Below are 70,706 nucleotides of genomic sequence, written 5' to 3' on the forward strand. Positions count from 1 at the left end.
GGGGTGACGGTGCAGAAGCGGTCAATGGGGCGGAGGTCCAGGCAGGCGGTGGGGGTGACGGTGCGGAAGCGGTCAATGGGGTGGAGGTCACGGCAGGTGGTGGGGGTAACGGTCTGGAAGGGGTTAATGGGGCGGAGGTCCCGGCAGGCGGTGGGGGTGATGTCGCGGAAGGGGTCAATGGGGCGGAGGACCCAGCATGCGGTGGGGGTGAGGGTGCGGAAGGGGTCAATAGGGCGGAGGACCCGGCAGTCGTTGGGGGCACGGTGCGGAAGGGGTCAATGGGGCGGAGGACCTGGCAGGCGGTGGGGGTCACGGTGCGGAAGGGGGCAATGGGGCGGAGGACCCGGCAGGCAGTGGGGGTGACGGTGCTGAAGGGGCTAATGGGGCAGAGGTCCCGGCAGACGGTGGGAGTGACGGTGTGGAAGGGGTTAATGGGGCGGAGGTTCCAGCAGGCGGTGGGGGTGACGGTGACGGTGAGGAAGGGGTTAATGGAGCGGAGGACCCGGCAGGCGGTGGGGGTGACGGTGCGGAAGGGGTCAATGGGGCGGAGGTCCCGGCAGGCGGTGGGGGTGACGGTGCGGAAGGGGTAAATGGGGCGGAGGACCCGACAGATGGTGGGGGTGGGGGTGCGGAAGGGGTCAATGGGGGGAGGTCCCGGCAGGCGGTGGGGGTGACGGTGCGGAAGGGATTAATGGGGCGGAGGTCCCGGCAGCCGGTGGGGGTGACAGTGCGGAAGGGGTCAATGGAGCGGAGGTCCCGGCAGGCGGTGGGGGTGACGGTGCGGAAGGGGTCAATGGGGCGGAGGACCTGGCAGGCGGTGGGGGTCACGGTGCGGAAGGGGGCAATGGGGCGGAGGACCCGGCAGGCAGTGGGGGTGACGGTGCGGAAGGGGCTAATGGGGCAGAGGTCCCGGCAGACGGTGGGAGTGACGGTGTGGAAGGGGTTAATGGGGCGGAGGTCCCAGCAGGCGGTAGGGGTGACGGTGCGGAAGGGGTCAATGGGGCGGAGGACCCGGCAGGTGGTGGGGGTGACGGTGCGGAAGGGGTTAATGGGGTGGAGGACCCGTCAGGCGGTGGGAGTGACGGTGCGGAAGGGATCAATGGAGTGGAGGTCCCGGCAGGCAGTGGGGGTGACGGTGCAGAAGCGGTCAATGGGGCGGAGGTCCCGGCAGGCGGTGGGGGTGACGGTGCGGAAGGGGTTAATGGGGTGGAGGACCCGACAGATGGTGGGGGTGGGGGTGCGGAAGGGGTCAATGGGGGGAGGTCCCGGCAGGCGGTGGGGGTGACGGTGCGGAAGGGGTTAATGGGGTGGAGGACCCGACAGATGGTGGGGGTGGGGGTGCGGAAGCGGTCAATGGGGGGAGGTCCCGGCAGGCGGTGGGGGTGACGGTGCGGAAGGGATTAATGGGGCGGAGGTCCAGGCAGGCGGTGGGGGTGATGGTGCGGAAGGGGTTAATGGGGCGGAGGACCCGGCAGGCGGTGGGGGTGACGGTGCGGAAGGGGTTAATGGGGCGGAGGACGCGGCAGGCGTTGGGGGTGACGGAGAGGAAGGGGTTAATGGGGCGGAGGTCCCGGCAGGCGGTGGGGGTGACGGTGCGGAAGGGGTTAATTGGGCAGAGAACCCGGCAGGCAGTGGGGGTGACGGTGCGGAAGGGGTTAATGGGGCGGAGGACCCGGCAGGCGGTGGGGGTGACAGTGCGGAAGGGGTCAATGGAGCGGAGGTCCCGGCAGGCGGTGGGGGTGACGGTGAGGAAGGGGTTAATGGGGCAGAGGACGCGGCAGGCGGTGGGGGTGACGGTGCGGAAGGGGTTAATGGGGCAGAGGACCCGGCAGCCGGTGGGGGTGACGGTGCGGAAGGGGTTAATGGGGCAGAGGACCGGCAGGCGGTGGGGGGTGACGGTGCGGAAGGGGTTAATGGGGCAGAGGACCCGGCAGGCGGTGGGGGTGACGGTGCGGAAGGGGTTAATGGGGCGGAGGACGCGGCAGGCGGTGGGGGTGACGGTGCGGAAGGGGTCAATGGAGCGGAGGTCCCGGCAGGCGGTGGGGGTGACGGTGAGGAAGGGGTTAATGGGGCGGAGGACGCGGCAGCCGGTGGGGGTGACGGTGAGGAATGGGTTAATGGGGCGGAGGTCCCGGCAGGCGGTGGGGCTGACGGTGCGGAAGGGGTTAATGGGGCGGAGGTCCCGGCAGGCGGTGGGGGTGACGGTGCGGAAGGGGTTAATGGGGCGGAGGACCCAGCAGGCGGTGGGGGTGACGGTGCGGAACGGGTTAATGGGTCGGAGGACGCGGCAGGCGGTGGGGGGTGACGGTGCGGAAGGGATCAATGGGGCAGAGGACCCCACATGCGGTGGGGGTGTCGGTGCGGAAGCAGTTAATGGGGCGGAGGTCCCGGCAGCCGGTGGGGATGACGGTGTGGAAGGGGTCAATGGGGCGGAGGACCTGGCAGGTGGTGAGGGTGGGGGTGCGGAAGGGGTCAATGGAGTGGAGGTCCCGGCAGGCGGTGGGGGTGACGGTGCGGAAGGGGTCAATGGGGCGGAGGACCTGGCAGGCGGTGGGGGTCACGGTGCGGAAGGGGGCAATGGGGCGGAGGACCCGGCAGGCAGTGGGGGTGACGGTGCGGAAGGGGCTAATGGGGCAGAGGTCCCGGCAGACGGTGGGAGTGACGGTGTGGAAGGGGTTAATGGGGCGGAGGTCCCAGCAGGCGGTGGGGGTGACGGTGACGGTGAGGAAGGGGTTAATGGAGCGGAGGACCCGGCAGGCGGTGGGGGTGACGGTGCGGAACGGGTTAATGGGGCGGAGGACCCGGCAGGCTGTGGGAGTGACGGTGCGGAAGGGATCAATGGGGCAGAGGACCCCACATGCGGTGGGGGTGTCGGTGCGGAAGCAGTTAATGGGGCGGAGGTCCCGGCAGCCGGTGGGGGTGACGGTGTGGAAGGGGTCAATGGGGTGGAGGACCTGGCAGGTGGTGAGGGTGGGGGTGCGGAAGGGGTCAATGGAGTGGAGGTCCCGGCAGGCAGTGGGGGTGACGGTGCAGAAGCGGTCAATGGGGCGGAGGTCCCGGCAGGCGGTGGGGGTGACGGTGCGGAAGCGGTCAATGGGGTGGAGGTCCCGGCAGCCGGTGGGGGTGACAGTGCTGAAGCGGTCAATTGGGTGGAGGTCACGGCAGGTGGTGGGGGTAACGGTGTGGAAGGGGTTAATGGGGTGGAGGTCACGGCAGGTGGTGGGGGTAACGGTGTGGAAGGGGTTAATGGGGCGGAGGACCCAGCATGCGGTGGGGGTGAGGGTGCGGAAGGGGTCAATAGGGCGGAGGACCCGGCAGACGTTGGGGGCACGGTGCGGAAGGGGTCAATGGGGCGGAGGACCTGGCAGGCGGTGGGGGTCACAGTGCGGAAGGGGCTAATGGGGCAGAGGTCCCGGCAGACGGTGGGAGTGACGGTGCGGAAGGGGTTAATGGGGCGGAGGTCCCAGCAGGCGGTGGGGGTGACGGTGACGGTGCGGAAGGGGTTAATGGAGCGGAGGACCCGGCAGGCGGTGGGGGTGACGGTGCGGAAGGGGTTAATGGGGTGGAGGACCCGACAGATGGTGGGGGTGGGGGTGCGGAAGGGGTCAATGGGGGGAGGTCCCGGCAGGCGGTGGGGGTGACGGTGCGGAAGGGGTTAATGGGGCGGAGATCCCGGCAGGCGGTGGGGGTGACGGTGCGGAAGGGGTCAATGGGGTGGAGGACCCGACAGATGGTGGGGATGGGGGTGCGGAAGGGGTCAATGGGGGGAGGTCCCGGCAGGCGGTGGGGGGTGACGGTGCGGAAGGGGTCAATGGAGCGGAGGTCCCGGCAGGCGGTGGGGGTGGGGGTGCGGAAGGGGTTAATGGGGCGGAGGTCCCGGCAGCCGGTGGGGGTGATGGTACGGAAGGGGTTAATGGGGCGGAGGTCCCGGCAGCCGGTGGTTTGACGGTGCGGAAGGGGTTAATGGGGCAGAGGACCCGGCAGGCGGTGGGGGTGACGGTGCGGAAGGGGTTAATGGGGCGGAGGACCCGGCAGGCGGTGGGGGTGACAGTGCGGAAGGGGTCAATGGAGCGGAGGTCCCGGCAGGCGGTGGGGGTGACGGTGAGGAAGGGGTTAATGGGGCAGAGGACGCGGCAGGCGGTGGGGGTGACGGTGCGGAAGGGGTTAATGGGGCAGAGGACCCGGCAGCCGGTGGGGGTGACGGTGCGGAAGGGGTTAATGGGGCGGAGGTCCCGGCAGGCGGTGGGGGTGACGGTGCGGAACGGGTTAATGGGGCGGAGGACCCGGCAGGCTGTGGGAGTGACGGTGCGGAAGGGATCAATGGGGCAGAGGACCCCACATGTGGTGGGGGTGTCGGTGCGGAAGCAGTTAATGGGGCGGAGGTCCCGGCAGCCGGTGGGGATGACGGTGTGGAAGGGGTCAATGGGGTGGAGGACCTGGCAGGTGGTGAGGGTGGGGGTGCGGAAGGGGTCAATGGAGTGGAGGTCCCGGCAGGCGGTGGGGGTGACGGTGCGGAAGGGGTCAATGGGGCGGAGGACCTGGCAGGCGGTGGGGGTCACGGTGCGGAAGGGGGCAATGGGGCGGAGGACCCGGCAGGCAGTGGGGGTGACGGTGCGGAAGGGGCTAATGGGGCAGAGGTCCCGGCAGACGGTGGGAGTGACGGTGTGGAAGGGGTTAATGGGGCGGAGGTCCCAGCAGGCGGTGGGGGTGACGGTGACGGTGAGGAAGGGGTTAATGGAGCGGAGGACCCGGCAGGCGGTGGGGGTGACGGTGCGGAACGGGTTAATGGGGCGGAGGACCCGGCAGGCTGTGGGAGTGACGGTGCGGAAGGGATCAATGGGGCAGAGGACCCCACATGCGGTGGGGGTGTCGGTGCGGAAGCAGTTAATGGGGCGGAGGTCCCGGCAGCCGGTGGGGGTGACGGTGTGGAAGGGGTCAATGGGGTGGAGGACCTGGCAGGTGGTGAGGGTGGGGGTGCGGAAGGGGTCAATGGAGTGGAGGTCCCGGCAGGCAGTGGGGGTGACGGTGCAGAAGCGGTCAATGGGGCGGAGGTCCCGGCAGGCGGTGGGGGTGACGGTGCGGAAGCGGTCAATGGGGTGGAGGTCCCGGCAGCCGGTGGGGGTGACAGTGCTGAAGCGGTCAATTGGGTGGAGGTCACGGCAGGTGGTGGGGGTAACGGTGTGGAAGGGGTTAATGGGGTGGAGGTCACGGCAGGTGGTGGGGGTAACGGTGTGGAAGGGGTTAATGGGGCGGAGGACCCAGCATGCGGTGGGGGTGAGGGTGCGGAAGGGGTCAATAGGGCGGAGGACCCGGCAGACGTTGGGGGCACGGTGCGGAAGGGGTCAATGGGGCGGAGGACCTGGCAGGCGGTGGGGGTCACAGTGCGGAAGGGGCTAATGGGGCAGAGGTCCCGGCAGACGGTGGGAGTGACGGTGCGGAAGGGGTTAATGGAGCGGAGGACCCGGCAGGCGGTGGGGGTGACGGTGCGGAAGGGGTTAATGGGGTGGAGGACCCGACAGATGGTGGGGGTGGGGGTGCGGAAGGGGTCAATGGGGGGAGGTCCCGGCAGGCGGTGGGGGTGACGGTGCGGAAGGGGTTAATGGGGCGGAGATCCCGGCAGGCGGTGGGGGTGACGGTGCGGAAGGGGTCAATGGGGTGGAGGACCCGACAGATGGTGGGGATGGGGGTGCGGAAGGGGTCAATGGGGGGAGGTCCCGGCAGGCGGTGGGGGTGACGGTGCGGAAGGGGTCAATGGAGCGGAGGTCCCGGCAGGCGGTGGGGGTGGGGGTGCGGAAGGGGTTAATGGGGCGGAGGTCCCGGCAGCCGGTGGGGGTGATGGTACGGAAGGGGTTAATGGGGCGGAGGTCCCGGCAGCCGGTGGTTTGACGGTGCGGAAGGGGTTAATGGGGCAGAGGACCCGGCAGGCGGTGGGGGTGACGGTGCGGAAGGGGTTAATGGGGCGGAGGACCCGGCAGGCGGTGGGGGTGACAGTGCGGAAGGGGTCAATGGAGCGGAGGTCCCGGCAGGCGGTGGGGGTGACGGTGAGGAAGGGGTTAATGGGGCAGAGGACGCGGCAGGCGGTGGGGGTGACGGTGCGGAAGGGGTTAATGGGGCAGAGGACCCGGCAGCCGGTGGGGGTGACGGTGCGGAAGGGGTTAATGGGGCGGAGGTCCCGGCAGGCGGTGGGGGTGACGGTGCGGAAGGGGTTAATGGGGCGGAGGTTCCGGCAGGCGGTGGGGGTGACGGTGCGGAAGGGGTTAATGGGGCGGAGGACGCGGCAGGCGGTGGGGGTGACGGTGAGGAAAGGGTTAATGGGGCGGAGGACCCGACAGATTGTGGGGGTCACGGTGTGGAAGGGGTTAATGGGGCGGAGGACCCGGCAGGCGGTGGGGGTGACGGTGCGGAAGGGGTTAATGGGGCGGAGGACGCGGCAGGCGGTGGGGGTGACGGTGCGGAAGGGGTTAATGGGGCGGAGGACGCGGCAGGCGGTGGGGGTGACGGTGAGGAAGGGGTTAATGGGGCGGAGGTCCCGGCAGGCGGTGGGGGTGACGGTGCGGAAGGGGTTAATGGGGCGGAGGACGCGGTAGGCGGTGGGGGTGGCGGTGCGGAAGGGGTTAATGGGGCGGAGGACGCGGCAGGCGGTGGGCGTGACGGTGCGGAAGGGGTTAATGGGGCGGAGGAGCCGGCAGGCGGTGGGGGGTGACGGTGCGGAAGGGGTTAGTGGGGCGGAGGACCCGGCAGGCGGTGGGGGTGACGGTGCGGAAGGGGTTAATGGGGCGGAGGTCCCGGCAGCCGGTGGGGGTGACGGTGCGGAAGGGGTTAATGGGGCGGAGGACCCGGCAGCCGGTGGGGGTGACGGTGCGGAAGGGGTTAATGGGGCAGAGGACGCGGCAGCCGGTGGGGGTGACGGTGCGGAAGGGGTTAATGGGGCAGAGGACGCGGCAGGCGGTGGGGGTGACGGTGCGGAAGGGGTCAATGGGGCAGAGGATCCGACAGATGGTGGGGGTCATGGTGTGGAAGGGGTTAATGGGGCGGAGGACGCGGCAGGCGGTGGGGGTGACGGTGCGGAAGGGGTTAATGGGGCGGAGGACGCGGAGGGCGGTGGGGTGACGGTGCGGAAGGGGTTAATGGGGCGGAGGTCCCGGCAGGCGGTGGGGGTGACGGTGCGGAAGGGGTTAATGGGGCGGAGGTTCCGGCAGGCGGTGGGGGTGACGGTGCGGAAGGGGTTAATGGGGCGGAGGACGCGGCAGGCGGTGGGGGTGACGGTGAGGAAGGGGTTAATGGGGCGGAGGACCCGACAGATTGTGGGGGTCACGGTGTGGAAGGGGTTAATGGGGCGGAGGACCCGGCAGGCGGTGGGGGTGACGGTGCGGAAGGGGTTAATGGGGCGGAGGACGCGGCAGGCGGTGGGGGTGACGGTGCGGAAGGGGTTAATGGGGCGGAGGACGCGGCAGGCGGTGGGGGTGACGGTGAGGAAGGGGTTAATGGGGCGGAGGTCCCGGCAGGCGGTGGGGGTGACGGTGCGGAAGGGGTTAATGGGGCGGAGGACGCGGTAGGCGGTGGGGGTGGCGGTGCGGAAGGGGTTAATGGGGCGGAGGACGCGGCAGGCGGTGGGCGTGACGGTGCGGAAGGGGTTAATGGGGCGGAGGAGCCGGCAGTCGGTGGGGGTGACGGTGCGGAAGGGGTTAATGGGGCGGAGGACCCGGCAGGCGGTGGGGGTGACGGTGCGGAAGGGGTTAATGGGGCGGAGGTCCCGGCAGCCGGTGGGGGTGACGGTGCGGAAGGGGTTAATGGGGCGGAGGACCCGGCAGCCGGTGGGGGTGACGGTGCGGAAGGGGTTAATGGGGCAGAGAACGCGGCAGCCGGTGGGGGTGACGGTGCGGAAGGGGTTAATGGGGCAGAGGACGCGGCAGGCGGTGGGGGTGACGGTGCGGAAGGGGTCAATGGGGCAGAGGATCCGACAGATGGTGGGGGTCATGGTGTGGAAGGGGTTAATGGGGCGGAGGACGCGGCAGGCGGTGGGGGTGACGGTGCGGAAGGGGTTAATGGGGCGGAGGACGCGGAGGGCGGTGGGGTGACGGTGCGGAAGGGGTTAATGGGGCGGAGGACGCGGAGGGCGGTGGGGGTGACGGTGCGGAAGGGGTTAATGGGGCGGAGGACGCGGCAGGCGGTGGGGGTGACGGTGCGGAAGGGGTTAATGGGGCGGAGGACCCGGCAGGCGGTGGGGGTGACGGTGCGGAAGGGGTTAATGGGGCGGAGGACCCGACAGATTGTGGGGGTCACGGTGTGGAAGGGGTTAATGGGGCGGAGGACCCGGCAGGCGGTGGGGCTGACGGTGCGGAAGGGGTTAATGAGGCGGAGGACGCGGAGGGCGGTGGGGGTGACGGTGCGGAAGGGATTAATGGGGCGGAGGACGCGGCAGGCGGTGGGGGTGATGGTGTGGAAGGGGTTAATGGGGCGGAGGTCCCGGCAGGCGGTGGGGGTGACGGTGCGGAAGGGGTCAATGGGGCGGGGGACCCTACAGATGGTGGGGGTCACGGTGTGGAAGGGGTTAATGGGGCGGAGGACGCGGAGGGCGGTGGGGGTGACGGTGCGGAAGGGGTTAATGGGGCGGAGGACGCGGCGGGCGGTGGGGGTGACGGTGCGGAAGGGGTTAATGGGGCGGAGGACCCGGCGGGCGGTGGGGGTGACGGTGCGGAAGGGGTTAATGGGGCGGAGGACCCGGCGGGCGGTGGGGGTGACGGTGCGGAAGGGGTTAATGGGGCGGAGGACGCGGAGGGCGGTGGGGGTGACGGTGCGGAAGGGGTTAATGGGGCGGAGGACGCGGCGGGCGGTGGGGGTGACGGTGCGGAAGGGGTTAATGGGGCGGAGGACGCGGCGGGCGGTGGGGGTGACGGTGCGGAAGGGGTTAATGGGGCGGAGGACCCGGCGGGCGGTGGGGGTGACGGTGCGGAAGGGGTTAATGGGGCGGAGGACACGGCGGGCGGTGGGGGTGACGGTGCGGAAGGGGTTAATGGGGCGGAGGACACGGCGGGCGGTGGGGGTGACGGTGCGGAAGGGGTTAATGGGGCGGAGGACGCGGACGGCGGTGGGGGTGACGGTGCGGAAGGGGTTAATGGGGCGGAGGACGCGGAGGGCGGTGGGGGTGACGGTGCGGAAGGCGTTAATGGGGCGGAGGACGCGGCAGGCGGTGGGGGTGACGGTGCGGAAGGGGTTAATGGGGCGGAGGTCCCGGCAGGCGGTGGGGGTGACGGTGCGGAAGGGGTCAATGGGGCGGAGGACCCGACAGATGGTGGGGGTCACGGTGTGGAAGGGGTTAATGGGGCGGAGGACCCGGCAGGCGGTGGGGGTGACGGTGCGGAAGGGGTTAATGGGGCGGAGGACCCGGCAGGCGGTGGGGGTGACGGTGCGGAAGGGGTTAATGGGGCGGAAGTCCCGGCAGGCGGTGGGGGTGACGGTGCGGAAGGGGTTAATGGGGCGGAGGACGCGGAGGGCGGTGGGGGTGGGGGTGCGGAAGGGGTCAATGGGGGGAGGTCCCGGCAGGCGGTGGGGGTGACGGTGCGGAACGGGTTAATGGGGCGGAGGTCCCGGCAGGCGGTGGGGGTGGGGGTGCGGAAGAGGTTAATGGGTCGGAGGTCCCGGCAGCCGGTGGTTTGACGGTGCGGAAGGGGTTAATGGGGCGGAGGACGCGGACGGCGGTGGGGGGTGACGGTGAGGAAGGGGTTAATGGGGCAGAGGACCCGGCAGGCGGTGGGGGTGACGGTGCGGAAGGGGTTAATGGGGCGGAGGACCCGGCAGGCGGTGGGGGTGACAGTGCGGAAGGGGTCAATGGAGCGGAGGTCCCGTCAGACGGTGGGGGTGACGGTGAGGAAGGGGTTAATGGGGCAGAGGACGCAGCAGGCGGTGGGGGGTGACGGTGCGGAAGGGGTTAATGGGGCAGAGGACCCGGCAGCCGGTGGGGGTGACGGTGCGGAAGGGGTTAATGGGGCAGAGGACCGGCAGGCGGTGGGGGTGACGGTGCGGAAGGGGTTAATGGGGCGGAGGACGCGGCAGGCGGTGGGGGTGACGGTGCGGAAGGGGTGAATGGAGCGGAGGTCCCGGCAGGCGGTGGGGGTGACGGTGAGGAAGGGGTTAATGGGGCAGAGGACGCGGCAGGCGGTGGGGGTGACGGTGCGGAAGGGGTTAATGGGGCAGAGGACCCGGCAGCCGGTGGGGGTGACGGTGCGGAAGGGGTTAATGGGGCAGAGGACCCGGCAGGCAGTGGGGGTGACGGTGCGGAAGGGGTTAATGGGGCGGAGGACGCGGCAGGCGGTGGGGGTGACGGTGCGGAAGGGGTTAATGGGGCGGAGGTCCCGGCAGGCGGTGGGGGGTGACGGTGCGGAAGGGGTTAATGGGGCGGAGGTCCCGGCAGGCGGTGGGGGTGACGGTGCGGAAGGGGTTAATGGGGCGGAGGACGCGGCAGGCGGTGGGGATGACGGTGAGGAAGGGGTTAATGGGGCGGAGGTCCCGGCAGGCGGTGGGGGTGACGGTGGGGAAGGGGTTCATGGGGCGGAGGACGCGGCAGGCGGTGGGGGTGACGGTGCGGAAGGGGTTAATGGGGCGGAGGACGCGGCAGGCGGTGGGGGTGACGGTGCGGAAGGGGTTAATGGGGCAGAGGACGCGGCAGGCGGTGGGGGGGTGACGGTGAGGAAGGGGTTAATGGGGCGGAGGTCCCGGCAGGCGGTGGGGGGTGACGGTGCGGAAGGGGTTAATGGGGCGGAGGACGCGGCAGGCGGTGGGGGTGGCGGTGCGGAAGGGGTTAATGGGGCGGAGGACGCGGCAGGCGGTGGGGGTGACGGTGCGGAAGGGGTTAATGGGGCAGAGGACCCGGCAGCCGGTGGGGGGTGACGGTGCGGAAGGGGTCAATGGGGCAGAGGACGCGGCAGGCGGTGGGGGTGACGGTGCGGAAGGGGTCAATGGGCAGAGAACCCGACAGATGGTGGGGGTCACGGTGTGGAAGGGGTTAATGGGGCGGAGGACGCGGCAGGTGGTGGGGGTGACGGTGCGGAAGGGGTTAATGGGGCGGAGGACGCGGAGGGCGGTGGGGGTGACGGTGCGGAAGGGGTTAATGGGGCGGAGGACGCGGAGCGCGGTGGGGGTCACGGTGCGGAAGGGGTTAATGGGGCGGAGGACGCGGCAGGCGGTGGGGGTGACGGTGCGGAAGGGGTTAATGGGGCGGAGGACCCGGCAGGCGGTGGGGGTGACGGTGCGGAAGGGGTTAATGGGGCGGAGGACCCGACAGATTGTGGGGGTCACGGTGTGGAAGGGGTTAATGGGGCGGAGGACCCGGCAGGCGGTGGGGGTGACGGTGCGGAAGGGGTTAATGAGGCGGAGGACGCGGAGGGCGGTGGGGGTGACGGTGCGGAAGGGGTTAATGGGGCGGAGGACCCGGCAGGCGGTGGGGGTGACGGTGCGGAAGGGGTTTATGGGGTGGAGGACGCAGCAGGCGGTGGGGGTGACGGTGCGGAAGGGGTTAATGGGGCGAAGGACGCGGAGGGCGGTGGGGGTGACGGTGCGGAAGGGGTTAATGGGGCGGAGGACGCGGAGGGCGGTGGGGGTGACGGTGCGGAAGGGGTTAATGGGGCGGAGGACGCGGAGGGCGGTGGGGGTGACGGTGCGGAAGGGGTTAATGGGGCAGAGGACCCGACAGATGGTGGGGGTCACGGTGTGGAAGGGGTTAATGGGGCGGAGGACGCGGCAGGCGAGGGGGTGACGGTGCGGAAGGGGTTAATGGGGCGGAGAACGCGGACGGCGGTGGGGGTGACGGTGCGGAAGGGGTTAATGGGGCGGAGGACGCGGAGGGCGGTGGGGGTGACGGTGCGGAAGGGGTTAATGGGGCGGAGGACGCGGCAGGCGGTGGGGGTGACGGTGCGGAAGGGGTTAATGGGGCGGAGGACCCGACAGATGGTGGGGGTCACGGTGTGGAAGGGGTTAATGGGGCGGAGGACCCGGCAGGCGGTGGGGGTGACGGTGCGGAAGGGGTTAATGGGGCGGAGGACGCGGAGGGCGGTGGGGGTGACGGTGCGGAAGGGGTTAATGGGGCGGAGGACGCGGCAGGCGGTGGGGGTGACGGTGCGGAAGGGGTTAATGGGGCGGAGGACCCGGCAGGCGGTGGGGGTGACGGTGCGGAAGGGGTTAATGGGGCGGAGGACGCGGACGGCGGTGGGGGTGACGGTGCGGAAGGGGTTAATGGGGCGGAGGACGCGGAGGGCGGTGGGGGTGACGGTGCGGAAGGGGTTAATGGGGCGGAGGACGCGGCAGGCGGTGGGGGTGACGGTGCGGAAGGGGTTAATGGGGCGGAGGACCCGGGAGGCGGTGGGGGTGACGGTGCGGAAGGGGTTAATGGGGCGGAGGACCCGACAGATGGTGGGGGTCACGGTGTGGAAGGGGTTAATGGGGCGGAGGACCCGGCAGGCGGTGGGGGTGACGGTGCGGAAGGGGTTAATGGGGCGGACGCGGAGGGCGGTGGGGGTGACGGTGCGGAAGGGGTTAATGGGGCGGAGGACGCGGCAGGCGGTGGGGGTGACGGTGCGGAAGGGGTTAATGGGGCGGAGGACCCGGCAGGCGGTGGGGGTGTCGGTGCGGAAGGGGTTAATGGGGCGGAGGACGCGGAGGGCGGTGGGGGTGACGGTGCGGAAGGCGTTAATGGGGCGGAGGTCCCGGCAGGCGGTGGGGGTGACGGTGCGGAAGGGGTCAATGGGGCGGAGGTCCCGGCAGGCGGTGGGGGTGACGGTGCGGAAGGGGTTAATGGGGCGGAGGACGCGGCAGGCGGTGGGGGTGACGGTGCGGAAGGGGTTAATGGGGCGGAGGACGCGGCAGGCGGTGGGGGTGACGGTGCGGAAGGGGTTAATGGGGCGGAGGACGCGGCAGGCGGTGGGGGTGACGGTGCGGAAGGGGTTAATGGGGCGGAGGACGCGGCAGGCGGTGGGGGTGACGGTGCGGAAGGGGTTAATGGGGCGGAGGACGCGGACGGCGGTGGGGGTGACGGTGCGGAAGGGGTTAATGGGGCGGAGGACCCGGCAGGCGGTGTAAGTGATGTCACAGAAGGGATTAATGGAGCGTTGGTCCTGTCCGCCCGTGTGGGGTGATGACGGTAAAGAGTTTGGCGGGGGCGGCTGGGCAGAGCTACGCCTTACGCTTCAGTGCCTGGATGTTGAACCTCACTTGCTCGAAGGCAGGCGGGTAATCGTGCGCGGCTTGACTCCTTAGCGGGAACCAGGATGGTATCGCGATAACACGTGTCTCGCGGTTCTTGGGTAGCGCGCGGTTTTGGTGGCTGGGTGGGTCTCGCGACACTCATAGCTCTCGTGGCGCGCGGTAGGAAGCTTGGCGCGTGAGTTTGTGTGAGTGGAGCGGCCTCCGGAGCTTTCGCGCCAGCCAGCCAGCCATGCCGGCCCGCAACACCCCGAGCAGCGGCGGTGAGCGGCGGTCTCTTCCCAGGCATGCGGGATTCTGAGTGGGAAGGGGACAGAGCGGCGGGGATGTGCCTGGGGCTGGAGGGGAGGTTTTACTGTGTGTGTGTGTGTGTGTGTGTGTAGGGCTGGAGGGAGCCGGGGGCTGGCGGGAAGGAGAGGGCGGGGCGGAGTGCCGGGGGCAAGGGGAGAGTGCGGGGGGGCTGGAGGGAAGGAGAGAGCGGGGCGGGGAGAGTGCCGGGGGCTGGAGGGAAGGAGAGGGCGGGGTGGGGGGGAGTGCCGGGGGCAAGGGGAGAGTGCCGGGGGCTGGAGGGAAGGAGAGAGCGGGGCGGGGAGAGTGCCGGGGGCTGGAGGGAAGGAGAGGGCGGGGCGGGGGGGAGTGCCGGGGGCTGGAGGAGGAAAAGAGGGCACATGGGTTGAGGGGGTGCGTGTGAAGTGTTGAGGGGAGGGAGGCAGGCAGGTGTATGTGTCAGAGGGTTCGGAGGTGTGGGTATTGGGCTGAGAAGTGTGGATACAGGTGCAGGAGGTCGGACAGTGAGGGAAGGGAACAGCTGCAAAGGGTCTGGATGGGGTTGATAGTGATAATTGCAGTAATTAGAGGGGAACCTTCTCCACAATGTATCTCAACATTTCATGTACAGGGTCAGAGAATTGCCACTGAGCTCCAATGAGAACAAGCCTGAGACTGTTGTGCCCGTTTGTATGGCAAGTGCCAGTTGATTGCTGAGCCAGTGATGCTTACTGCGGTATTGTGCAGAAAGGAGCATCTGCTACTGTCCTCACTGCAGGCAGGCTGGCGAACTTTGGGCTTATTAATGGTGTTCATGCTATTGTAGGGCACCTGGGGGCAGAGATGGGTGAACAAGCAGAAGCAGCCGTGATTACACCATCCATGCTGGAAGAGGAGGAGCAGCTGGAGGCAGCAGGGATGGAGAAGGAGAGGCAAATGCTGGAAAAGGTAAATTGAAGGGCGTAATCAAAGTTAAAATATTTCTGCCACCTCTACCTATGTGTCACCAGCAAAGCCAAAAATTATGTATTACTTTCTGCCTGTGGGGGCAGATTTGTTGTGTTCACTTAACTGAATCATTGCATACTTGAACCTGATTTGTTGGCACTTGTAAAGTTGGGCTAGACATGCTCTTAATTATCTACAGCTATGCTTTCCAGAGTGGAAATGATTCAACAGAGTGCACTTCAAGTGAAATCTGTTTCACAGAAGCTGTGAGAGTTAATATTTTGTTATGGTCAAAGGACAGCATTATTAACATTTTTTTACCTTATCAACAATGGATTTTTAAGGGGACGCTCAGCTTACAACTTTGTTAAATAAATTTGTTTTTTTAAACTATGTTACTAATAACACAAGCTTGATAAAAGCTTTAGAACTTAAAATCCAATATAGCTGTCACCATTTATCTGTGTCATTTCTTGGGCCTAAAAGTACTGAATGTTATACTTTAAAAAATTATTTGGAAAAGGGCAGTAGCTTTATAGCGAATTGGTAGGCAGTTCACAACAGTTTGAATCTCCCATTATGCTCAAATAAATTGGTTAGTCTCTAAGGTGCCACAAGTACTCCTTTTCTTTTTGCGAATACAGACTAACACGGCTGTTACTCTGAAACTAGTCATCATCTATTATTTGTGTATGGTTTTTCTACACAGCAGGGAAGAATAAGCTTTTTTTAAAATGGAAACATGAATATAGCACCACAAAAATTGCCTGGACTAGTACCTGAAACTACTTCAAAATAATTTTTTCATTGACTGCATTTCAATTTGACAGTATCCCTTTAAGCTTGAGTATTTTAAACTGCTATGGCTAGAAACTAGTATTTTATACATCACGTAATTATAGCCTCCAGTGAATAATAACCATAACTAGAAATTAATACTTATGGTAAGCAGTAGTCATCTCTAAATTTAGCAGTTTCTGAGAATGTCTCCAAAAATTATGTTACACTTAAAGTGGGGGTGAGATGAGATGATCAGAATGTTATGATTTTTCTGAAAGAGACAACATGGATGAAGTAATACTTTTTTGGGGACCAGTTTCTTTGGTGAGAGAGACAAGCTTTTGAGCTTACAACAGAGCTGTTCAGGTTTAGGAAACTACCTGGAGTGTCACTGTTAAATACAAAATGGAACAGATGGTTTAGCATAAGTAGTTAATACATATTTCAAGGGACCATTCAAAGTGAAGTGGCCCGTTAACACTCCTGCAGTCCTGAAAGGATGGGAGGGAAGAAAAGGCAGCTTGGTGGTGGTGGGGTCATTAGCTGGTTATAGATTGTTGTAATAAGCTATAAATCCAGTGTGTCTGTTCCAGTGGTTCTCAACCAGGGGTAGGTAGAAGTCTTCCAAAGGGTACTCAGCTCATCTAGATCACTGTTTCTTGATCTGGGGCTTGCAGCCCCGAGGGTGGTCATGGAATTGGTTTAGGCGGGTTGCAAATGCATGGCTGCATTAGGAGGTGGCAAGCAGAGCAGTTAGCTTTGCATGGGGCCCCAGGCAAGTTACATACTTCAAACCCAGGCGGCAGGGCTTGGGCTTCAGACAAGGCTTACAAGTGAAAAACAGGCTCAGTATCACCGTGAAATGTAAGTACAATACTTCTATTCATAGAATCATAGAATATCAGAGTTGGAAGGGACCTCAGGAGGTCATCTAGTCCAACCCCCTGCCCAGAGCAGGACCAGTCCCCAACTAAATCATCCTAGCCAGGGCTTTATCAAGCCTGACCGTAAAAACTTCTAAGGAAGGGGATTCCACCACCTCCCTAGGTAACGCATTCCAGTGTTTCACCACCCTCCTAGTGAAAAAGTTTTTCCTAATATCCAATCTAAATCTCCCCCTCTGCAACTTGAGACCATTACTCCTTGTCCTGTCATCTGCTATCACTGAGAATAGTCTAGATCCACCCTCTTTTGGATCCACCTTTCAGGTAGTTAAAGGCAGCTATCAAATCCCCCCTCATTCTTCTCTTCCGTAGACTAAACAATCCCAGTTCCCTCAGCCTCTCCTCATAAGTCATGTGTTCCAGACCCCTAATAATTTTTGTTGCCCTTCGCTGGCCTCTCCAATTTCTCCACATCCTTCTTTTAGCGTGGGGCCCAAAACCGGACACAGTACTCCAGATGAGGCCTCGCCAATGTCGAATAGAGAGGAACGATCACCTCCCTCGATCTACTGGCAATGCCCCTACTTATACACCCCAAAATGCCATTGGCCTTCTTGGCAACAAGGGCACACTGTTGACTCATATCCAGCTTCTCGTCCACTGTAACCCCTAGGTCCTTTTCTGCAGAACTGCTGCTGAGCCATTCGGTCCCTAGTCTGTAGCAGTGCATTGGATTCTTCTGTCCTAAGTGCAGGATTCTGCACTTGTCCTTGTTGAACCTCATCAGCTTTCTTTTGGCCCAATCCTCCAATTTGTCTAGGTCCCTCTGTATCCTGTTCCTACCCTCCAGCGTATCTACCACTCCTCCCAGTTTAGTGTCATCTGCAAACTTGCTGAGGGTGCAATCCACACCATCCTCCAGATCGTTAATGAAGATATTGAACAGAACCGGCCCCAGGACCGACCCCTGGGGCACTCCGTTAGATACCGGCTGCCAACTAGACATGGAGCCATTGATCACTACCCGTTGAGCCTGACAATCTAGCCAACTTTCTACCTACCTTGTAGTGCATCCATCCAGCCCATACTTCTTTAACTTGCTGACAAGAATAGTGTGGGAGACCGTGTCAAAAGCTTTGCTAAAGTCAAGGAATAACACGTCCACTGTTTTCCCTTCGTCCACAGAACCAGTTACCTCATTATAGAAGGCAATTAGATTAGTCAGGCATGACTTGCCGTTGGTGAATCCATGCTGACTGTTCCTGATCACTTTCCTCTCCTCTAAGTGCTTCAGAATTAATTCTTTGAGGACATGCTCCATGATTTTTCCAGGGACTGAGGTGAGGCTGACTGGCCTGTAGTTCCCTGGATCCTCCTTCTTCCCTTTTTTTGAAGATTGGCACTACGTTAGCCTTTTTCCAGTCATCTGGGACTTCCCCCGTTCGCCACGAGTTTTCAAAGATAATGGCCAATGGCTCTACAATCACATCCACCCATTCCTTTAGCACTCTCGGATGCAACGCATCCAGCCCCATGGACTTGTGCACGTCCAGTTTTTCTAAATAGTCCCGAACCACTTCTTTCTTCACAGAGGGCTGGCCACCTCCTCCCCATGCTGTGCTGCCCAGTGCAGTAGTCTGGGAGCTGACCTTGTTTGTGAAGACAGAGGCAAAAAAAGCATTGAGTACATTAGCTTTTTCCACATCCTCTGTCACTAGGTTGCCTCCCTCATTCAGTAAGGGGCCCAGGCTTTCCTTGACTTCCTTCTTGTTGCCAACGTACCTGAAGAAACCCTTCTTGTTACTCTTAACATCTCTCGCTAGCTGCAACTCCGGGTGTGATTTAGCCTTCCTGATTTCATTCCTATATGCCCGAGCAATATTTTTATCCCTGGTCATTTGTCCAATCTTCCACTTCTTGTAAGCTTCTTTTTTGTGTTTAAGATCAGCAGGCATTTCACTATTAAGCCAAGCTGGTCGCCTGCATATTTACTCTTCTTTCTACACATCGGGATGGTTTGTCCCTGTAACCACAATAAGGATTCTTTAAAATACAGCCAGCTCTCCTGGACTCCTTTCCCCCTCATGTTATTCTCCCAGGGGATCCTGCCCATCAGTTCCCGGAGGGAGTCAAAGTCTGCTTTTCTGAAGTCTAGGGTCCATATTCTGCTGCTTTCCTTTCTTCCTTGTGTCAGGATCCTGAACTTGACCATCTCATGGTCACTGCCTCCCAGGTTCCCATCCACTTTTGCTTCCCATACTAATTCTTCCTGGTTTGTGAGCAGCAGGTCAAGAAGAGCTCTGCCCCTAGTTGGTTCCTCCAGCACTTGCACCAGGAAATTGTCCCCTACGCTTTCCAAAAACTTCCTGGATTGTCTGTGCACTGCTGTATTGCTCTCCCAGCAGATATCAGGATGATTGAAGTCGCCCATGAGAACCAGGGCGTGCGATCTAGTAGCTTCTGTGAGTTGCCAGAAGAGTATTCCAATGAATCTGTTTTATAATTATATGGTAAAAATGAGAAATGAAGCAATTTTTCAGTACTAGTGTGCTGTGACACTTTTGTATTTTTATGTCTAATTTTGTAAACAAGTAGTCTTTAAATGAGGTGAAACTGGGGGTATTCAAGACAAATCAGATTCTTGAAAGGGGTACAGTTGTCTGGAAAGGTTGAGAACCACTGGTCTGTTCAGTCCCTGATTTTTAACGTGTAGCGAAGTTATGAATTTAAGCTCCCAGGCTCATCTTTTGAAAGTGTTGTGCAGATTTCCTTGGAGAATGAGGACTGAGAGGTCAGATATGGAGTTATCATTTTGTGAAAAGCATTTGCCACCAGGTGATGTGGTGTTTTTGTCTTATCATTTTGCTATGCGTGTTCATTTGAGAGCATAGTGATGATCTGGTTTCAGCCACATAGTTGTTATTGGGGCATTTAGTGCACTGGATGAGGTACATTGTATGTTGTGATGGACGTGTAGGGCTTATGGATCTTGAAAGGTGTGTTGTGGGGGATGGGGGTAGATCATTGTAGCAATAGAGATCTGTATACGGGTTTTGTCTGTTGTTCTGGCAGGATCCGGTACCTCTCTGAGTTGATTTGTCCTGATCTGAGGGGAGCTTGCTTCTGATGATGAGCTTGGAGAGGCTGGGGTTTGATTGAAGGCCAGAAGAGAAGGTTCAGGAAAGATTTCTTTCAGGATGTGGTCCTCATCAAGTATGGATTGTAATTGTTTAATTATACCAGTCCACAATGGAACCCATATGGGGTGTCAACTAGGGGTGTGCGGTTGGAGGGAATTTTATTTCTGTATTGAAGTAGGTTCTCTAGAGGGTAAATCAGTGGCCCATTCCATGATGCAATCTACTTCTCTGGGGAGTGTCCTTGTTTGATGACAGTGGTTTTGAATGTGTTAAGGCAGTGGTTCTCAAGCTTTTGTACTTGTGGCCTCTTTCACATAGGGGAGTGCGACATCCCCAACCCCCTTTATAAATTAAAAACACTTTTTTATATATTTAACATCATTATAAATGTTGGAGGCAAAGTGGTGTTTGGGGTGGGGGCTGACAGCTCGTGACCCCCTCAGAGGCCCAACCCCCGGTTTGAGAACCCCTGCTTTAAGGTGTATATCCTGGACGTTCTCGTCAGAGCACATTATGTGGAATCTGAGTGCCTGGCTGTAAATAAGATTTTTTTTTTTTGGTGTGTTTGGGGTGGTTACTGCATCTGTGAAGGTAGGTGTGGTGATCTACAGGTTTCTTGTATACGGCTATCTGTAGGATTCCATTGCTGGAGCTGATTGTGGTATCCAGGAAGTTGATGCTACTGTGGCAGTGCTCTAGAGTTTAAATGGATGGATGATGGTAGGATGATGTGGTAGAAATCTATGAGGGAGTTTTGGTTGTCTGTCCAGAGAATGAAAATACTGATGTACCTCAGATATATAATTGGTTTTGTGGTGCATTTGTCCAGAAATTCTTTCTCTGGGTGGTCAGTGAAAAGGTTGGCATTCTGGGGAGCCGTCCTAGTACCCATGGCTGTTCCCATGGTTTGGACAAAGCATTTGAATATAAAATTGTTATGGGTGAGTATGAAATGGATGAGTTTGGTGATGTTTGGGGTAGATATCTGGGTGTTGCCCATTGTCTTGGGGTATGTCTATACATACAGCGCTGCAGGGGCAGAGCTGTACCAGTACGCTGCACCGCTGTAATGCACGTGGTGAAGACGCTCTCTGCCAATGGGAGAGAGCTCTACCATCAGCATAAAAAAACCACCTCTGAGAGTGGCATAAGCCATGTGACGCTGTGCACATGAACACTTATGTTGGTGTAACTCACATTGCAGATGGGGGTGGAATATTCACATCCCTGAGCAATATAAGTTTTCCGACATAGGCTGTAGTGTAGATGTAGTCTTGTAGATGTTTGAGGCAGGCAGTGATGCTGTCATTGGGTGGGATGTTGGTGTATGGGGAAGTGACATCCATGGTGGCAAAGATGGTGTTCTGAGGGAGGTTTTTAATATTGCGGAGTTTCTGGAGGAAATGAGTTAAAGCAAAAATTAAATCTTTAACTATAGTCTTGTATTTCCTCATTTCTTACAATCTTCTGTACTGAATTCTCCCTTATTTTTCACATTGTGTTTGAATGTGATCTTATGTTCAGCTTCATGGAAATTTTTGTTTAATAATTCCCAATCAGTTCAAATTTAGTGAATACCAGAACTCTGTACCAATTTTTTACTGTATCTTAGTTTATGCAAGCTTTGAAATTGGAAACATTCAGGGCCTAACACATCTAGCATCCTTTCTGATACCACTTTCAAGGCAAAGAAAGAATGAATTACCACAGTGGACATTAGGTGCAAAGACTTTGAGAGCATGCATATATTTACAAACTTTTTGGTAATGAGTCTGTGAAGAAAATAACAATATGCCAGTTTTGCTCATTAACTTCTTTTATTGCGTAAGCATTTTGCAAAAATTAGCAAAGCACACACGTTCATTAACAAGGATTCCAGCTATGATGGGTTTGACATTTTAAATTCAAACCTGCTTTATCTGACCAGTGCTTCAGTATAAATCAAATTTCTTAACTTATAAAAACAGAGATCTCTTGCTCTGATAACTCAAATAACTGAATAGATTTTCGTCATACTCTCACGTTAGAAAAGAGAAATTTCTGCTGTGGAGTAATAATGAGATTTCAATCCAAAGAGTAACAGTGAAAAAGGGGCTTATAGTTCAAGTGCCTTCCCAACCATTATTATAATATTGCTAGAATGTAATAAGACTGATTTATTTTTAGCAGCCCCCTCCAGTTCTTCTGAATCTACAAAGTTCCTTTCTAGCATTGGCAACACTTTATTTTCTTGTATGCCTTCCTCCTTCTCCTACCATCTCCAGTATCTTTCAGGCAGGGGAGGACCATTAGCAGCATGGGGTCCTGCTAGAAACTGCATGTTCAAGAAGGTCTCATTTTTTCTTTTTGTCACTACTTTGCACCCCCTGCTAGGTGATTTGTACAGCAGTTCAACAGAGGAGCCACTTTTCTACTGTGTGTGCTGGAGGCAAAATGCTGCTTTGCAAAACTGAGAATACGAAGTCTGATGAAAAGATAGGGGAAACATTCTGTAATAAGGAATCTGATTGAAAAATCCTGCTGGGCAGAGGGAGACTGAATAGGTGGACAAACTGAGAGCCTATTCTGGACAAACTGAGTGAGTCAAAGGTTTTAAATGTTGCATGGCATTTAGAAGGCAGCTTTTGTTGACAAAACAGTGAATGCGTACACACTGCGATGCAACTTTTGACAGCAAAAATGTCTTGCTTTGGTGACAAAATAATACCACCCCAACAAGAGACATAAGGCTTTTGGCACAAAATTTTTGCTGGCAAAGTGCCAGTGTAAACACCATGCTTGATTTTTATCACTTTAATTGACCTCAGGAAGGTGTCCCACAATGCCCACCCTGCCGCTCTGGTCAGCAGTTTGAACTCCACTGCCCTGCAGCTAGGTAAACAACTCCCCCTTACAAGCCCCAGGAATTTTTGAAATTCCATTTCCCATTGGCTTGGCATGGAGGGGTTTCATCGCATCTTCTCAGGTGACTATGGCAGTTTATCACAGCAAACGCTCTCCCGCTTGGACCGCTATGGAGCTGTATCAGTATATTGAAGAGGAGGTTGTGCAGTCCCACCTGCGCTTGAGCTGTAGGAATTTTGATACCTACAGGCAGATTTCTCGAGGCTTATGCAAAAAGGGCTATGATCGGGACACGCCGCACTGCAGAGCGAAGATAAAGGATCTGAGGCAGGTGTACCATAAGGTGAGAGAAGCAAACCATCATTCCAGTGCTGCACCTAAGACCTGCCAGTTCTACAAGGAGCTGGACGGTATCCTCAGTGGTGACCCCACCACCAAGAGCCCCGTGGATACTTTGGCGGGCCTGGAGGTGGTGGAAAGAGGACCTAACCCGGAGGACAAAGTCACTGATGAAGAGGTGGAGTTAGATGACAATGTGGAGCTCATGGTGGGGTGGGCATCCAGGAATTGTTCAGCACTCCGGAGATGTGTAGCCATTCTCAGCAGTTGCTCTCTGGTGAGCAAGAAGCAGAAGAGATGACGCCTGGTAAGTGGCTGTGGTTTGTGTAGTGTGGAGGTGGTTCAGGGTATAGAAATGTACAAGGCTGGCTATGTTTCTGTGTGTTGGATGTTCCCCTGTGCAGCTAGTCAGTACAGCAGAACAGGGTATTGATGCATGCCAAGATCTCACAGGAATCCTTCAGAGAGATCTCCAAGAAAACTTCCTGGAGGTAATTGGCAATCCTCGGCTGAAGGCTCCTTGGCAGAACTGCGTCGTTCTTTCCCCCATTGTAGGAAACCTTCCCGTACCATTTGGCAATCACTTGTGCATGGACCAAAACAGCACACAGGCAAGCAGCATAGGGACCAGGGCTGAAGCCACAAGTGTGTAGTAGATGTGCCTTTGCTTCCCTGCTTACCCTCAGAAGTGAGATCAGTTACAATGAACCCCACCTGTGCAAAAGAGTGGGAGAATTTTTTCCCTACTCGGCTGCAACGCAACCCTTGCAGAATGCTCTTTTCCCCGTGTAGAGCGCCTCCCCAGCCAACACTCACCATGCTTTGGTTGTTTGCCGAGATGCGTGCTTGCCAAGGATCAGTGAGAAAGTGATTGTTACCAGAGGTGTACTTTACTGACGTTTCAATGCTGCATGTGAATTTTAACAGTCATGCTTCTGTGCATTGTTCCTTGTGCTTCGGCAGATGTGGCCTTGAGGAACACCCCATGCACACCATCCAGGTGTCTCCGCCAGATAAGAAAGTGCCCAAGATGGAGCAAAGAAGACATGTTCCAGGAGGTACTGCACTTCTCCAATGAGAGAAAAGGGAACACAAGGAGTGGAGGGAAGCCAAAAGGCAGGACAGAAAAGGAAAATCAGGAGTTTAAGGATGCTACTGAGCAGATGATTAAAGTAATGGAGGCGCAAACACAGATGCTGAAGTCCTTAATAATACTACAGACTGACCAGATCCGTGCCCGCCCTCCCCTGCAGCACATGCAGAACTCTTTTCCGTGCCCCTCAGCTCGGCCCACACAGTCCTTTCCACTTTCCGGGACTTCTCAGTTTCCCCTTCACTCCACCCCTTTGGACAACTTTCAAAATGATAACTGGACCTACACACAGCTCTGAAAGTCTGCCCTTCCCTGGTACCTCCTTACCTACCAAGCATCTGTGTGTGTGGTGTTTCTTGTGCAATAAAAGCAAATAAAAGCAAATTTTGAATGGTAATTCATCTTTATTTGTTTCCTACAAATTCAGATAGCAGGTACTACCAATACATAAACAGGCAGTTTAATCATTTGCTTACTAGAATGTAAGGCCCCAGATTTCATCATTACTTCCTAGGAAAACTGCATGTAATCACAAAGATACACATTACTGGTTCTCATTTTCAAAGTGTTGCCTCAAAGCCTCCCTGATTCGAATTGCCCCTGGTATCTGGCTGCTCAAAATCATCAGCCAAGAGATCTGCCTCCACACTTGACCCGTGAGCAAACCTTTCACCCTTAGCTTCAAAGAGATTATGCAACATACAACACGCAGCTATGCCCATGGGAATATTATCCTTATTGAGGTCTAACCTGCCCTAAAGGCATTGCCAGCGCTCCTTTAATCTGTCAAAGGCACATTCTGCTGTCATCCAGCACCTACTCAGCCTATTGCTGAACTGTTCCTTACTGCTGTCCAGGTTTCCCGTGTAAGGTTTCATGAGCCATGGCTGTAAGTGATATGCTAGGTCTTTCAGGATCCCTATGGGCATTTCAACTTCCTCACTGTAATCTTCTGGTTTGGAAAGAAAGTCCCTGCTTGTAGCTTTCTATACAGGCCGGTGTTCCTGAAGATGCATGCGTCATGTGCCTTCCCGTGCTGATGTCAGTGAAATGCCCACGGTGAGCTACAAGCGCCTGTAGCACCATGGAGAAGTACCCCTTCCTGTTGATGTACTGTGTCAAGGTGGTCTGGTGCCAAAGTTGGAATATGTGTGCCATCTATCAACCCTCCACAGTTAGGGAAACCATCCACTATTTCACGCACTACTTCTGCAAAGCCATCCACTATTTCACACACATTTCCCAGAGTTACGGTCCTTCGTAGCAGGATGTGATTAATTGCCCTGCACACTTGCAGTAAAGCAGCCCCAGCGCTCAACTTCCCGACTGCAAATTGTTTCGCGACTGACAGGTAGCAGTCTGGAGTCGCCAGCTTCCACAAACAGATTGCCATGTGCTTCTCCACCAATAGGGCAGCTCTCATTCTGGTGTTCCTACGCCGCAATGCTGGGGCGAGCTCCGCATACAGTTCCAGGAAGGTGCCTTTCCACATCCGAAAGTTCTGTAGCCACTGCTCGTCATCCCAGACCTGTATGAAGATATGATCCCACCATTCAATGCTTGTTTCCGGAGCCTAAAAGCGACGGTTCACTGTCTGCAGCTGTTCTGTGAATGCCAAAAGCAATCTGAAGTTGTTCCTATCCATATCAGATGCATCTGAAGAACTGGGGTTTTTAACGAAAGCTTATGCCCAAATAAATCTGTCGGCCTTTAAGGTGCCACCAGGCTCCTCGTTGTTCTGTGGATACAGACTAACACAGCTACCTCTTTAATTTTTATTATAGCTCTTGTTGAGTGTCGACAAGCTCTGTAGTGTAGACAAGGCCTTGGTCTTTAGGCTTCTTCCCTTGTGTTAGCCTTCCCAGCGTTCATTGTGACACACCTTGATAGAAGGCCTTGCTGTCCATGCTCTGTTAAGAGACCCTCAATGGGGGATTGAGACTCAGAAACTCCCTTATTCTTCTTTACCTCTAGTTAGAAACTGAGAGGTTCTCATCTTTTTAGTGCAGTCTGTGTGAAATTATCCAGCCAATAGTCCACCAGTCAAATCATGTTTAAAAACAAGATTTTATTAAAGGTGGAGAAAGAAAAGGAGTACTTGTGGCACCTTAGAGACTAACAAATTTATTTTATGTAAAAGTGGAGAGAAAATTATAGTAGAATAGCAGAAACAGGGTTTTCCTAACATCTAGGCTTAAAGCTAAAAATAGATAAGGCATTCTCAGTTTAACAATAAAATTAAGAGTACCATACATCTCTTAATCAGTCCCCTCACCCTGGCACAGCTTCTCCCTCCTGTGCTTCAAACCCCCTTCTTCATGGATAGCCTGACTGTTGTGGCCTTTTTTTTTGGTAAATCTATCCATCCAGTTCCTCTCCAAGGCTCATCCTATCAGGGCAAAGAGCACATCATCATTTCCACAAAGTAATGTGTGGTCAGGTACACTGTCTGGAGGAAATGAATGAATCTGTTCCCATACAATGATTATTGCCCCATCATTCTACTAACATGCTTCCATTTAGTTCTGGAAGATTTCCCAGACCTTTCTTTCCCCTCTCCCTCCCCCATTATAGAGCTTTTCAAGGGTAGTTGCAGAGTTATCCAAGTGAACATGGTTTTTAGATATACTAATTCACCCTCCTGTCAAATGTTTAGTATTTTGACTGATTAGTGCTAAGCTTTATTCCACTTTTTTGTTTGGGTTTAGAAAAGTAATTCACAAATCTCATGGTTTTTTACTATAACTTTACTCTGTATCAAATGCACTAATGATGATGATTCCAGGTGCATGTGCAACTGACTTGCTCTGCTTGGTAAAGTTAATTTGGGCTCTGTCCACACTGTAAGTTAAGATTTGTTTGGCAAGTATAGAGCAGGCATCATTTAAAGGCTGTTTTGTTTACTGAGTATATGTCTAGAAACCTTATGTTGACAAGCTATTTGAAGGCCTCGTGTTAAAATCTAAGAAGTTACACACTGAAAACTGTATGGGAGGGGAGTGGTCTGTCCAAACCCTCAAAGGGTACATCTTTTGGTGATGTGTAGTGTTCATACCCACCTAGCCCACCTTGCATGGGTATAAATCGCAGTGTAGCTGGTGAGACACGGCTTAGGTAAGTAAAAACACACCTGAACGCAGTGGGTATGTATGCAAGTATATACCATACATGCTCTCTACTAGGCCAAGCTGTCTTCCTATCTACATGGCTGTTTTTAGCCATGTAGTGTCCTGCTGCTGGAGCCTTTCCCCTCTGAAAGAAAAAACTTCCCTAACAGGGAAAGGCTTTGCTAGCAGGAGACAGCGGAGAAAGGGCTGGGCTGCTCCCCTCTGTGGAGCCTTTCCCTGCCACAGGTAAAGGCCTCCAGCAGTGCCCTGCTGCTGGAGCGCTCTCCCACCAAAAGGAGGGATAGTGGCAGGAGGGAAAGGCTCTGTCACCCCCCCCCCCCCCCCTTCCTGGCGCATTTCCTTTCCACAGAGAAAGCTCTGGCAGGGGAGGCAGCTGGGAAAGTTCCTTGCAACTCTCTGCTGCCAGAACCCTTCTCTACTGCCTCTCTTGTACCATAACCTTTCACTGAGGTGTAGCTATATGCCACAGTGGTTGCAGTCAGCTTTTCACTGCAGCATCTAGCTGCACATATATGACATGCATGCATGTGTGGTGGCGGCATGTAGTGTAGATGTAGCCCAAGCGTATAATGATTGGGAGGGAAGGGTTTGTATATATGTAATACAATTGTAGCCATCTTGTTCAAGATGTACGGAATGGTTTTATTCATTTCTAAAGAGTAAAAGTTGAAATGGCTAAAGATCTGCTTTCCTTCTTTGTTTGCAAGGCTCGCATGTCCTGGGACAGAGACTCCAGTGAAATGCGCTACAAGAGGCTTCAACACTTGCTTGAAAAAAGCAACATATATTCAAAATTCTTGCTGACCAAAATGGAACAGCAGCAACTGGAGGTAAATGTGTTCTAAGTTTAAATGACAGAATTTTGATTTTTTTCTTCTTCTTTAATTACAGAGCACTGTAAATCCTAATCTGCACTAGGGAATCTTAAAAAAAAAAAAAAAAAATTTCCCTCAGTGAGAGCTTCTGATGTCTGTCACCTTGTTAGTTAAACCCAGATAAAAATGCCAGAAACTATTACAGCCCTATCTATATTACAGCTCCTTCCAAAGTTGTGTTTTTTTTAAGTTCCTAATACAGTGTCAGCCTGTGGGTGCCACAGTCCTTTGCATAACACTGATATCATTTTAAAAATAATCTGAAGTCACCCCCAAAGAGTTTATATCCTAACTAAGGTCTGTGATAACAATAAATCAGCAGAATTCTTATTAATGGCATCAGTCTGGGGGGATGTGGAAGAGAAGGAGAGGTCTCTTTACAACAAATTGAGAGGATATTTCAAATAAAAGACCACATTAAAGAAGGTGGGAAACCAGGCACGAGAGGATGATGATGGAGCAAAGACGTAAGGTAGAACAAGGAGCAAGAGGTGAAGTAAGAGTTTTGCAGAATATTGAAAGTTAAGAAATAGGCTTAAACTTGGTACAAAAGGAAAGAGGAAGACAGTGAAGGGATTCAAGGGGATAGATGTGGTCAGCAGTGAGACAGAGCATTGATTTTGGTAGACTACAAGGGTGTCTTTTCCCAAATAGTGGAGTCTTCAGTCTTTTTTTTTTTAATCTGTTGATTAGAGCAATCTGCAGTTATTACAGCTGTATAAATGCATACTCGGAAAGGGTATTTTGCTTAACATGTTCCTATTTTAAAACTCCATGCTTTTATTTATTGCTCCGTGTTACATGTACCAAAGAGATCTGTGAGGATTCTAAGAATTCCTGACTGAAAAGTGAGAATTTTAACCGTATTTAATTAGAAATCCTAGTTTCTTCAACGTAATCAGAAGACTACTTCCTTTAAAGACACTGTAGTCCAGTTAAATGGTCACTTTTGCTGTATTTGGAACAATGCAAAGTGTAAAACTGAAAGTGCAGCTGCATGTCATGCAAAAATAGATTGCAGGTAAGGCATTACATTTAAGCCATTAGTTTTGTGTAAAATATACAGCAAAAAGCAGTACAAAATAATTCTACTTACCCACTGCCAAGCAATTTCAGCTACTTATCAGCTTTCATCTTGGCACCATTTTAAAATATATGACTACAAAAGCAAAACCAGTCCCCAGTTTCCATTGTTAATATGGAGCTGTGTGTACTCGGTGTATATTAGTATTTTTATAATGGGTAGATTTATTGCAGCTGTTCAATACAAGTAAGAACTTTGTGTTTTTTAGGAGCAGAAAAGGAAAGAGAAATTAGAAAAAAAGAAAGAAATGTTATTAAAAGCGGCAACGGTAAGATGTGTTGGCTGTTTTTATACAAATTGCTTCTCTGGGATCAGCATGACAAATTCCCTAAAATTGATACAGCAATATGGGTTTCAGAGTAGGCTGTATGTAACCTTTCCTTGATTGGTAAAGGTTAAAAATTAAGTTAGTAGAAAAAAATTTTTTTTTTCCCAGTCTTTGGCTTTGCTTTTGCGTGTATATACACTATCATAAAGCCTTTTCCATGTATGTCCATGTCACACAACTGTCCTCTTAAGCAAAGCCATACTTAAACTTTTTTTGAACAGTTGTATCTAGAAGGGCTTGATTCTCCAAAGTGGGCCAGACTTTTTGAAAAAACAGTTTTTAGCCCAAACTTTATTCACGACTACCTGATGGTATATTTTGAGCATGTTATGTTGAACCTTGTTCTAACATAGCTAGATGCTATTTTTAGAAACATATTTACAATGCTTGGGAGTAACAATTTTCAAAAATGATGTCAAATACAGTTACAAACTATGTAAACATGTCAGTGCTGATTACATCTTTCTCTTATCTGTCCAAGAGATATTAGAGAATATTTAAGTTGATAACGCTTTTAAATATTCACTTTCTAGAGTCAGAATCTAACTGATGAAAAAGAGGAGAAATCTGGTAGGTTTATCTATCGTTAGGTTTTGCTTTTTGTCTATATTTCAGTACTCAGTTTTCTTAATTTTTGATGTGGCTTACCAGTATTTTGAGCTTTTAAGAGCTCTGTGATATTTTCTTGTAGTTGTGAAGAAAAAAAGAGGAAGAGAAGATGAAACCTATTACATTTCAGAAGTCATGTCCAAAGAGGTAAGAGTGCATTTTATGTAATTTGCAGCAAATAGAAAAGTATTTTCTATACATTAGCATTCACTTGTGATGTAGCTTCCAGATACTGCTGTCTTATGGTACTGTAGCATATTTTAAACATACGTAGAATTCATTGATGTGCCATTTCAGAGAGGTTATTGACTAAAATGTGATGGTATGTGATTTCTGCAGCTTATATTATTGTCTCTTGAACATAATTACATACACCTTTGTTAACAAAATGAGGAATTTAAGCAGACTTCCAGAAGGTGTACCCATTTCTTCTCTCCCTAACGTGTGTGCGTGTAAAAATGTGAACTTTATTTTATTTTGTATTCCCATCTGTGTGACCTTGAGCAAGGTACTTACTTTATCTATGCATGTTTTCTTTATCAGCAAATGAGGATAATACTTGGTTGAGGTTCACTTAAAGCACTTTCAGATCCTGGGATTAAAGGTTTTACAAAAATAGATGTTGCTATACTAGTTTTTCAAGTTGCTGTAAAGCATATTTTACACTAGCGTTTTCTTTTTATTTCTAGGAAATCTTGTCAGTGGCCAAAAAAAGCAAAGTAGAAAATCAGGTATGTCCTTTCATATTGTTCCAATTTAAGTGTACACTGTAAAACCAGTTTAAATGTCTTCAATTTCAAAATTCATCATTGTATTTTAGATCGCTTTACCTCATTTCCTGCCCCCATATTTTAATTGTTGTTTATTACTGAAAACTTACTTTTCTAACTCTCTATATTTGTTAATCTAAGTAGCACATACCAACATGGAATAAGTGATTTTAAAATCAAAGTATCTGAAAATAAAATTCTTTATCTTGAAATTTTGTATTGGGTTATGCCTCCAAACATCTTGCTAAAGAGAGAGGTATGAAATACAGTTTTGCTGCTTGTTGCTCTCTGTATTAAACTGGGAGGAAATGTCTAAAATATATTAGCTCAATTTCTTTCTTCATTCTAACTGATAAAAAAACAAATATGCATCTTTTACATTTATATAGAATAAATACAATTTTAGGAAAGATAAGCACTGGGAACCCTATATAAGATATATGATTTTTGTCTAACTTGATTTTATTCATGACAAAGTGGTGGTTTTACTTATACATTATGAATGACTTTATGTGGTATATTTTTAAACTTGTTCTGTAAATAAAATGCCTAGCTGCTATAGCATTAGGTGCTCTACTAGAAGTTTTAAAAGTAAGGGGTTTAATTAGAGGTGGGCAAACTAGGGTTGGCAGGCCACATCTGGCCTACAGGGCCATCCTGCCGGCCTTTGAGCTCCTGGCCGGGGAGGCTAGCCCCCAGCTCCTCCCCTGCTGTCCCCCCTTCCACGCCGGCGCGCAGGCAGCGCAGCTGGCTCCATCCGGGCGGCAGGGCTGCGAGCTCCTGCTGCTCTGAGCGGCATGGTGGGGGATTTAGGGGACAGGGAGAAGGGGGTGATTGGATGGAGGTGGAGGTTCTGGGGGGGCAGTCAGGGGATGGGGAACAGGGGGGGTTGGATAGGGCGTGGGAGTCCCAGGGGGCTAGTCAGGGGGTGGGGGTGTGGATAGGGGTCGGGGCAGTCTGGGGACAGGGAGCAGGGGGGGTTGGATATGGGGTGGGGTCCCGGGACCGTGGTTAGGGGTAGGAGACCCCAGGAGGGGGTGGTCAGGGGACAAGGAGCAGGGAGGGTTGGATGTGTCAGGGGGTCTGAAGGGTGCAGTGAGGGGGTGAGGGACAGGCTGTTCGGGGAGGCACAACCTTCTGTACCTGGCCTTCCATACAGTTTTGCACCCCGATGTGGCCCTCGGGCCAAAAACTTTGCCCACCCCTGGGTTTAATGGTGCACTGATTTAGTATTAAGCTCAAGCCTCCAGAAGTTGGAGCCTAAATTTGTCTTGTGTTAAATGTGAATTGTTTGATAGTGTAGTGTGGAGCACAAGGGAAACATCTTTGCCTCTCAAAGTATAAGTCATATGCTGAGGAAAAACCGAGTGCTGGAATATCAGATCAGGCTTGCAACATACACGTGATATAGTGTTCTAGTTCTGAGAATTAATAAGGTGCGGGGAGAGGGGGCGGGTTGGCTGTTAGTTTTCTGCTCTGTTCTTCTAGGGAATTGAATGTGAGGGGGGAGCCAACTTTTAGTGGTCACTAGAATTCCCTTAAAGGGAAACCGTTCCACGTGAAATATGCTGTCCTTTGTGTGTCAAGTTTTGAGGTCAGTTCACTTTTATGGATAGCAACTTGGTGTTCAACATTATCATTTTATTTAGTAAATATTATTGCTTTTAAACTACGAAGAGTTGAAGGATACATTGCCATTTAGTAGTTGAATGTTTTAAATATTAATTGGCTAAGTGGCAATATCATCACTGGAAATTTTGTGCTTGAGTTATTGTGTGTGGTCAGCCACACTTCGATTAAATCTGCCTTTATCATTGCAGCTGGATGCTGTTTTTCCTAACTGTAGCAATAACATTGACTTGGAGATTTGCCAGAAGTCTCAGCAGCTTGCTCAGTATGTTAACTAAGCTTTGCAATGTTTGTGCTTAAATTCTCTAAACTTCCTTCTGTAGGATGAAAGCTCTTCTAACAAACTGGGTGCAGAAGACCTACAGAAAAATGGAGATTCTAATAGCGTCATTAAAGATAGGTTGTCACAAGCTGTACGACATAATGCCAAGCACTTCCTTGATCCAGTACGGAAATTTAATGGGCAGCCAATACCCTTTCAACAGCCAAAGCTTTTTTCAGGAGGTGTTATGAGGTGGTACCAAGTTGAAGGCATGGAATGGCTCAGGGTATGAATCTATATGTTAGCCTAAATCTTATGTTTCTACTTATTTCAACAGAAGATGATATTGGTCATGTTTCAAAGTCTTCCAGATTAAGTATATTGGGGGAACAGTGTTTCTTTTGGGTTTGGCACAAAAGCTGTGCAGAGCTGTATTTTTGTTTTAAGGAACTCTCGGTCCATGTCAGCTTTGGCCTTTCCAGCCCTGTGTGGTTGACTGAACTGTAGAAATTACATACATGTTCCTTTAAAAGAAGAGAATATGTATGGGGGCATTGCCACGTAATGTCCAGGTGGAAATTTTCAAGGAAGACAGCTTAAAGCCACTCTTCTAATAGGAGTAAAAAATGCATGTGGGAGACTGTACTCCATTTCCCCTGTTACAACATACTGATATTTCAGGCAGGATGTTCCTTACCTGACTTCAGATTAGCTCTATCCCAAGTGTCAAAATTCAGTGCTTCCATCTTTGTTTTGGAATTACAAGTGGCCTGTAAAGGATTTCTAAAACACAAAATTGGGCTCGTGCACCTATTGTTTCTTTATGATGTATAAAAGAGGCGTGGATATTTTAAAAAAAATTTCTTCTTGATTTTTCACTTTAGAAATATCAGGAGTATCAAGTCTAGTCTTCCCTGTTCTAACTAGAGAATGTCTTGGGGATCTGATATGTGTTGTGAGCTCTTGCAACCTATTTGGAGAGTTGGTATTTTGAATTTTTAACAAAGACTTTATATTGGGCATTGGAGTTAAATGTATTAGATTTAAATATTCTGACTAAAAGTCTTTCCTCTTTCAACTTCTCATGATTACAGGGCTAACTGCACCTGTTCAATGTCTGGTCTCTCTGAGTGCACCTCTTCAGGTGGTAGGCTTCTTGCCCGTACCTGTCCCAGGGTGGAATCTTGTGCCATTTTCCCACTCTTAGACAGGAACCTGAGTATACCAACTGCTTAACATCCAGCAGGTCCAACCCAGGTTCAGGCATGTGTTTCCTCCTTATGGGAATTTGTGACCAATGGTATTGACCCAAGAGCCTTCTAAAAGGTGTTTTAAAATCCATTTCTCTCTTGAATCTTTGTTCCAATTGCTAAATAAAAATAGCCTACATGCACATTCAGTTTCATCTAAATTGTACACTTCACTACATACTGAAAAAGAAAGCCTGACTTAGCAACAAGAACAGAATAGACCCAATTAAGTCTTCTGCATTCATCACAGGGCATACCTACACTACAGATTTCTGCTGGCACTGTTATGTTGGTCAAGGGTGTGAAAAAGTGCCAGCAAATGGCCCCTACTGTAGCCACAGGTACACTTGCAAAACTGCGCTTTTTCATGTTACAGCTTATTTCTCTCGGGCTAGGGGGTTGGAATAAGCTTTACTGGAAAAAGTGCAGTTTTGCTGGTATATGTTGTGTCCGCACTAGGAGCACACTTTGTCTGTATAGTATACTGGTATATCTATACTACCAAAGCGCTCCTAGTATAGATGTGGCCATAGTGTCTTTCCGGGTAGACAAGACCTAACTTTCTAATGTTTAAAAAACAAACAAACACCTCTCCCAGTTTTTCTTTAAATCGCCTTTTATCCACCAAAGAAGCTTAAAAGGATACAAGTGCAAGTTTTTTCCTCATTATTTTTGGCTCAAACTTAAAGGTAACAATGTGCTGATTTTTAGAAAGCAGATGATAAAGGCTAGTTGGCTAAAATATCAGTGTAACTATGTAGGAAGATTCCTATTTCTGTGCAGAAGCATGACAGTACAATTATGCAGCTGGTTTTTTGTTAGCTATGTCTCTGTATTTAACTTGTAAAGCATATTTATTCATGGAGCAAGCGTTAACTTTTAAAATTTATTTTTATACTAAACACTAAAGTGTCTGAATATAAAATACTGTATCTATATTCTGCTTTGATCACTCAAAAATGACCGAACAGAATTTTTACCAAACTTTATTAAAAAAAAAAAATTACCTTTTAGTTTAGAAACAAGCATGAAAAATGTCAGCAGAAAATTTCCAGCGAAGTTACCATGTCAGTTAAGGATAAGCTTTCTGTTAAGGGCATGCAGATACCTGATGTGTCCAAGTTCTTGCACTTTCACAAGGCCAGTTGGCCACCTAACTGGTCACATGTATGCGTAAATATTTGACTGGCACATGCACATAGATCCTTTATATTTAAGTTAGGCAAGTAGAAATTTTATTCATCTAACTCTGAAAATATGCATATGGGAAAAGATTGATAGCAGGAGGCAAATGGTGAATGCAGTCAGGTGTTTATATTCATCTGGATGCCTGGTGCTTATTAGGCATGTGTATCTTTCTGTGTATGCAGATGCTTTGGGAAAATGGCATTAATGGCATTTTGGCAGATGAAATGGGACTGGGAAAGACAATCCAATGTATTGCCACAATAGCACTGATGGTAGAGAGAGGAGTCCCTGGACCATTCTTAGTATGTGGTCCCTTGTCTACTCTTCCTAACTGGATGTCCGAGTTCAAGAGATTCACTCCAGAGGTAAAAAGTATTTACTTTTTAGTGTTTAGAAGAGCAAATTATTTCATTCTCATAACTGTTTTGGTTTGGAACTTCTTCTATATGTATTGTAACCACAGTGATAGTTCTTAATGTGATTACTTTAAAATGTGTGGGTTCTTGATTGCTACTTATTAATGGCAGTATAAAAACTCCTTTTAGATTCCCATAATGCTGTACCATGGAGCCCAGCAGGAACGTCGTAAATTGGTTCAAAAAATTCACAGGCGAGAAGGTTCACTGCAAATTCATCCTGTGGTCATTACTTCGTTTGAAATAGCCATGAGAGACAGAAATGCCTTGCAGGTACACAAGTACACCCTGACAGGTGGAATGCCTCATTATCCCTAATATAGCTTAAACAGTGCTTTCTACTGCAGTAGAAACATCAAACATTCTATCTGCCCGGTGGCAGTGTCAGACTGTAACAGTTATAGCTGCTTTTATCAGTTTCCAAATGCACTGTTCCCTCCGTGTCTAGAGCCCTGGATTGGCATATTTAGTAACTTTATGAAAAAGGTAGAATGCACTACCCAAAAGGGGTTGTGGACAATGGTAGGGAAATTACAATAAGAAGGCAAGCATAATCCATAGCCTGATGCAAACTTGTCCTAAGTGATCTCTCAACAGATGGACCAAAACTGGTTGTTTAAAGGGGAGGTGATTATGACTGGTTCCCCCGGGGTGCCACCTGGAACTGGGGTACCACTGAGCTCTCTGACATACCAGCCTGGGCTCCCTCTCACTGTGCTGCTGTGATAAGCTGCAGACCCACTCCCAGTCCTACACTTCCACCAGCATTCGCACACGTAGGGACACATCCAGCTGCAGTGACATACAGGCTTTATGACCAGCCACTGCATGCAGTACCAGTAGAAAGTCTGCAGCCAAAGTGACTCTCCGCTCCACAGGCACACACCCCCTCTGGAGCATAAACCCAAAATTATACCATCTTGCACTGCACAGGGATTTGTACATTATAAGCTCATAGTGTTCCCTTCCCGCCTCTCTCTCCCCCCTCCTTCCCCCCATGTGGAGAGGAATATGCAAAAGCCTTTGCCCCTTGAACTACAATTTCCCATGCATTTCACTCAAACTCACTAGTTTAGATAAAGCAAAAACAAGTTTAACAACTACAAAAGATTTTTTTTTAAGTGATTATAAGGGACCGGAAACAGATCAGAACAGATTACCTAGCAAATAAACAAAACACAAACTAAGCTTAATATACTAGATGGATTGGATGTGAATTAGCAGTTTCTCACCCTGAGAGAGGATACAAGCGGGCTTGCAGTTTCTTAAGGAACAAGCTGCTCTTGCTTTACAGCTTGAAATCCCCAGGTCTTTCATACACGACTAGAAATCCTTTTAGCCTGAGTCCAGCACTTCCCCCAGTTCAGTCTTTGTTCCTCAGGTGTTTCTAGTTGTCGTCTTGTGTGGGGAGTGAAGAAAAACAGATGTCACTCCTTATATAGCTTTAGCATATGGTGGGAACCCTTTGTTCCAAACCTCAGCTTGTGGAAAAACATTGGCATCCCAAGATGGAGTCCAGAATCATGTGGCCTGGTCACAGGCCCTTGCATACCTTACTGAGGATTTGTCTACACTGCAACATTGTCAACAAAACTTTTGTCTTTCACGGGTACTTTAAAAAGCCTGTGCCCGTGCCTCCCCCATCCCCCACGCGCACGAAAGACACAAGTTTTGCCGAAGCAAGTGGCAGTGTGAACACGGCTTTGTTAGCAGGAGTGCTCTCCTGCTGACAAAGCTAACACCGCTCACGGGGTGGACAGATAGCGTTTACACACAGACTTTTTAGTTTACACACACTGCGATGTGTATACACACCCTGAGTCATAGCAGGCATTAATTACAGGCTGCGTGGAACCTTCACAGGAAGATTAAGTTCTTCCAGGGTCCATTGTCTTTGTTGATGGGCCAATGGCCCCGTCTGGCTTCATTGTTGTACCTGAAAGGCTGGCTATGGGTGTTTTCCAGAGTAAGCCCATTTGAAATACAGATCCCTAGTCAGTATTCATAACTTCAGATACAAATATGTTAGATGCATACAAATGGGAAAATTATATTCGTCAAATCATAACATTTTCAATGACACTCCACATGATTTATCTTGTACAAAACACCTCATAATTATGCCATAATCATATCCTAGTAATATTACTATGAAGAATATGGGGTGCAGTGTCACAGTGGGTTTTGGAGTAGAATTTGTATTCAGTAGAGTACATTGGAGTGGTCACTTAAGACAGGAGGTTGCTTAATAATGGTCATCTCTTTCACTGTAGAGTCAAAGAAGGAGCATTCCTGATGCAGCATATTTTTTCGATATCCAGCGTAATAACATTTCAGTTCTACATCAGTTTGTGCACTCCTGAATAATATACTGAATAAAATATTACACAAACTACATTAAAAACATTAAGGTTGCAAAGTTAACAGTTAGGAAGTGCCAGAATTAAGGTTGCCCGCTGCTCAAGCATGGTCTTCACTGAGTGTGTACACACTGAGACTTTTCCACAGCTTTATAACATGGCCAAATTTGGGGTGGGTTTTTATGAATATTTAGAAAGACACTTCCCTGACACACAGGTCAGTCCTTGCCGATTTTTAACTCCCTGCTCCACTGGAACCCAGATAAAGTCACATGAATTTAAGATATTTTTGTTAGCCTTGTTCTTGGAAACAACTTGGGCTGTTTGTGGGTGAAATTTTCCCTCCCCTTCCCCCGCCCCAATCTCCCTTCCCTCCCCCCCAAAAAAACCAAAACAAAACAAAACTTCCAGCCTGAGGTAGATTCCAGGCATGGGAAATTTTTGCCTAAACAGTTGAAGTTTGGCAAAGTTATAAGAAAATGACAATAGGGTCTTATGATGGGAAGTGTTGGGCAGCCATAATAGGCAGTTCTACTGGTGCTGTCTGTAATATATATTTTGATGTGGCAAAGATCACATTTCTTGAAATGCTAGGTGACTTCTTTTCTTTCTGTAGCATTGCTTCTGGAAGTATCTGATAGTGGATGAAGGACATAGGATTAAGAACATGAACTGTCGTCTTATCAGGGAATTAAAACGGTTTAATGCTGACAATAAACTTCTGTTAACTGGCACTCCCTTGCAAAACAACTTGGCAGAACTCTGGTCACTACTTAACTTCCTGCTGCCAGATGTATTTGATGACTTGAAAAGGTAGGCCATGGTCTATTGGCCCAGACTGTTTGTGTGTGTTCTGCATGAGCTGCTCAGAACTAATGCCCTGCATCGTTACAACTATCCATCTGTTCATTTGAGTTGGATAAATTGATAACATATCACACAATGATTGGATTCATCTTTGTTCAGTGATGGAGGGGCTTGAATGGTTTCTCCCTTCCTCAGGTGACTTTTCATTTCTGAAGTTGCTTCTACAGAGAGGGAAACAATTTTCATATCTTAGCCAGTGAGCAAAAATTAAAACCCTCTGAGCCAAGCAGGAAGCATTAAGTTTTCCTTCATGACTACCTGTCACATCGCAGTGCCAAAAAACAACTTTGAATTCAGTGCTAAGCTGGAAAGAGATTGCAAAGGTCTAGTTCTACAGCAGAAATAATGTTGTTTTGTATAACACATTGCACTGTGCTTTCCAACTAACATTTGTATTTGTTATAATTCAGTTTTACAATTGTCTGGCCTTACATCTTTCATACATAATGTGCTTTAGAAACTTTTTTGGAGTTTGACACACATTCAAATAACAACGAATAATGCATATGAAATAACTTGAATTGTTTTGTCTCTGTCTCTAGCTTTGAGTCCTGGTTTGACATTACAAGCATTACAGAAATTGCTGAAGATATTGTTGCTAAAGAAAGGGAGCAGAACATCTTACACATGTTGCACCAGGTCTGGGATCTTGATGATTTTGCTGTTCTTGTTTTAAAGTTTTATTGCGCCTTTAATCCCGAGCATATTTTTTAGAACATATTTCTTCTTTGGAGTTGATCATAACACAACTTAGCAGGTCTGGTGTTGCATCTTTGGCATTGTTGGCACTTTCTGCATTTATTTTGTATTGGACCTTCTCAACATTAGAAGATTAAAAGAATGGCATGAGTCTTTGATAATTTTTTTTTTTTTTTGTTTTGGTTTTGGAATGAAATTGAGAATTCTGAAGACTAAAGCTAACTGCAACTTTTGTTTCTGTACTTTTTTAGCACTTGATGTTTCACCAGCAGATTAAACTGGTACCATGCACTATCATTAACATTAAGTTGAGTTGTGTGTGTCATTCAAGTTTGTCTTTTATGGAATGTGACCCAAACGTATTTTTATCTCAGATCATTTTGTTGGCAGTGGGCAGGGATCACTTCTTACTCTCCAAGTTTGTAATGGGGTTTTATTCCCCTATTCAAAGGCAAAACCAAACTATTGTTAGGTGGCCGCTGCTTTTTTTTTTATTATTATTATTTTTTTTTTAAAGTCAACACTTGCCAATAGTCACCACTGTTTTCCTATTCCAGCTCTATGGAAAAACTTGTCTCCCAGATATGCTATGTGGTAACTGTTGACAAATGCTGACTCTTCACTGACAACTCCTGTAATCCAGTAGGGGCACTACTTCATTGTTGTGTCAGGATCACATAAATGTTTAAGTCCATAGAGTTCCTAGGGAATGTAACTTTCAAAATTTTTAAATAGCCACTTTTCAAAGCTATGGCATGTAGACAATAACTGCATTACCATTATAAGGATTTCTCAGTATTTTAGTATGAACCCCTCAGCCCCAATCCAGAACTCACACCCCCTCCCAAACCCCAACCCCCAGCCTGCTGAAAGTGAGTGAGGGTGGGGGGAGAGTGTGCAATGGAGGGGGGGGGAGTGGAGTGGGCAGGGCCTCGGGCAAGGGGCGAGGTAGATCCTGGGTTGCCCTTAAATTCAAAAAGTGATCTTGAGCGTAAAACGGTTGGAGACCACTGCACTAGAGAGCTTGGCCCCACGTGTTTAATGGTTGTGTATGTATTTGTTTACATTTTAGATTTTGACGCCTTTCTTATTGAGAAGACTGAAATCTGATGTAGCTCTTGAGGTTCCTCCTAAACGAGAAGTTGTGGTCTACGCACCACTGGCAAAGAAACAAGAAACCTTCTATACTGCTATTGTAAATCGGACCATTAAAAAGCTGCTCGGAAACAATGAGGTACCTACTACTGTGGACTTCAGAAATGTATAAAAACAATTACGGTTCACAAATGAAAATACCATAGCATTGGTTACACTAGTAGTGACTTCTAAAACACTTTTTACCAGTTTCGTTTTGTGTACAGATGCATAGCTCATTAGTTATATTAGAATTCTATACATTGAAGTTGAATAGAAACATTCTACCTTATCAATTTTGGTGTCAAATTTTTTTTGTTACAGGTCTCTAAAATATTTTCCTGATTTGACTTTTGTCTATTATTTCATTGCCTCTCAGCTCAAAATTGGCTTATTACCCTGTCAAAGTTTCCATATACTTAAGTCTTTTTAAACTTCAGCACTGACTATTATTGAAGAAAATAATAAAATTGAGCAAAAGCTTTTTGTTGTGAATAGTTCTGGGCCTAATCCTTCTGCCACTTATTTCAATTGGAATTCATTGCTGTTGACGTCAGTGGGTATAGAATTTAGAGCATGTTGCTCCTTGGCTAGTTTTAGCCTAGAAAGGACATAATGGTATTTCTGTAGTTCACAGCTAAGAGACCTTCCTCTTGCTCAAGTGACCATTAAGGTTGTTGTGATAGTCCACAAAAGCAATGAGTCCCCGTGCACCTCTTAGAAAATGAGGCTTTCAGTATATAAAGTTGTGTACTGAGAATTGAAGCCACTTTTTTAAAAAATTAGAATTTATGTTTAGTTAAGTAGTAAACCGCTGGACATCTTCAGAAGTCATACTTCAGTTATTGTCACAACATAACTTTTTTAGGTAGGACAAGAGGGTGACCTTCGAGTCATTTTCTTAGCAAATGCAGAGCTTGCCAAGCCAGTTTGTGGCAGCCTCCTCTATAAAGTGTAGAGACTTCAGACCGCCATCAAATCTTGTCAGAGGGCAGTCCTCAATAATGTGTGACATTGTCTCTTTGGCCATAAATGGATGTGCCCCGGGTGTGCAGGCTGGCTGCACATTGACCCTGGCCCACTTGAAAAGGTATCAGAAGGACCCTGACTGGCATGATAAATCAAAGCCAAGTACACACGTGGTAGGGTCAGATATAAGAGCCTGGTTCTTCTTTAAGTCCATTCCATATTAGGTGTGTGTGCTCATCACATACACCGGTGCTGGAAGTTTTTCCCTCAGCAGTATCTGTAAGGGACTGGCTCTGGTGCCCTCTAGAGTGGTGTGCACATGCTGCAGTATAAGGGGCACCCCTGGTTCTCCCCACCCTCAGTTCCTTCTTGCCACCAGTGATGGTGCTGGGGCATTTGCTGCTTTAATTAGCATTGTTTTGTTCTCCGTTCTTGAGAACTTTACAAACCCTGTAATATCGTAGAATATCAGGGTTGGAAGGGACCTCAGGAGGTCATCTAGTCCAACCCCCTGCTCAAAGCAGGACCTAATCCCCAGCTAAATCATCCCAGCCAGGGCTTTGTCAAGCCTGACCTTAAACTCCTAAGGAAGGAGATTCCACCACCTCTCTAGGTAACACATTCCAGTGCTTCACCACCCTCCTAGTGAAAAAGTTTTTCCTAATATCCAACCTAAACCTCCCCCACTGCAATTTGAGACCATTACTCCTCGTTCTGTCATCTGCTGCCACTGAGAACAGTCTAGATCCATCCTCTTTGGAACCCCCTTTCAGGTAGTTGAAAGCAGCTATCAAATCCCCCTTCATTCTTCTCTTCCTCAGACTAAACAATCCCAGTTCCCCCAGCCTCTCCTCATCATCATTTTTGTTGCCCTCCGCTGGACTCTTCCACCTTCTTCTTTTAGTGTGGGGCCCAAAACTGGACACAGTACTCCAGATGAGGCCTCACCAATGCCGAATAAAGGGGAATGATCACATCCCTCGATCTGCTGGCAATGCTCCTACTTACAAAGCCCAAAATGCCGTTAGCCTCCTTGGCGACAAGGGCACACTGTCGACTCATATCCAGTTTCTCGTCCACTGTAACCCCTAGGTCTTTTTCTGCAGAAATTCTGCCTAGTCATTCAGTCCCTAGTCTGTAGCGGTGCATGGGATTCTTCCATCCTAACTGCAGGAGTCTGCACTTGTCCTTGTTGAACCTCATCAGATTTCTTTTGGCCCAATCCTCTAATTTGTCTACGTCCCTCTGTATCCTATCCCTACCCTCCAGCGTATCCTACCACTCCTCCCAGTTTAGTGTCATCTGTAAACTTGCTGAGGGTGCAGGACAGACCCTTGGGGCACTCCACTTGATACCGCTGCCAACTAGACATGGAGCCATTGATCACTACCCGTTGAGCCCGACGATCTAGCCAGCTTTCTGTCCACCTTATAGTCCATTCATCTAGCCCATACTTCCTTAACTTGCTGGCAAGAATACTGTGGACATATAGTTGTATATAGTTAGTAGTCGAATTAGTTACCCTTGGTGGTAGTTCTTAAAGTCTTCTTTAATCCCGAACGGGACTCAGCCTGGGGACGGGGCATGCTTTAAGCCCTGCAATCGTTGCAAACAGCCTATGCCCATCAGCGATCCCCATAGTAGCTGCCTAAGGTGCTTGGGTGAAGGTCACATAAGTAACAAGTGTCGTATTTGTAAGTCTTTCAAACCCAGGATGAAAAAGGAGCGGGACAACCGTCTTAACGTGCTCCTGATGGAGTCGGCACTTGCTCTGGCACCGGAGCGACAGTCCAACTTGGCACCAGGGCGTTGGTGCGCAGTGCTCTGCCGGCACTACCACGAGCCAGCACCGATTCCCCCTCCATGGATCATAGAATCATAGACTATCAGGGTTGGAAGGGACCTCAGGAGGTCATCTAGTCCAACCCCCTGCTCAAATCAGGACCAATCTCCAATTTTTGCCCCAGATCCCTAAATGACCCCCTCAAGGATTGAACTCGCAACCCTGGGTTTAGCAGGCCAATGCTCAAACCACTGGGCTGTCCCTCCCTGCCAGCAAAGAAGCTGAAGAAGACAGTGAGGGGAAGAGCTCCTGCTTCCCACAAGGGAAAGGAGAGGGCTTGGGGCAAGCCAAGACCCACGCTGGCAACTCAACACTTCCTTCGGGAAGTTGGGCCCCATCTCAAGTCGAGTGGTGCAACCCATCCCATACCTTGTCTGCAACTCCAGATAGCAGTGGAGGCCTCTGTCAGCTTCAGGTGCCATTGACACCTGAAGCCCTACAGCTATCTCAGGAGATCCTGACGCTATAGCTCAGTGGTTTGAGCATTGGCCTGCTAAACCCAGGGTTGTGAGTTCAATCCTTGAGGGGGCCATTTAGGGATCTGGGGCAAAAATTGGGGATTGGTCCTGCTTTGAGCAGGGGGTTGGACTAGATGACCTCCTGAGGTCCCTTCCAACCCTGATATTCTATGATTCTGGTGCTGCCCACTCTGGCAGTACCCTAGTCTCAAGGTAAACTCGCCTTGGGACTGCTACGTATGTTCCTGCCTCAGTGGCACCATTCCCCATCGCAAGGGACACCCCGCCACCACTTGCCTACTGAAAGCCTTCACGCCTCAGAGATAGAGAAGCAGGCTCAACGGAGCCCTTTTCCTGTCTCCTGACTTTGGGCACTGACAGCAGGATTCGAGGCATATCTCGCCAATAGCCTGGCACAGACCCCCCAAGGCATGTGCCCCCTGGCAGGAGCACTAAGACCAACCCCTCGTGTCTCCAAGAGCTCGGTACAGATCACGGACTGATCAGGGGACCGAAGGCAGTGATCACTAGCCCATCGTCATCTGTCTCCAAGATGGAGATTGCTGTATTTGAGAGGATCCTCCTGGCAATTGGCTTGTGGTCCTGCTTAACTTCCCAGTACCAGTTGAGTCACGTCAGGCATAGATTGCCGGATTTCCGACACTGATCTGCTGAACGCAGTAGGTCCCCGAGGCTCCGACCAAGACATTTGTCTCACTCAGACAGGTCTACCTTGAGGCGCAGCGACTAACACCAGTCAGACAAGAGCCACTGCCCCATCTGATCTTGGTCTTCCGGTACCGAGTGTACCGGTTATAGCTCCATCATTGAGTAGGGTCCCCTGACTGCAGGACTAGCTCTGGTGCCATCTACATCATCTGCACTGAAATCCATCCTATGGCCCCAAGTACAGTGGCCAGTGCCATGCTATCCATGGAACCCTTGTGGGGTCACCCAGGCTGCCCACTCAATGCCGGCCCCCTCCAGTGCTTGAGGCTTCGGGGGGGGAAAGACCCCACAGGTCCAGGAGCTGTTGGACCACCAATGGGCATTTAGGATCCTGTGCCCCGGCATCATCCTTGTCACCAGACGAGGCTATCACGGGGCCTTCTCACCCAGTTCCTCAGGATGATGCTAAGACGTACCAGAAACTATTCAAGAGGGTCACATCTGACCTGAGGCTTCAGGCAGAGGAATTGGAGGAGCCTTCGGACTCCCTGTTTGACATCCTCTGCTCCTCCTATGGTGGCTTTACCCCATAAGATTACTAAAGCCCTGTGGCAGTCTCCATCCCCCCCATCTCCAAAAGGGCAAGCGCAAGTACTTTTGTGCCAGCTAAGGGACATGAGTACTTATTCCCACCCAGCCCCCAGTTTCCTTGTGGTTGAGGCAGTTAACCACAGGGAAAGGCAAGGACAATAATGACTCAAGGATACTGGATCTCTTTGAACATAAAATTTATTCATCTTCCAGCCTTCAGTTAACAGTGGCCAAACACCAGGCTCTCCTTGGCCGATATGACTTTAACATGTAGCAAGCCATGGCCAAGTTCGAGTGTTTGCTTCCTGAGGGGTCCAGGATGGAATTCCAAGCGGTTATTGACGAAGGTATGACCCTGGCCAGGGCGGCCCTCCAGGCGGCGTCAGATGCAGCAGATTCTACTGCTCACACCATGGCTCTGCCATCTCCATGTGGCAAGCCTCCTGGTTGCTCCTCTCTAGCTTGTCTGCCAAGGCTCAGCAGTCTAAGCAGGACCTTCCCTTCAACAGCCAGTCCCTATCGGCAAAGCAAACAGACAGCAAGCTGCATGGTTTAAAGGACTACCATACCACCCTCAAAACTCCGGGCCTTTACGTCCCAGGCCTGGCGCATAAGCGGTTCAAACCACAACAGCCTCAGAGCCGGCGAGTCTGCCTCAGCAGGACCTGCCTCACAAGAAAGCCCAGGCTACAAATGTCATCCGAGCCACCCGCTTCACCCTCTGCGCAGTCGAGCTCAACCTGAAACAAGCAGGGGGCCAACTGATCATTTTGAGGGTGCACCCAAGGGTGAACTACCAGACTATTCTCTGGATCCATCTTCCCCAGTATTTTCCACCTGCCTTTCCTTTTTTCCTTCCTGAATGGATCGCTACAACTTCAGATCGCTAGGTCCTCAACACTGGCACAGGGTTATACCCTCCAGTTTCTTTCTGCCCCCCTTTTTCACCCCCCCCTCCCTGTCCCTCTTCAGAGACCCTTACGAGAGTCTCCTTGTGCAGGAGGTAAAAGAGTTACTGCTGCTGGGTGTGGTGGAGGAGATTCCTCTAGAGTACAGGAACAAGGAGTTCTATGCCCAGTACTTTTTAATCCAAAAGGCCAAGAGCGGTCTATGGCCCATCCTAGACCTGCGAGACTCAAGTACCTAAAGAAGCTGAGGCTCCATGTGGTCTCCCTGGCCTCTATCATCTCTTCCCTGGTTCCGGAAGACTGGTATGCCGCCTTCGACTTGAAGGACACATACTTCCACATAGCGATCTTTCAAGGACACAGACGCTTCCTCCAATTTATGGTGGGGACCTGACCAGTACCAGTTTGCAGTCCTCCCGTTTGGCCTGGCAACAGCACTGAGGGTGTTTACCAAGTGCATATCAGTGGTGGCTGCTTACCTCAGGCATCGGGGTATCCAGATCTACCTGTACCTTAACAACTGGCTAGTCAAAGGCAGCTCCAGGTCTCGGGTCCAAAAGGATGTTGCAGCTTTGCAAGCCACGTGCCTCTCCCTGGGCCTACTGGTGAATGACAAAAAGTCTATGCTAGTTCCGGTGCAGAGGATAGAGTTCATTGGAGCGGTGCTTGACTCGACCTGTGCCAGAGCATTTCTGCCACTAGAAAGGTTCCAGACATTGGCAGACCTCATCGCAGAAGTCTCCACATTCCCCCTGACTATGGCCAGGGTTTGCCTGCATCTTGGGATCCACATGGCTGGCAACGGTCTATTCCAGTCCAGGGATCACCTGGAAAAGATCCTTACCAACCCCCAACAATCTTACCTAGCTGTGATGGTGGATCAATCGCAGGACAGTCCTAGAGGGAGTTCCATTCGACACCCCCCCCTCACTCCATCCAGTTAGTTTCTGACACCTTGGCTGAGGTGCGCACCTCAGTAATCTCCACACCCAGGGTATGTGGTCCCAATAGGAGAGGATGTGTCACATAAACATCAAAGAACTCAGAGCGGTCCACTTGGCATGCAGATTGTTCTACCTCACCTGTTGGGCAAGGTGGTGAGAGTCCTGATGGACAACACAGCCTTGATTTTCTACATCAACAGGCAAGGGGGAGCACTCTCGTCGGCTCTCAACCAAGAGGCAGTCCATCTCTAGGACTTTAGCATCAGCCATGAAATCCACTTGGAAGCATGTCACCTCCCTGGTGTCAAGAACACGCTCCTGGATTACCTCAGCAGAGACTTACCCTCTCACTACGAGTGGTCATTCCACCCAGAGGTAGCCTGCATGATTTTCCAGAGGTGGGGAACTCCCCAAGTGGGCCTGTTCGCCGCCAGGCAAAACCGGGAGTGTCATCGGTTTTGTTCCCAGCGGGTCTGGGCAAGGACTCCCTCTCCGATGCCTTCCTCCTGTCCTGGTCAGGGAGCCTGATGTATGCATTCCCTCCGATTCCACTCACCAGCAAGGTCCTGGCAAAGATAAAGAGAGACAAGGCACAGGTTATCATGATATCGCCAGCAATGTTTCGGCACCCTCATGAACCTGGCAGCAGCCCCTCCTTGGCCCCTGCTTAACAAGCTGGACTTGCTGTCACAGGACCACGGTCAGCTATTACACCTCAACCTCACGTCCCTCCACCTCTCGGTGTGGATGCTGCGTGGCTGAACCCAGAGGAGCGGACCTGCTCGGATGAGATCCATCAGGTCCTCCTGGGGAATATGAAGCCCTCAACCAGACTGAGTTACTTGGACAAGGTTTTCCCGCTGGGCGTCCGAATGTGGCATCTCTCCCTCACATTCTTCTGTACAGTCTATTTTAGACTACCTGCTTCATCTGAGGAACCAGGTCCTGGCGCACTTGTCCATTAGAGTACATCTCGCAGCCATCTCTGCTTTTCACCCACCAATCCAGGGCCAGATGGTGTTTTCTCATGACATCATGGTCAGATGCTTGAGAGGCCTCAAGAGACTCTTCCCGCAGGTACGGACCCCTGTCCCACAGTGGGATTTTGGTTCTTTGAGCTGCTGGGCTCCTGCTCCCTTTCCCACCTGTCATGGAAGGTCGCTTTCCTGGTGGCAATGACATCAGCAAGACGAGTCTCTGAGATTAAAGCCTTGGCCTCAGAACTGCCGTACATGGTCTTCAAAGACAGGGTTCAGCTGCAGCCCCACCCAGCCTTCCTGCCGAAGGTGGTATCCATCTTTCATATGAACCAGAACATCATCTCCTCCCCCTCCCGCCCCCCGGTGTTCTGTCCCAACCGTCTTCACGTGCTGGACATCCGTTGGGCCTTGGCTTTTTACCTACAGCGTACCAAGCCTTTCCGTAAATTAACACAGCTCTTCATCACCACAGCGGATAGGATGAAGGGCTTTCCAGTGTCCTCGCAGAGGATTTCCAACTGGATCACCTCTTTCATATGGACATGTTACGAACTGGCGGGGGGGTCCCGCTGATCGTCAGAGCCCACTCGACTAGAGCTCAGGCATCCTCGGCAGCCTTCCTAGTGCACATCCCTATCCAGGACATCTGTAGAGCTGTGACTTGGTCATCTGTCCACACATTCACAGCTCATGCTGGGTTTGGCAGAGTTGTGTGGCAATCTATTAACTCCTGCCTGTCTCCATTGGTACTGCTTGGGAGATGCCTAATATGGAATGGACATGAGCAACACATCTCAAAGAACACCAGTTACAGAAAAAGGTAACTGTCTTTTTCTCATGTCAGCTGCAGACCAGTCTTCACTACATCAATGGCAGAGAAATCTGGGCAGTATAAAATATTTTCCCGATAATGTACCTTCAATAATAAATATTGGGAAATGTGTACTGTTAGTGAAGAGACTCTTTAAGCAGCAGATATGTTGAGAATCACTGGGACACCAAGGGGTTGGGTCACATCTAGCTGCCCTCTCCCCTTCCCCCCAATGACACATGAGAAACGTCTGCTGACTGTCATAATTCGTATCGCTTGCTACAGGAAGAAGTAGTGGAGTTGAGTCCTACAGGACGACCAAAGCGTCGGAGTCGAAAAGCGGTTGATTACCGTGAACGAGATGGTGATACGCCTGATGAGCTGGAAAAACTGATCAGCAAAATGCAAGAAGAAGTAGAAAAAGAGAGGTGCATATCTTGAAGAAAAAAATCCCTGTTTTAAAAATATCTTTAACTTAGAAGATCCCTTTTAATACACTATGAAATATTACATAAAATTGAAACTAAATTTTGAATCAAGATAAATGAAAAACTGCATTATCCTTTTTCTAATTCTGAAAATCTAGTAGTTCACAGTAGGTCTTCTAGACATTTGTTAGGTTGTACTGCACTTGAAATGCATTGACATTTTGCTGTACTAAAAACATTACGTGTCTTTGTAAGGCCAGTGATAGAAATGACCATTCCTACGGATTCAGAAATCAACCTTAAACTGCAGAATATTATGATGTTACTGAGGAAATGTTGTAACCATCCATATCTCATTGAATATCCACTGGACCCTGCCACGCAGCAATTTAAGGTACATATCCTGAAGCATTCAAAGCAGTGTTTTTTGAAAATTACTGTAGGTAATGTAATGCCAGTGAACAGCTTTAGATTTGTATAGTACGTTTCTCCACAAAACCCTACCAATGTGATTCAGTCTTGTTTTGAAATTTCCTACAGCAGATATGGGAGAGAGTAAGTTCAGTGTCTGGTCCCAACCAGTGGGGGGGGGGGCAGGCAGTGCCTGCGGGGTGAGCTGCGTGGAGCTGCTTGCATGCCTCTGCCTAGGAGCCAGACCTGCTGGCTGCTTCCGGGGTGCAATGCAGTCAGCGGTGCCAGGATAGATGGGAAGCCTGCCTCTGCACCCTGGCTGCGCTGCTGACCGGGAGCCACCTGAGATAAGCCTGCACCCCAATCCCCTGCCCCAGCCCTGAGCCTCCTCCAAACCCTGAGCCCTCTCCTGCACCCCAAACCCCTCATCCCTGGCCTCACCCCAAAGCCCCCTCCCAGACCCTGAACTCCACATTCCCAGCCCGCACCCCAACCCTCTGTCCCAGCCCTATAATGAATATATATAAAGATCATCTTAATAGCTTTTCTATACTACATAAACCCTCTTACTGTATTGAAAAGGGGAAAAGAATTTGGATGATGTGTGTATGGTAGCTTTAACCCTCTAACATTTTTACTAACCCTAAATAAGCCATTAATGAAAACCAAAGGATCTCCTTCAAAATATAGTCTTGCAAATTAACATGAGCATGACTGCCAGCTAGTTGAATCCACTATCATTCAGAGGGGACACTTAGAGGCTGTCAGGAACTTTGAGCCACAACTCATGGTTTACACAATCAAATGATCTAGGCTGAAAAAGGATGGGATAGGATTAGCCACGCAGGTTGAAGCCTAGTGCATTAACTGTCATCCCTAGTACATGAATGTTGATGCATCTGGGAGATTGTAAATCTTGACTTCTCCTTTTTACTCTGTTTTAAGGTTGATGAAGATCTAGTGAAGAATTCAGGCAAATTTCTACTTTTGGACCGGATGCTGCCAGAACTGAAAAAGAGAGGACACAAGGTATTTTTGTTTATGAATATGGATCATAACTGATCAGTTGCCTTGTTGTGTGTTTTTGGTGTTCGGTTTTATTTTTTAAAATAGGGATACTGAGGAATCTTAACTACTTGTAGGTGTTGCTGTTCTCACAAATGACACTGATGTTGGACATTTTGATGGATTATTGCTATCTGCGGAATTACAAATTTAGTCGTTTGGATGGATCTATGTCCTATACAGAGAGAGAAGAAAATGTAAGTAATAGCTTAAATGCTTAGGTGCATGTATCCAACTCAGCTAATTGCAACAAATTCAACCTCTGTTGGTAAGCTTTATATGTAATGCCTTGTAGAAAGACAAAGCAAATAATATATTTTTAATCATCATCTGATTTAATTTAAAACATGGGTTAAAAAAAAAAACCCACTGACCATATCCTTTTATTCTGTATGCTATTTCATGTTAGATGTATTCTTTTCCAGATGCATAAATTTAATACAGATCCTGAAGTTTTCATATTTTTAGTGAGTACACGGGCTGGAGGTCTGGGCATTAATTTGACTGCAGCAGACACAGTCATCATCTATGATAGTGACTGGGTAAGATGATAAACTGTTTCTCAAATGCTACATCATACAATTTTCTACTGTAACCCTAGATACTCACTTAGCATCTTGTGGTATGGGATGCTCTACCAGATAATCTATGAAAGTAATGTATGTGAAAATTACATAGTAAAATATATATATTCAGATTAAATATAGGGTAATAAGTAAAAATTGCTGGCCTATTCAAAACACGTAAGATCACAGCTAAGATTGCTTTGTAGGCAACTGGCTGGTCCCTGAATTTCCTTAAAAACAGGCTTTTCTGCTAGTTGAAAAGAATGCATACTGCTTGAGTGTTGATAATTATTAAAATGCTTACCTTGGAGAGAAGAAGTTTAAAGCTCTTAAAGAAGTTTGAGCCCTCTTGGGCAGACAACTTCTGCAAACTTCCCTATTTCAACAGCTGCCTTTTTGGTCTCTGGTGCCCAAAATTTCCCCAGTCAACTGACATCCCAAAGCTCCAGCAAGCTACAGCCCCACTACCTTCTGTGAGCCTCAGGAGGATGGTTGAAGAGCTGTTAGGAAGCTAATCCCTATGGACTTGTACATCTTCAACTTTTTCAGTATACAGCTACTTAGGCTGCACAAGCATACTTAGCATATCTCTTCCCATTTCAGGAACTATGAAGAGCTCCAAATAAACAAATTGAGAATTCTGGTGCAGAAGTATTTCCCAGTGAGGGCTAATTCCATCATCTATTTCAATTGTAAAACTGGTTTAATTAAGTTACAACTTTTTATTAAAGGGATAAATATCTCTCACTCATTCTCCAGAACATTTGAATAGTTTTTTCTCAGTCTTTCTCTTTTCCCACCATACAAAACCCCCTGTGGTAGACTTTTCATCCTGAAAAGTGATAGCTTGGAAAGCTGAGTGATGAAAAATAGAATTCACTGTGCATCTTTTAACAATTAAGCTAATTTGATTTCTTTAATCTCGTTCATTTTAGAACCCCCAGTCTGACCTTCAGGCCCAAGATAGATGTCACAGAATTGGTCAGACAAAGCCAGTTGTTGTTTATCGCCTCGTGACAGCAAATACAGTTGACCAGAAGATTGTGGAGAGAGCTGCTGCCAAAAGGAAGCTAGAAAAGTTGATTATTCATAAAAGTTAGTAAATTCATTCTTCGGAACTTGTAAAACTTTTTTGTTCCATTAACTGTGGGGAATTCTTGCTGTAATTCAAGATTATTTCTAATTGTTCTTGTTAACAGAGAATTTCTCTATATGTAAGTAATTTGTCTCCTTTTTCTAAATATGCCTGTTTCTCTTAGCCCTTCTAATCAGCACTCCATGCATTCTTTAGCATCTAGGCTGAATTCTGTGACATGATGCTGAATTTGGCTGCAAATTACTCTTTCCATGCATTTCAGACTGCTGACTAATTAGTTTGCCACTAAAATTATGGGCCCTTGATGTGGAACTTGGGGTCAGTGTGTGCTATACCTCCTCCTGGCTTCTGGGGAGAGTGAGGAGCAAGGACAGTGTGTGCTGGCCAGGGAGAGAAACAGGAATGAAACCAGACAGTAAGGAGTGAGAGTGGTCAAGATGACTGTTGGGGACATGAGACAGCTGTCGGCAATATCAACTTCCAGGTTTACAGTTATCTACCTTCAGGGAGGAAAATATCTGACAGACAAGATTCAGAACTCTGTCTTTAATTTGGTCTGAAGCTTTGGGAAAGGGGCTTTCTAGCGGCACAGGCAAACTTGTCTAGCTTTGGATCACATCCATTGAAATCAGCTGAAATGGGGAGGCAGAGGAAGGCAGGGAGAACAATATGTTGTGTGACAATGTTCACATTAGCAGAATTTGCATCTCTCTCATTTATTTATTTATTTATTTATTTATTTATTTATTTATTTATTTATTTATTTATTTATTTATTTATTTATTTATTTATTTATTTATTTATTTATTTATTTATATATATATATATACACACACACATACATACATACATACATACATACATACGGTCCTACTGGGGTTTTCTGTAGCATCTGGTCCAGATGGCCAGTCTTGCAGTCCTAGAATCATGGCATTCGCGGGACCCTGCCCACAAAAACTATCCAAAAATTACTATCTAAAGTAATTTCTGTAATAAAATAACCCAGGTAAAATAGTTTTTAGGGCACTGTGTTATGAAATCTGTCTCATTTTGTATGCAACACAATCCAATAATTTACTTGCTGCTATTTTGTCTTCCTAGTTGGTAATCTCTGCACAACCCAAGTAACAAATGGTTGGGTGGAACTATTTCCCTCTCATCGTTACTGGTGAAGGAATATTGATTGGGCACTGTGATAAATCATTGCTATAATTATTCTGTTGATAAAATTTTAACAGTTCTGCACTCTGGCCTTTTTCATAAGCACTGAATCCACTGATTTTTTAATAATCTGGTGGGCCTCTGACAGTAGCCTGTACTTTAAACTTCAGAGGAAGGTAAGGACTTCCCATAATACACCAAAAGCTGTATGTTTGGGTGGGGACAGGGAGAATGAGAGAATTAAATTGCTTGGTGTGATGTTTTTCAAAGTGTAGATCATAGGCTACTACTAGTTTTTGGGTGATATTTGCCAGTCTTGAATTAACGATGTTGATGAGGTTCAACAAGGACAAGTGCAGAGTCCTGCACTTAGGACAGAAAAATCCCAGGCAAGAATTCCAGTTCTGCAGAAAAGGACCTGGGGATTACAGTGGGTGAGAAGCTGGATATGAATCAACAGTGTGCCCTTGTTGCCAAGAAGGCTAATGGCATATTGGGCTGTATTAGTAGGAGCATTGCCAGCAGACTAAGGGAAGTGATTATTCCCTTCTATTCGGCATTGGTGAGGCCACATCTCGAGTATTGCATCCAGTTTTGGGCCCCCACTACAGAAAGGATGTGGACAAATTGGAGAGTGTCTAGCGGAGGGCAAGGCAAATGATTAGGGGGCTGGGGCACATGACTTATGAAGAGAGGCTGAGAGAACTGTGATTATTTAGTCTGCAGAAGAAAAGAATGAGGGGGGGATTGGATAGCAGCCTTCAACTACCTAAAGGGGGGTTCCAAAGAGGATGGAGCTCAGCTGTTCTCAGTGATGACAGAATAAGGAGCAATGGTCTCAAGTTGCAGTGGGGGAGGTCTAGGTTGGATATTAGGAAACACTATTTCACTAGGAGGGTGGTGAAGCACTGGAATGGGTTACTTAGGGAGGTGGTAGAACCTCCATCCTTAGAGGTTTTTAAGGCCGGGCTTGACAAAGCCCTGTCTGGGATGATTTAGTTGGGGTTGGCCCTACTTTGAGCAGGGGGTTGGACTAGGTGACCTCCTGAGGTCTCTTCCAACCCTCATCTTCTATGATTCTATGCTTGCTCTTTTAGCCTACTCTGATTTTTATACTCCACTTACATCATGGTGATATGGGCCATAAACAGAGTAGGGCATCCACCCATGTAGAAAAATGGGGTGGCGTGGGAGGAGGGGGATGGTATGTGGGGGCATATGGCCCCCCCAGATTTCTGACTTCCATTTAACACAGAGGTTTTCAAACTATGGAGAGAACCCCCCACAGTTTGAAAACGGTTGCCTTCTGGTTGCTTGGAAACAGGTAGAAGCCACCCGGCCTGCTCTTGTTTCTCCCTCGAAGGAGTCCAACCCGTCCGCAGAGCCCAGCTGCCGTGGGATGCTCCCAGAGGCACTTGCGTGCTACTGCTCTTGCCCTCCTCTAGGCTGGGCGGTGGCGGGGCGAGTGCATCAGGGAGCATCTCATGGCAGCTGGGCTCTGGAGACAGGGGCTGGACTCCTTCAGGGGAAAGGCTAGAGCGGGCCGGATGGCTCCCACTAGCTTCCAAGCAACCAGAAGGCAACCATTTTCAAATGTGAGGGGCATTCTTCATAGTGACCCCACATCCCCCACCCACACTGCCCCATATTTCTGCCCCCGCGGTTTTGCACCTGGGCGGCTACCTCTCAACCCACCCTGGTTACTGCTCTAGTATCTGCCAGCAAATTTCTTGGCTTTTATGACCTATTAAAATAGGAGAAAAAGCATATCTCTCAGGAATTTCTTTGGTATAAATGCAACTGATCCAATTTGCAGATACACTACCCCACCCATTTTAGTTTAAACAAAGGAAAAACTGTAAAATGACCTACAAAGATAAGAGACATGAGGGCTTCAGGCAGCAGGGGTGAGGGAGGGATTGGGACTAATAAATGTAAAGTCCTGTACTAAAGGAGAGGAGACAGATGGCATGGAATGTGTTAACTGAGTAGTCTGACCTATTGCATTAATGCAAATATTTTTCTTCCCATTAATTTGCTAAACTTTGCTCTTCCCTGTAACTAAGTACTAGATTTTAAGCAGGGTCTCTTCCAAAGTGACTTTTGACCTAAGGGGTCCTGGAAGTTGTTACAGAGGGCTGATGTAAAGCTTGCAACAAGGAGCTCCACTTAGATGCACTGGAGCAGGTGCAAATTACAAGGTTTGCAGCTCAGTACAGGGGAAACTGGGTGACATTTTATAGCCTGTTTTACACGAGGTCAGACTATAGATCTAATGGTCCCTTCTAGCCTTTAAAAAAAAAAAAAAAATCTATGAAAAGCACCTAAAGTTTGCAGAAGAGGGACTCTCTCTTGTGAACCTTGTCATGTGCATGGGACCAGTGCTTTGATGGTATTTGAGGGGTAAAATAGAAGTAGCTCCAGATTTGGAATTGGTTACAAATCAGCAAAGCTTTCAGATCTTGATGCATTTTGTTTTATCTATATAATAAAAAACCCATAAGAAACATCACTTTAAAAAAGCTGCATTAAGAGAAGATTATGGTTAAGATCTCAAGTCAGGAAATCTCAAAGTAAAGTTATACATGTAAACTTACTTCTGCACACTGTATATACATTGATTGTGTGTCTTTAAAATGGTTACATACTGTTTCTCAGTATTTCATGCAACTTTTTCTACATCTGAGAAGTACATTGTTAACCTGTAGCATATGTTGAGTACTAAAGCACTACAGGGAGAATTAACAAAAACTTAGTGGGGTGCCGTGGTGGGATTTGAAAGCAAGATCTTAGAGGTGACTGAGGAAAGAAAGAAGTGCATAATGGGGAGATGAGGATGGACAGATGCTTCAGTAAATGTAACAAAAGTTCAGGCAAGGTTGGGTGAGTCCAATGGTAACAGAAAGCTGCAAAGCCTTCTGGGCATGTGTTGTGTTGTCCTTGGCTTTGACCTCATTCAACTATAGCCAATTAGAACTAATCTTATACCATTTCTTGATAGACATGATAGCTGATCCAAATGACCCCTCTTTCATTAAACCTTCCAGGTCTCATCTTCAGTCATACTTTGATTGAACCTATCTCTCTTGTTTTTACAACACTAGTACATTCTGTTGTCTGGAAGACTTCTCTTCTGTTCCCACAGTCAGATCTGAATTGGAAAACATCCAGATTTGGGTACAAAAAGGTGTCTGGATGTTCTCGTCTGAAGAAATGTTTTTGTTTTAAAAATGTTAATCAAAACAGTTATAGCTAATTCACTGAGCGAAATACACCCCAATAAAATGGACAGGATATCTTTCATTTATTCTCTATCTTGTAGTGATAATACTCCTCACTTTGTTTCAATCAGCAACATTGCAAACGGAACACACTTCGGCATCCACCATCTAACTTTATTTGCAATGTTTTTACTGTAAGTAGAACTAATAGCTTTTCCACTGTGTGTGTGCATGTCAAATCAGTGTGTTGCAACCTTTTTTTTAATTTTGCGTGCCACAATTAGAAAGTAAAGGCCTACATGAAAACTTTTTATGCAGCTCTGACTTTCACTATTTAATTTAGTCGTCACAATTTAGGGCATGTTTGGTATATGTTTAGGCAACAAATCCAAGTATATCCAAGAATAGTTCTTTCTCTCTCTTTCTGTGTTGGGTTAACAGCATACATTAGATGTCAGTTTATAGAATTCATTGGTAATTTGGCAGCCTTTATATTCAAGAAAAGTTTCTCTTTTTATAGATCAGTTTAAAGGTGGTAAATCTGGTTTAATCCAAACAAAGCGTTGCTTGGATCCTAAGGAATTAATGGAATTACTGAAATCCAGGGACTATGAAAGGTATGTTAACTTCCACATTTTGTTAGACCTGGGAGATGCAAATAAGCATCTGAGGATCTCAACTACCCTGCTCTTCTGATATTGCTAAATGGGATGTGGGTCTCTGCTATATGGGACGGGAGGTCCTGGGGGATTCTGGTATGGAAAGGCGGTGGGGGGTGTCTTTGAGTGGAAAAATGTTGAAAACTAGTGTTTAGACTAAGATACTCTTATTTCTATAGAGAGGTTAAAGGATCCAGAGAGAAAGTAATCAGTGACAAAGATCTAGAGTTACTGCTGGATAGAAGTGACCTTATTGGTAAGTAAAACTAATTTGGTCCTCTTTTCCTATTTGACAGTAAAATATATAGAATTTTTCCCTTATATTTTATATGTAAAAGCAGAGGAGAATTGCCAATGCCTTTATTTGCCCAAGAGCAAGGTCCCCACAGAAATTTCTAATAAAATTTTATGTCCGTGTTCTGTTCAAACAAAATGGATGTATGTGAAGTACCATTGTCTACTACTACATTGACAACTAGAGCTGGTCAGGAAGTCTTAACAACTTCTTTTGGTCAGAAAATTCCAATTCATCAAAACTGAAATTGTTCCTGGGAAATGAGGGGTTGTTTTGATGAATTTCCTGTTTCGAAAATCTTTAAAATTGTCAAAACAGGACATTTTTAAAACATGGGGGGGGCTTGAAACAGCTTTTTGTTTTGAAACACACGCTAATTATAGGTTGTTTTTTTTAATGACTGTTAAATGAAACATTTTGAAATTGTTGAAATGAAATGTTTCAATTGACCTCAACCAAAAAAGTCTCAGATTTTTTTAGTTTTCCTCCTGATTTGGGATGGGGTAACCATTTCCTGCCCAACTCTGTTGACAACTGAGGGCATGGCTACACTTGCAGATGTAGAGCACTGGGAGTTAAACCAGCCTTTGGAGACTGCAGCAGGGAAAACGCTGCCTTGTGTTTACACTGTCAGCTGCAAATGAACACATTAGCAGTCCTTGCAATGCCACAAAGAGCAGTGCATTGTGGTAGCTATCCCAGTGTGCAAGTGGCTGCAAAGTGCTTTTCAAATGGGGCAGGGGTGGAGCAGAGTGTGACAGGGAGTATGTTGTGTGTAGGTGGTTTGGGGTGTGCTGAGAGTGTGTTAGCATGCTGTCTTGTAAGTTCAGGCAGCAGCCTCCCTCTTTCCCTCCCCTTCCCCCCCCCCCACCGCAAGCATCATTCCACAGTAATGGTTGCGTTGTCCAAGAGCAGATAAGCATGCCAGCTGTCAGAAACAGAGCTTTGAAAGAGGATATCTGCATTCCTGCAGCCGATTCCAAAACAATGAGAAGAGTGGCCACTTGACTTCAGGGGATTATGGGACATTTTCGGAGGCCAATCACAGTGAAGTAATGCAATGCCTCGTTCACACTGATGGCCAGGCATTTCAGCCAGGACGCAGCAAGCTTTATGCTTCTTGTGAAGGTGGATTACCTGAAGCGCTCCACCTGCAGAGTCCAGGCGCTCTACGTGCCTTGCCAGTATGGACACATCGGGAGTTAGGATGCCTGGGACTGTTTTAATGTGCTCTAACTTGCAAGTGTAGCCAAGCCCTAATACTCAGCATGCTGTGTATTTCATTCAGCATCTGCTAGTAGGAGGCACAAGCTTCTTTCTCTGCACTGTTCCACTTCCAATGTAAGACACTACACAATTCTGTTTAACCTTCAGTTTTGTTTGTTTTTCTCTTAGACCAAATGAAAAAGTCTGAATCAGTTGAAAAAGAAAAAGTGGGAGTGTTCAAGGTCCTAGAAGATTCTGAAGACTCCAATTCAGAATGTGTATTTTGAAGTGTGATTGGCTTCTAAAAGTGCGGTCCAAATGTCTCGTGACTAGCAGCTGATCTCGTAAGGCCATCATTTTACATATAGTGACACTTGATTATGCTGATTTTTTTTTTTTCTCAAAGCCTGGTTCAAATCTTTTTTCTTTTCAGTGAGTTGTAACATGTCAGGTAGCATACTTCATGATGTAGCATACCTAAAAATTTCATACTTGGGAACCTCACATGAACAATTAAGAAAATGAACATGTTTCAGGTGTTTAGGTAGCATGTGTGATCCAGTGACAAACACTGCCAGGTTTGTACAAAATCTTCCTGTGGAAGTCTTGCAAAAACAATTTTTTTCTCTCTAATTTGACCTAATGTGTCATTATGATTTTATTGGGAATGGGAAGACTGTCTAGTACATTTGTTTACAACCAATCGTGTAACTTCAGTTTTAAATTTTGCAAAATATTTTGCTAATAAATTTTGTCCATTTTGTCATGTGAATTTATTGGGGGTGAGGCAGCTTTCAGTGTAAGAACATTTTGTCTAATCATGCCTCTTTCTGATCTGTGAAAGGGCCCTTGCAGATAAAACTAGGGAAAGTGACCAAAGTTAAATACTTTTCAGTGATTTATGTATAATATGCAACTTCCATGCGTAACTTTTCCATATTCTTAAGGTAATGGGCTAAAGCAGTCACCTGAGACTGCATGCCCTAAGCATGGAATTTGCCAGACTGGAATTTCAAGATCTATGCCTTTTTTTAAAAAACAAACAAACAAAAAAAAAAACCTCTTTCCTTCAGAATACCAAAGAAATCTTAATTTAGGCCATGTAAACTGGCACAATGTTATCACCTTCAGTCTGTAGTCAGGTTAGTATACCCTAAGAGGTATGAATTGGGATATGCAGTTCAGTGGCCAGTTAGCTTTTAAATACAATGTGCAAATAGAAAAGGAGTACTTGTGGCACCTTAGAGACTAACCAATTTATTTGAGCATGAGCTTTCGTGAGCTACAGCTCACTCACAAAAGCTCATGCTCAAATAAATTGGTTAGTCTCTAAGGTGCCACAAGTACTCCTTTTCTTTTTGCAAATACAGACTAACACGGCTGTTACTCTGAAATGTGCAAATATTACACTACTAGTCAAAAGCTCTCTCCCATCGTGTAATAACACATTTTCAGTACAAATACACAGCATTTTCAAACTGGAGGCATTTTAAACTGGTATATTCAAGTGCTACCAAAGCCAGAAGAACTGTGGTAGAAGCTAGCAATACTTTGACTGTAGTAGTGTAGTTGAGCTGCTTACAGCAGAATTTAAGTTTACAGCTTTTTTTACAGTGGAAAGTAAAGTACTGTATATCCTGAATGGCTCAAGTGAGTTAAGAACTAATGAAGTGTTATAACAAAGACTGACTGAGTTTCAAAAGCACCTAGTGGTACTGATTTCCTAAATCCCCTGTCAAACCAATGGTATTTAAGGGTTTTCACCAATTTGAATTAAGTTGGTTAAAGCACTGCACTCTTCTGTTATAGACAGGACCTTGAACTGTGGTTTCAGGGGAGAGTTTCAAAAGCACCCAATAGATAAAGAGTCCTCCTAAAGGTTAATGGCACTGATTCTTTCTAAAAAATCTCTTATGTATATTAAAACTGCATGGCATTAAGGAATATTAAGCCTTCCTCCGAGGAAGTTAACCAGAGCTGGATAGCAGCCCTTAGAATGAATTGCTTTTCTGTAGCAGAACCCTTTATATAGGAAACTGATTTTTAAAGCCACTGCACCAGTGCTGGCAGTAGCTTTCATTTATGATGTAAGAGAGAAATAACTTTTTTTCCAAGAAAAGACGATAGCTGGAAAGCCCCAATTATGCAGGCAAGAAAAGAATTTGAAGAGTAGCTTATTTTTTTAGTACATGAGAAGCAGGCAGTCTGCCAAACAGTGGGACCGTTGGATGACTGAGGTGCTAAAGAAGCACTCAAAGAAGATAAGGCTACTCTAGAGAAGCTAAATGAATTCTTTGCATTGGTCTTCACTGCAGAGGATGGGAGGGAGATTCCAATATCTGAGATTCTTTTTAGGTGACGCATCTAGGGAAGTATTCCAAATAGAGGTGATTTTGGAACAAAATTACTGATAAGTTACCAGGTCCAGCTGATCTTCACCTGAGAGTTTGGAAGGAACTCAGATATGAAATTACAGAGCTACTAACTTTAGTATGTAACCTATCAGTTACATCAGGAGCTGTCACAGTGGTGGCTAGATACTTATTTAAAAAAAAAAAAAGGCTCCAAAAGTAATCCTGGCAAAAGCAAACAATGTTAGTAACCATGAGGAAAGGAATAGTTAAGATCATATTGCCACTATATAACTCCATAGTATGCCAACACTTTGCATATTGGGTGCAGTTCTTGTCACCCCGTCACAAGAAAAGATATATAAGAATTGGAAAAGGTACAGAGAAGGGCAACAAGAACAATGAGTATGGAAGCGCTTCCGTAAGGGGAGAGTTTGATGGACTGTTCAGCTTAGGAAAGAGATGACTAAGGGGAATAGGCTAAAGGTTTATAAACTCATGAATAGTGTGGCAGAAGCGTTATTTGTCCCTTCATGTAATGTAAGAACCAGTGGTAACCCAGTTAATTGTCATCCAGGCAAAAATGTGCAGCACATTGAGCCTGGGAGGGTTGGGGGGGGCATAAAATAAATGGAAACACCTTTCAGGGTCTTGAATTTAACAGCCAGACAAAAGGAGCCGAGAGTGCAGCTCTTGGCCGACAGGCTGCAGCACCCCCACCTTGCCTGCACCACTGCCCAATGACCACTTGGTGCAGCTGTGGCTAAATCAGCACAAGCTGAGCTCCCACATTCTAGCCAGCAAGTCCTTTGGGGATAGGGACACCCTTCCTTCCCTGCTAGTGCTTTCACCAGCACCCCTTTGGCTTTCTGAGCTGGGCACCCACACATAGCAATGTCCCTGTGCTGACAGCAAGGCGAGAGACGAGGTGTCAGGGACTGGGGTGGTGTCATATTAGCTAAAAGGCTGTCATCCTCTAGCTACGGAGGCGGGCGGGGCAGCAACGGGCAGGGGAATTACTCTAGATCACGGGTGTCATCCCTCGGTTATGGAGGGAATCTCTCTGATGGGTGAGCAGGGACTGGTGGAGGGGGGGTCATTCTCAGATCAGCAGGGACATCAGCCTCTGATAAGAGGGTCCATGGGAGGGCAGGGAGAAAGCATCTTCCCCCAACAACAGGAAGTCAAGGAAGGGATCTCCCAGCTCTGTCCCACCTCCCTAGTGCCTGGCAGGGGGGAATTCCCATCATGGAGCAGGCAGGTGGGAGTGGGGAGTCCTGCCCCTTTCCTGGTGGCCAAAGTGGGGTTTGGTGGGGGGGGGGCAGTTTGAGCTGTTGGCCCCTCCTTTGGTCAGGGGGTGTGGGATCATGGGGGGGTCCCCTGTAGGGTGTGTGTCAATTCCACCCCCCCTCCCCCAGGGCAAGGGTTGTGGGATCATGGGGATGGTTCCTTATGGAGGGCACTGGATGGTCCATCTGGGGGAATGGGGCTTTGCCACTCCCACTCCAGGACAGGGGGGTCTGGGAGATTCCCTGTGTGGAGATGCAGAAAGGGTGTCCCCAGGGGGCTGTGGGGGCCATCAGTCCCTTCCCAGGGCAGGGGGTGCAAGAAGAAGGGGGATTCCATATGGAGGTGGGTCCCCAGGAGGTGTGTGGGCTTTTGGTCCCTCCCCAGAAGGGAGGGTGGGAGGGTAGGGTAGAATTTTTTGCTATTGACCATGTATGGTTGAATTATTCATTACACAGCCTAATCCTTGTATGATTATTAGTTCACCAGCTCACAAGATGGTTGAATATTTAGCAAATACTTTATTCAATGAAATTTCACCAGTTGGCTGTAACAGAGCTAAGGCACGAGCCAGCAAGCACTCATGGTCAGGTCTACAGTGGAGTTTGGATCAGTAGGGAAATGCAAAACATTTTAACTTGCATGCTAAGCCTGTTTGTAAAACTGGCCACTACTTTCCTCTAAGGAATCAGAGTTGCCTTTAGAAAGTTTTAAAGACAGTATTGCTTTAAGACAGTGTTCTCCAAGAAAATTACAGGATTTGATTCATAATCCCTTGCCATCTGCTTTCCTATTGATTTGTATATCAGCATAATTGCTCTCAGGGATTTGGCCTTTTATAGACATTCTAGACAGACCCCTGAAGTGCTGAGTTCAGATGAAACGTGAGACCGATTTTGCACCTTCAGATCTATGCTGTTCCCCCCACACATAGCACTACAGTTGCCATCTGCCTTTGCATAAAGCTTTGCAGACTCAACCCTCTCCTTCAATTTGTGCTAGTGAAATCTCTTTGAGCTATCAGCACTAGCAAAAACAATGAGCAGTCCTTGTGGCACCTTAGAGACTAACTCCACACCCCTAGCAGAATCTTTTGCTAAACTCCAGGGCAGATCCAATTTAATCCAGCAGAGGGCAGAAGCCGTGGACAACACCCGCTATATGAGAAAATTCTCCAAGGGGGGAAGCAAAACTAGTCATTTATTTGTTAAATGCACACAGTGCGCTCACTGCTGTGCTATGCAGGACACAAAGGCCGTCCCTGTTTTGAGCTTTGCAGAGAGCTGCTGCCGGCTCTTTCCAAAGAGTAACTTTTTACCCAGTACTTACATTATTTTTAACTTTCGAAGTGGGGATGCTTTCAGATCGGATCAGACATATTTTGTTGACAAGCTCCAGATGCCGGTTGCTACACTTAGGAGGAATTTGGAAAATCAGACTAGAGTGAATACAACTTCCAAAAATATGTTGTACTGCATCATAAAATCCAGTGCATTCCTTCCCAGCAATATTGGATACCCTGTTCCCCTAATGATCCATTTCTTCACTATGTAACTCAGTGGTTTTCAAACTACAGGTCACGACCCCGCCCTGGTCACAGTGGCTCTAGTTGGCGCTGGCACCACACTCCCATGGGCCGGTTCCCATCTGCCTTAGCACCCCTGCTGCGCCCACTCCCCCACCCCAGAGCCCACTCCTGCGCCCCAAACCCTCATCCCCAGCCCAACGCAGCCTCTGCACCCCCAGCCGGAGCCCTTACCCCCTCCCACATCCCAAGCCCCTGCCCCAGCCTGGAGCCCTTTCCCACACTCCAAACCCCTCGGCCCCCCAACCCCTTTCCCCAGCCACAGCTCTCACCCCCCCACACACCTCAATCCTCTGTCCCAGCCTGGTGAAAATGAGCGAGTGAGGGTGGGGGAAGAGTGAGCAATGGAGGGGGGGGGGAAATGGTGTGAGCAGGGGCCAGGGCCTCAGAGAAGGGGCAGGGCAGGGATGTGCCTTGGGAAAGGAACGGGCCAGGGCAAGGGTGTTCAGTGGGGTGACCAGATGTCCCCTTTTTAAAGGGACAGTTCCGTATTTAAGCCCTCCTGCAGGTGTCCCAACTTTTTCGTAAAAATGGACAAACTGTCCCGTAATTTCTGTCTCCCCCACATCAGTACCGGCGGGTCCTGCTGCTGGCTGGATCACTGCTCACAGCCGCCTGACCATCAGTGGGGGCGGGGGGGAAGGGTCCAGTAACCGACAATGGGGGTGGGTATGCAAGGCTGGTGGCAGAGTGAAGATGCAGTGCGCAGGGCCAGCGATTCCCCCTGCTGGTCCATCAGCTTGGCCCCCACCTCCCCCTCCCTGTCCCATGTCCAGCTGGCACTTGGGAAAGCCCAAGACCCTCCAACCCAGGGCACTGGCCAGAAGGAGCCAAGCCCTGCCTGTTCCAAAGAACCACACAGTGCAGGCACAGGGAAGCCTCTCCACCCCTCAGCTAAACTCTGGAGTTGTGGGGGGAGGGAGGGGGAGCAATTTCAGCCTGTTCACACCCCAAACCTGCAGAATCCACAGCAGCTCCCGGGACAGGGGTTTAGCACCCTCTTCACCCCCATCCCCTGCCCTGCATCCTGCTCCCAGGGAACACGGGACTGCTCCATCCCCTAGGCACCCTCCCCTCCTGTGCCACCTCTCTGGCCGGGTTCACTGAAGCCCCTGCAGTCAGGTTCCCTGGGCCCTGGTGCACCATGCACCCTTAGTAGAGTTGCCAATTTTGGTTGGATGTATTCCTAGAGGTTTCATCACATGACGTTAATCTTTAATTCCTGGAGACTTCAGGGCAATCTTTGAGGGTTGGCAACCCCAATCCTTAGGGTTTAACCCCTTCCTGCCTGTGCTGCAGCTGGGTTATGTCGGTGACCAGTAGCAGCCTTTCAAAACTGTGCGAGCAGGAAGGGACAAGCTTCTTCCAGCAGTGGGGGAGAGGTAGGAGTAGGGGGAGAAGAGATGAGCTTTGCAAAGACACAGGCCAAGTCATCCCTCTCCCCTTGCCTCCTCCTCCCCTGCAGCTGGAAGCAGTTCCCATCCCTTCCCTCGCCCACATTGCTGAAAGGCTGCTACTGGTCACATTCTGGTGTGAACCCTGGCAGAAATCTGGGGAGTAGGGGCAGGGCATATGACCTTGCATGCCCCCACACGGTGCCTTGGGAAGACGCAACGCCAGGTACCAGGAGAGGGGGTCCGTCCCGGGGCCCTAGCCAGGCATGGAGGGCAGAGAGCACCAGGCAGAGAGGGGAGGGTCGGTCGGCCACATACACCCTGTGTGAGACAGGGGAATGGGGTGTGTCACGTCCCCACCCTCCCTCCCAATGTGAGCCTTAAAGATAAGAAGGTAAATAAAAAGAATCCAACTATGCAGTATTTCTTTTTAACAGGGGCTCAGTGAACTAGATGTTAATTTGAATGTTTGTACTGCATAGTTCTGATTGATTGCCATTGAACTAGCTTATATATGAGTAATTTAACCAAGTATCCTGTATTCTGCATAGAGAACTTCGGTCACCCTAGTGTTAGGTTTTCTGCAATCAGAAAGTTGGCAACCCTCGCTTCCGAGCCACATAGAGCTCTGTTTCAAATCCTCCTGTGGCAGCGAGGAAGGGTTAGCCAACCTCCCCTTCTGAAGCAGAGCAGGAAGGTTGGGATCTCCGGGGAATTCCTCCTTTTATTGCTCAAGGATTTGACGTACCCCCCTTCCTTGTCTGTAGGAGAGCCAGAGAAAAGGCAGAGAGCTGTATTTCTGGGAGGTTTCCCTCCTTCACCATTATTCAGACTCCACTCGACTTTGGGAATTTGCAGCCAATACTTTAGCACCAAGATACTTGGCTACAGAAAGCCTCAGGAGATATGCCAGCAGTGTAAGGGCTGTGACTGCAGCACCACTGCAGTCAATGGCATTGCACCCACTCATGACAATGGTGGATTTGGCCCATAGAAGCCAACATTTATTTAATCCAAAATACATTAGTTCACATTATTGTCTAGATTCAGGCTGGTGCTGTCACTCTCCACACTGCAGGACCAGGAGTTTCCTCCTGAAAATGCTCAACACACGAGTGAGAGGTTTTCCTTTAGCCTATCTAATAGCCTATATAATAGAATAATCCAAAATGACTGACTTTCATTCAAAATACTGCCAAAGGGATTTCCCAACTCACACACAAGATTTCAAAGAGGTGCTGAGCATCCTCAATGCCTATTGAGCTCAGCTGGAAATGTGAGTGCTGAGTACCTAGGAAAATCAGATTAACAGAGAGAGTGAGAGAGAGAGAGACACCCATGTTAATACCAGTGTGGGTCTTTGTCCCTCTCCAGCAGGTAGACCATGTAGACAGTTTTATGGGTCAGGCAGCGAGGTTCATGCTTTTAGATCCAGAGACCCTGAGTTCCACTACCACAGATGACCCACCAGTTGGGGGTGTGGATGTGGATGGGAGTGTGTATTCTGTCAAGGAAATAAGGATTTAATTTCTCACCTGTTAGTTGTTGGAAGACTATTGGTAGTTTCATCCTGAAAAAGAAAAAAGATGTTCCAAGTTGGAAGTAGTAATGTTTACGCACTTGGGAATGGATGCCCTTCCAAACATGCTGGTGGACTCCTCACTTGAATTCATCCCCTCTCTGCATGGCCAACACTTACTGCAGTGAAACACAGATAAAAACATCAGAATCCTGCAAGAACACCCATACAGAGATGCACATTGTATGGGCCCTTTTCAACCTTAACCATTCATTCTAGGACACAAGACGTGGCAGGAGCCTCACTGCCTGCATACAGCACTGAAAACTTGCTCTATTGATCCATTTACATTGAGTGGATAGGGGAACAAAACCAGCGCTAGCTAGCATTAATCCTTCCCAAGAAGCTCATTCCGATATTCATATCTAGCTGCATGCTCGCCCAACTACCACTGAGCTGCTCATCTCCAGCAGCTTGCTGAGGAATCAGTGCTTGCACCATTCAAGGTATACTCCCCATTTGACAGTGCTGGGTGCCTGGGGAGAGGTGACACCAAATGCAGCAGTAACGGAAGGTGCTGTAAATGCCAGGGATGAAAATCACGCAAAACAACACAAACCATGATGAGTTAAGTTTCAGTAGTTTTACAAAGATTGGCTGTAGCAAACCCATGAAAACTCTCTCTCTCTTCAAAAGAGCAGGATGAATAATTCAAAAAGCATTTCACCAGTATTTTTATAAACAAGCATGTAAGTTCATTTGTCATTCATGCTATTCATTTCTCATGAGGATTCAGATCAACTGGTTTATTCATGAAAATGTTTGTTAATCCCTGGAGTTCCATTAGTAAAAACCACAAATCACACTGGATGCCATTCATTAGTCTCCTGTTTAAAGTGTCTCATCCAATCAGAAATCAGAAACAGTGGCATGAGACTTCAGTGATCAATCACATGCCACAAATGATGGTGGGTCATCTGTGGTAGTTGAACCCAGGGTGTCTGGATCTAAAAGCATGAACAAATGACAGCAAATTAATGGACAAAGTAAAAACAAATAGATTGCACATAATCCATAGGCTGACATTTCTTAAATTTTTCACTTGAGTGGTCTTGTGAATATCAAATATATTGAAAGAGGCTTGGGATCAAGATGTCAGTAGACAACATGTGCAATGTTCATCAGGGCCCCATGCAAAGGACAGCAACTTGTGCAAGGCCCCTGGACTTGCACAAATGAGCTGCTTCCAAACCAAGTGGATCCTCTATGCTCTGGTGACAGATTTCAGAGTAGCAGCCATGTTAGTTAGCAGCTCTGGTGAGTTTGCTTTCCCAGATGTCTGTCACTAACTTGAATCCACTTCCTTCCCTCCTCACCCCCGCCTTCCTTTCCTCTCATTATATTCCAGGATAAACACTTCCTGATTATAAGCAGATCTTGAGTTACTGGAGAAGGAGCTGGCAGACCTTGTTTCCCTTTGTTTTGTTCCTTTTCAAGAGTTCACTGAGCAGCACATTTTAAGAGGGTCAAAGAAAAGTACCTTACCTGTCATACCATGGTTATCAGAGCACAGTAGAGATTGCTACACTTCTAGCTTATGGGAGCCCAGCCAAGTACCTTATGGATGCTGTAAGCAAGGGAACCTTTGAGTTGTCTGAATCAAGAGGATTATAGTGGCTGTATTATAAACAAGGTGAGGGCATTCGAGCCAATGCAGTGATAAAGAATGACTGAGGACCAAAGTAGGATATTTGGCAGACATTTCAAAACAGTTCCTTCTTTCTGTCAACTCCAACAGTGGGGACAGAGGGCAGTTCATGGAAGGGACAGGAGCAACACATCTCGAAGAACACCAGTTATGGAAGGTAGAAAACTGTTCTTGCTTCAAGTGCTTGCTCATGTCTATTCCATATTAGGTGATTCACAAGCAGTATTGTTGGAGGTGGCCTCAGCATTCATGGTTTTTCAGCTTGCAACACCGGTCTACTGAAGCTGACGTCATCAGAGGCCTGCTGGGTAATGAAGAAATGGAATGCAAAGGTGTCAAAGTTCCTTCCCCACTCTGACCTCTAGGGTACAGATGTGGGGACCTGCATGAAAAAAACTCCTAAGCTTATTTTTACCAGCTTAGGTTAAAACTTCCCCAAGGTACAAACTATTTTACTTTTTGCCCTTGGACTTTATTGCTGCCACCACCAAGGAGCTAACAAATATATAACAGGGAAAGAGCCCGCTTGGAAACATCTCCCCCCGCCCCAAATCCTCCCAAACCCTACACCCCCTTTCCTGGGGAAGGCTTGATAAAAATCCTCACCAATTTGCATCGGTGAACACAGACCCAAATTCTTGGATCTTAAGAACAATGAAAAAGCAATCAGGTTCTTAAAAGAAGAATTTTAATTGAAGAAAAAGTAAAAGAATCACCTCTGTAAAATCAGGATGGTAAATACCTTACAGGGTAATCAGATTCAAAACATAGAGAATCCCTCTAGGCAAAACCTTAAGTTACAAAAAGACACAAAAACAGGAATATACATTCCATTCAGCACAGCTTATTTTATCAGCCATTTAAACAAAACAGAATCTAACACATATCTAACTAGATTACTTACTAAGTTCTAAGACTCCATTCCTTTTCTGTTCCCGGCAAAAGCATCATACAGACAGAGAGAACATTTGTTTCTCCTCCCCCCCCCACCCCTCCAGCTTTGAAAGTATCTTGTCTCCTCATTGGTCATTTTAGTCAGGTGCCAGCAAGGTTATCCTAGCCTCTTAACCCTTTACAGGTGAAAGGGTTTTTCCTCTGGCCAGGAGGGATTTAAAGGTGGTTACCCTTCCCTTTATATTTATGTGGACCGAAGACCCGGTCGAGGCTTTGCAGATGTCCTGCACTGATACCAGAGCGAGGAAAGCTGCTGCTGAATCTTGCACTCTGGTGGAATGGGCAGTCATGACAACTGGTGGTGACACCCCTACTTGCCCATAGCAGAACATAATGCAGGCAGATATACACAAGGAGATTCTCTGGCTGGAACTGGCAGGCCTTTCATCCTGTCTGCCACTGTGACAAAGAGCTATGTTGACTTACGAAAGGGCTTTGTTCTCTCAAGGTAGAAGGCCAGCGCCCTTCTAACATCCAGGGTGTGTAGCTTGCATTCCTCACTGGATTTATGAGGCTTTGGATAGAATACGATCAGAAATGTATCCTGCTGATAGTGGAACAGTGACACACGACCTTCCATGGGTGCCGACTTTCCAATGTGCTGGGGGGTGCTCAACTCTGGCTTCACCCCTTCCCCCAAGGCCCCACCCTGTTCTACCTCTTCCCATCCCTGCTCCACCCTGCCTCTTCCCACACTGTTCCAGCCCCTCCCCAAGCATGCCCTTGCTCCTCCCCCTCCCCCTCCCCCCCCCAAGCCTCCTGCACACCACAGATCGCTGTGGGCGGGAGACATGGGGAGAGAGGGGGAAGTGCTGATCCACGGGCAGGCAGGAGGCACTGAGGGAAATAGGGGAGCTGACAGTGGGGTTAGGGGAGCTGCCGGTGGGTGCTCAGCACCCACCGCTTTTTCCCCATGAATGCTCCAGCCCTGGATCACTCACAGAGTTGGCACCTACGCCACCTTTGGCAAGAAGGCTGGGTGGGGCCAGAGGTGGACCTTATCCTTGTAGAAAACTGTATAGGTTGGTTCTGATGCGAGTGCGCTAATCCTTACCTTCCATGAGAGGCACAGCAGGGAACATGGAGCTAATGGCTCGAAGGGTGGCCAGGGAGCCTTGACAGCACTAGGTTCAGATCCCAAAGCAGGATAGGGTCACGAACTTGAGGATAAAGTCGCTCCAGACCTTTCAGAAATCTGACCATGAAAAGCTGAGATGGCCGCAGAGTGAACCCTGACTGCTGAAAGAGTCAGACCTTGATGCTTTAGATGCAACAAGTAGTCTAGGATGGATTGTAGGGAGGTCTGGTCTGCAGGAAGGTTTTTGCCCAAAGCCCAACATGAAAAATGTTTCCATTTGGCCAGATAGCCTGCACCAGGACTACCTTTCTGCTCATCAAGATCTGTTGGACTTGGGCCAAGCATGCCTGCTCCTCCACATTCAGCCATGCAGGAAGCATGCCATCAGGTGGAAGGATGCTAGATTCAGGTGTCAGAAATGACCGTGGTTCTGAGACAGCAAGTCCGGCCAGAGTAGGAGC

The 70,706-nt window shown here is 49.3% G+C and overlaps 1 protein-coding gene and 1 long non-coding RNA gene across 14 annotated transcripts; both read left to right on the plus strand.

Moving 5' to 3' along the window:
- The first annotated feature begins 13,115 nt into the window (after window positions 1–13,115).
- Window positions 13,116–59,130, plus strand: HELLS (helicase, lymphoid specific). 13 transcript variants are annotated; one of them, XM_073352725.1, is made up of 23 exons: window positions 13,117–13,132; window positions 14,288–14,409; window positions 27,325–27,447; window positions 28,785–28,844; window positions 29,438–29,474; window positions 29,596–29,660; window positions 30,203–30,244; window positions 32,236–32,460; window positions 34,795–34,977; window positions 35,158–35,301; window positions 38,005–38,201; window positions 38,798–38,894; window positions 39,206–39,260; window positions 40,025–40,188; window positions 48,547–48,689; window positions 48,945–49,083; window positions 50,046–50,129; window positions 50,243–50,362; window positions 50,591–50,707; window positions 51,667–51,826; window positions 56,730–56,826; window positions 57,048–57,124; window positions 58,559–59,130. In XM_073352725.1, the coding sequence occupies exons 2-23, from the start codon at window positions 14,305–14,307 to the stop codon at window positions 58,654–58,656; spliced, it is 2,532 nt and encodes an 843-aa protein (XP_073208826.1). In that variant the 5' UTR covers window positions 13,117–13,132; window positions 14,288–14,304; the 3' UTR covers window positions 58,657–59,130. The 13 variants fall into 13 exon arrangements, with proteins under 13 accessions (XP_073208836.1, XP_073208840.1, XP_073208826.1 ...); XM_073352728.1 differs by having other exon boundaries at window positions 39,206–39,235; window positions 40,027–40,188; XM_073352734.1 differs by lacking the exon at window positions 13,117–13,132 and adding an exon at window positions 13,165–13,221.
- LOC140914591 (uncharacterized) lies at window positions 21,798–23,873 on the plus strand. Its single transcript, XR_012159914.1, has 2 exons — window positions 21,798–22,703; window positions 23,360–23,873. It is a non-coding gene; the product is annotated as an uncharacterized lncRNA (long non-coding RNA).
- Window positions 59,131–70,706: the final 11,576 nt, after the last annotated feature.

Source organism: Lepidochelys kempii, chromosome 7 (assembly GCF_965140265.1).
Source record: "Lepidochelys kempii isolate rLepKem1 chromosome 7, rLepKem1.hap2, whole genome shotgun sequence".
In the NCBI taxonomy this organism is placed as follows: Eukaryota; Metazoa; Chordata; order Testudines; family Cheloniidae; genus Lepidochelys; species Lepidochelys kempii.

Bases quoted from the DNA above. Each gene is read 5' to 3' on its own strand.
- HELLS (XM_073352726.1), top strand. From the start codon at position 13,427: ATGCCGGCCCGCAACACCCCGAGCAGCGGCG. The intron at 29,661-30,202 runs GTAAGAGTGCAT...TTTTATTTCTAG, and splicing joins CAGAAGTCATGTCCAAAGAG to GAAATCTTGTCAGTGGCCAA. The intron at 34,978-35,157 runs GTAAAAAGTATT...AACTCCTTTTAG, and splicing joins TCAAGAGATTCACTCCAGAG to ATTCCCATAATGCTGTACCA.